Source organism: Camelus bactrianus, chromosome 26 (assembly GCF_048773025.1).
Source record: "Camelus bactrianus isolate YW-2024 breed Bactrian camel chromosome 26, ASM4877302v1, whole genome shotgun sequence".
Classification (NCBI taxonomy): Eukaryota; Metazoa; Chordata; class Mammalia; order Artiodactyla; family Camelidae; genus Camelus; species Camelus bactrianus.
In genome coordinates, this window is record NC_133564.1 from 9,577,102 (window position 1) to 9,649,190 (window position 72,089).

Here is a 72,089-nt window from a genome sequence, read left to right on the forward strand (position 1 = left end):
ATAAGAGCATTTAGATGGGCAGCTTCAAGCTAAAAGAAAAAGCTTAAAAGATATGAAGCTGTAGCTAATCAAAACATCATAAATATTTTGATGTGGCTAAATATTAAATACATTCCTCCTCAATTTTGAAATCTCTAAAAGATAACTGACAATTTAATGCAAAAACAAGATCAATGTATTATGGGGTTTAAACACATGGAAAAACTGTAACATGTTTCACAGCGATGGCATAAAGGATTGGAGTAAGGGAATGTAAATATGCTTTTATAAGGTTCTTACAATATATGTGAAATAGTATAAAGTCATTTGAAGAGGAAGTGTGATTGTTTAAAGGGGTATATTAAAATCCTAGAACACCCACTATTAAAAATGCAACAAGACGAAACAAGGAAACAATTATAGCTAATTAGCCAATTGTGAAGAAACAAATGAAAATATGCTCAATCTACCAAAAAGTCAGGAAAAGAGAAAAAAAAAACCCCACACACTTGAAAAAACAAAACAAACAGCAAGATGGTGGAGTTAACCATTCATATGCATAAGCTCATTAAATATGAATCATCTAAGCACCCCGAATAAAATTCTGAGATTGTCAGATAGTGTGAGAAGGTTAAGCGTACCTTACCTACTTGCTGTTTGCACAAAACTAACTTTCCATGCAAAGACACAAATGGGCTAAAAGGATGGGCACTGCTGTAACTGATCAATTACATAAGGATCCCTTTATCTGCTTACTGACACAGTATTAAGGCGAACCCAAGTCACCACACTGTAGCCAATCGTATTTCTAAGACGTACCTAATAAAGAACTTGCGTCTTAGGTAAAACTCTCTTATGAGTCAATCATGAGAAGACAGAAACTCCAAAAATTTTTCTTTGCTTGCTGGCCGACTGGAAGAGGTGTACAAAACAACGAGGCAGTACTTCTTGGCTCTGAGTTCAGTAAATATTAAATCACATTCCAGGGAGGAAGTATCCGTCTTGGAAACCAGGAATTCTGGTCCAGATCCTCATTTTCTTGATCAGATGATAACATTATTTCACAAATTCTTTATTAGAACCAAAGAGACATATGTACATACATTTAGACAAAACTATGAAAACAATTTATTCATATTGGTTATCTCATCTTTGGAAAAGTGCTATTAGAATAACTTATCTTAGTACATATCTGAGTATTTCATTAGTTTCTCAGTGCTGGCACTGGCACTTTTCTGAGGAGTTTTTAAAATATGTGTTTTTTTTTTAAGTAAAATTTTCTTCAGTCTTCTTTATAGTTGCATTTTACGGTGAACAAATTTGAAATTATGGAAATCTTCAATTGACACTTTCGTATTTTTAAATGAGAATACACTGTCTTCACAATGCAGTAGGTACATGTTAAGTTTAGTGAATTATTCTAAATGGAGTGTGTTCTTCATTCTAATATGGTTAACAGAGTAATTCGTAAATATTTGCCAGTATTTCTCCTCTTTAATGTGTCTTCATGACACCCACTGACAAATATTTTTTTACTAGACAAAACATGTCTAACAGATTTTCTCTGTTTATAATTCTTTCAAATGTTGCACCCAATTTAGATACTACAAAACTACAGGCCTTTGTATTTTCATTCTATTACAGGACGGGATGTAAATGTATACAGCTAAAATTAGAACCATTTTCAAACAAATCAAGATACCCCATAGAGTAATTATAGGATCTCAAAATTAAGTATTCCAGGTAGCTTGGGCCTCCGTGCTGTTTGCTAGCTTTGTTTTAAACAAATGCAATTTTCTAAAAGTATTGGAAGCTGAAGTTTTATGTTCCCTTTGTTTACATATTTTCAATTAATTTTTAATGAGTTGCAACCAAAATTTAGAGAACTTATTTATAAAAATACTTGATATTGTCCTAGGATACAGACCTGATTTATTAAGTAGGTTTTAAAGGCTCAATTATTTCTAAAATATAATTGATCATAAAGAGCAAAAGGAAAAATGCTTGTGAGTAAGCTCATTTTGTATTCAAAACAGCGTTAGCAAACATAACTTTTAGTTTAGTTACTCTGGAAAAATAAATATTAGCATATTTATGAAGTTTGAAAACTATGATTCCTTTCAGTTGTTTTTGGATGCTTTTTGGATGACATTGTGAACTGTTTCCACCACAATTCATTTCAAAGGTATAAATGTTACATAACCTTCTTAATCTAGTAAGACAGCTGTGTCACTATGACATCTTTCTCCCCCCAAAAAAGTCTTTGTACATTTTTCACATTACAGAAACAACTAAAAACCTTTAACGAAAAAAATACGAAAATGAGTATATGTATGTATATGCATGACTGGGGACACTGCGCTGCACACCAGACACTGACACACTGTAACTGACCGCACTTCAATAAAAAAAAAAAAAAATTGAAAAAGAAAGAGAAAACAAAGACAGCTACTACTCCTCTTCAAAGTTAACTTGCAGAAATCATGGCTGCACTCAGAGTAGTCTGCCCTTTCAGTTGTAACAGATGAATTTTCAGGACGTTTGCTTTTCTTCCATAAATCTGTGTTAAATAAACTGCTGTTGGAATTAGCCTAATTTTTAGTTTGATGGATACTGTCCCTTTTCAAATGCCTGTGAAGTTCTGCCACTGCTAACGCAGCCAACACATTAACATCTCTTCTTTGACCTTTCAGAAATGCACCGCCCCCTAAACACCCTTTGAATTAGAAATGAGAGCAACCAATGGGCAAGAAGTGTCGTTTGATCTGAATGAAAACTGGTGATGCCCAGAGATGATGCACATTTCTCTTCTTCTGCTCAACACGTTAGACCAGCACTTTGGGCTCGGACTTCTACAAGTAACTGCACACTTCTGAAGGGGCTGCTGCTGACTCGGACTCGTATCTTCCGGGTTTTACGTGGACAAATGACATTGGTCAGCGCAAGCCCCGCGGCAGACGGTAAACGTCGACAAATATTTTCTGCAAGTTACATGCTTGCTGGGAATCTTCCACAGCAGGATCGTGACTCTGTTTTTTTACTCAGCACTCATTCAGTTTGCTGTTTTCGTATTGATGTTGAAAGAGGTCACTAGAAAGAGGGGTAGCCAGTAGAAATGAAGGGGTCATCGGAGAATGGGTGGTGAGGACACAGCTAGCATGTGAGAGGGCTGCTGAGCCCTGCTGCACACCCTCGGGGCCAGGTGGTCATAACTAAGCAAAATGGGTTGTGAAAAAAGGAAAAAAAAAAGTCAAAATTGGTGATGAAAGTAAAAACTTTCAAAGGACCAACTGCAGATAAAAACGTTAAATCAGAATCAAAGCACAGCCCCACTCCATCAAAGTTCCACTCCTAGTAGGCTTTCCATGAGAGTGCTCAAAAAGCACCTCAATTAGGAGAAAACCCTCTGACTCGTAAAAGGTTTATTTCCTCATAATAGACTGAAATGAAAGTCACCCAACTGATTTTGTTTCATACAATCTTGATTACAAAGCCAGATAAAGAACAAAAATTCACAGCATAGCTCTGAAAATCCAAAGTGTATTATCTAACCAAATTCAGCAGTGCATTAAAAAATAACAAGACATCGCAATCAACATGAGACTATTCCAGAAATGCAAAACTTCTATAACTTCAGAAAAATCCTACAATTTAATTCATCATTTCAATCAACTATATAAAAAAAAACCACACACGATTATCTGAATAAAGACATACCATTGTTGATAAATTTTAAAAATTGAAATTAGCACACAATATCTGAAGACTGAAAAAAAAATCAGGAAACTGCCTTACAGGGGAAAAAAAGCACACAGAACTCTTATAGCAAACCTCACATACATCACAGACAATTTGGCTATGCCTCCTTTATTCTTTGGAACAAAGCAGACGGCTGCTGTTATCACATCCAACATGACACCAAGGGCAAGATTAGAAAAGCAAAGCAAGGATCAAACAAGAGAAAAAAAGAGACGAGTGAAGTTTAAAATAAGCGGGTGTGTCCTACACCTCGTGTGCACCCTCAGTCCTTGTTGTCTCGTGTTCCAGCCACTGTCCCAGTGACCTGCGCTGGGTGAACTCCAACCAGATCCTCTCTGATGCAGCCCGGTCCCCCTCAAGCTGCAGCCTGCTGCATCCTGCCTCACGGTTCCCTGCTGATGCCACGGCTGGGACACGACGGGACCCTACTTTTCACAATGGCTGTGAAACTCAGAAACATGGGTTATCTCATGTCCCACGGGTAAAACATTGACTAACGAAATATAGGAGCCAGAAGATAAATTCTATCCTTTTCTCCTCCAGACAGGCTCTCCAGAGATGCAGTTTTTTTCCCCATTTCTTGGAGGATGTTGCATTAAATCAAGGAAACAGCTGCAATTAGCAACAGCTAATTCACTGCTTCTCTATTTTTTCCCTTGACATTATCCTTGCTGTTTACCCCTTCTCCTTGAGATTACAATCTCCAGTGAAGGACCAGCACGTGGGCCTTGGCCTGAGACTCATTCTGAGAAACTAAAGGTGAGACAGAAGCCAGTGTTTGGCGCTAGAACACACGGTCGTGTCGGGAGGCTGCAGCAGGGTTGTGTTAACAGTCTCAACGTTACGCACCAACCAAGTGCAGGTGCTCGTTTGGCCGTGACAACTGCTGGGTTCGGTGGTGCTGCAATCATTACGGCTTCTGCGTGTGGTCAGCCAGGGCGGGGGGCAGGCGGGAGGTGACGTGTTAGCGCGCACGGCAGCCACGGCGCCTGGACAGCATGACGACCCGTGGAAGTAACACTGGTGGAGTGAGCTGGTTTACAGTAACTACACTTGGAATCTGACAAAAGGAAATAATAGATTTAGGGCGGTCCACTTCCAACTCAAGGCCCACCGTGAAATCCGAGGGGCATTTCATGGCTGGTCTGAAGAGACTTCCATCTCTGTAGGAGCAGAGCAGACCGTACTGAACGTCACGCCCGCCATCTTGGAGGAGACTCCCTGGCAAACTGGACTCTCACACCTCCTCTCAGGGGACAAGTGACAGCATCCATCCCCACGTCTAAGGAGACCCCGCACCGCAACAAGGCGCCAGCTCTGTCTAGTGGAAGCGGGGCCCAGTGGAGGCGCTGTCAGGCGCGTCTCGAGTCCCGCACTGTGTTTTCTTGGCTCCCCTCACCTGTGGCTGGTTCCAGCCACTGCTAGAGACTGACTCGCCTGTGACTTAATTGATTTCCGCTGGAACACAACGGGGGCGAGCCTTCCTGCCTGCCCAAACTGCAGTCCTGCCTCTTCTTTTACTGGTTGTGATGGTGCGTGAAGCGTGGATGGTGCCCAAGGAGATGACATGGGTAAGCTCAAGGGAGTTAATGAACATTAACGTAAACCTTTGGCCAACCAGAGGGGAGAGCCCATGGCTTCACCTTTCCCCCTTCTTCCGCTGGAGGTACTGCCTTCAAACGTACCTCAAATGAGCTCTCGGTAGACAAAGCCAAGGATTAGCCCTGGGTGACACCCGGGGGCCGCTCCTGACTGAGCTCTCCCTTCTCTGCTTCCCTCTCCGTGGCCCTCCACCCGGCTCCTGGAACCGTCCTCTCTAATACATTAATCAGCACGGAAGCCACTGCATCAGCCGCTGCTTTCTGGGGATGCCAGGCCAGAACGGAGAGGAATCGACAGTCGGCATCATGCACACAAAACGTGCTCAGTGTGAAAGAAGACACAATGGAATCATCACATAAACATTTAAAACAAGTCAGAGTTGAGCAAATTCGTCAAGTACAAAACGATCACCAATAATTACTTAGAAAAACATCCTCAGCAGAAGAAACCATTCACGGTAATAGTACTAAAAAGTGACAAAGTAGCACAGAAAAAGAAAACCAATCACACAAAGTAAAGCGTTCCCACTGAGTCCTAAATACAAAGGAAGCTTGGAGAGGATCGAGATGGCTTCAAGACAGTGGGGAATTTGTAATAATAAAGTCTGAAAAATTACCTTTTTAATATTTCATACATGTATTTCCAGTACATGCTTTGTGAAATAACATTTTTATTTGAGCATGACCTATGAATAAATGCAAATTTCATTTACCTGCAGCCCCAGGTCTCGGGATTTTTTTTATGGGAGCCTACCATAAATTTAATTTTGTTCCTGCAGAAGAGGAGACAAACACGGCTCCTCGCAGTTTGGAGGGTGCGGAGGGAGGAGAACAGAGCTCTGCGTCTGGGTCACTGTGTCGTCACCAACAGAACAGCCAGAGCCTGCCTGCTCGTCTGCAGCTGTGAGGACACGGCGTGGGGACAGTGACCGCAGCTCTCGGGGCTGCCACTTTGGCTCGTCCTGTTCATCCGCAGCTTTTAAAACAATCTGGCAGTCTAAAAGGGGCAGAGAAAATCAGATTCTCTGCTGTCTCAGTTTCCAGAAGATGGCAGTTGGAGCAGATCTGACACCTTTCTTCCCTGCAGGTCAGCTGGGGGAGTTAAGTGAGACGGCCTTTTCCATGACGACTTGCAGCCCCTTGTCAAAGCTGACCTAGCGCCTGATCGCAGCCTCCCCGAGAGGGGCCGGCCGGAGCCCTCTGCTTGGCAGGAAGTCCTGAGAGAGCACTTTCAAGGGTTCCTCTGTGAACATCTGCTTCCTGAGTGTGGAGTCTCAATCTTTTTGTCAACATGTGCACCAACAGGTGTGTCTCCTGCACCTCCTGGTGGCCCCCAGCTGGGAGGTCAGCACACCTGCCTGCTGTGTTCCCTGGAGAATCTGTAAGACTGGAAGGGAAGCTTTCCCCGTGTGAAATGGATGGGTCAGCCTCAGAATGCAAAAAAGTGGGCTGTGCCTTCTGCACGTGGAAAAGTGTGTAACGGGATTTGCAGATACTAACGACTATATACAGAATAGATAAACAACAAGGTCCTACTGCACAGCACAGGGAACTGTAGTCAATACCTTGTAATAACCTGTAATGAAAAACAATATGAAAAGGAACATGTACATATAACGGAAACACTATGCTGCACGCCAGAAATTAGCATTACATTGTAAACCGACTATACTTCAATTAAAAAATAAAAGTGTGTAACGGGATTTACAATGCACACTACATACATAAAATAGATGAGCAACAAGGTTCTACTCTACAGCACAGGAAACTACATTCAATATCTTATAATAACCTATAATGGAAAAGAACATGAAAAGAAATATATACATGTATGACTGAAACACTGTGCTGCACACCGGAAATTAACGTAACATTATAAACTGACTATACTTCAATAAAAAAAACAACAACTTTGTAATGGGGGTGAGAACATAGTTTGTAGCATGGAGGTGAACATCATGGTGTGAGCACTAGCTCTTGGGTTCTGTCTTTGCTGGTGACTGGAGAGCCACTCTGAAAGCCAGTCCCGTGGCCAGATGGAGGTGGTGCTGGGGTGCAGCCTGGGCGGTGGTGCAGGAGGAGCCTGGTGGAGGTTACGGCTCCCTCCACACCTCCCAAACACTGGACCAGGAATCGAAGAGCCCAGACACCTTCCATCCTGTCAACAGTAATCTGAGCTCAGCAATTCTGTTATTCCCTTTGGGAAAAACTCATCCCAGCTAACTAGAACACCATCTTCTCCCCGGTGCTCGTTTGCTTTCTATCCACCAGCGCCCATGACATTGAACGGAAGCCCAGTAACTAAAGAGACATCACCCTCATGCGTTACACCTCCCTTATCTCCAAGAAGACTGCAAGTCTGCACCGCTTTTTGTCCTAGCTACTAAGGGCAAACACGGGCATTTGAAAAATAGTCCTGAATTAAGACCAATAAAGCATCTTTACAATCTACTAAAAAATGTTTTAAAAAATGAAGACACAAAGGGAAAAGGGAAAGGCAAGACCTTCTGTGCCAAAACAGCTCCCCCAAGTAAAGGAGCGCACCGTGTAGCTGTTTCCTTCCTCTCCCTCATCTTCACAGTTAATCAAGGGAACCATGTCCCGTCATTAGTGTCAACTTAGGGGCAGGCTAACCTTCAGGTCTCCAAATATTTTTCCACAATTTCTGTAAATGTTAAGATGTCTCACAGATGTTTAAAATTCACGGTTCAGAAGGCAGCCTTCAGTCCTCCAGACGCGGTCTGTGCTCGTAGACACCACCACTCCCAGGAAGCGCTCTTCCCGGCGGGACCGCTGCCACTCCTCAGTCTGTACAAGAGCAGCGCATAAAATTCAACTGAAATGCCGAAGGGAGCGCCAGACAGTCTCGGCACCGTACGCATCTCATTTTAGACAAAACAGCCCAGCGCTCCCTCCTGGGAGGCCGGGCTCCCAGCGGGCAGGGCCGGGCCGGCTTTCCAGTGTGCCTCTGGAACTGGGCTCAGAGGCCACCTTGCTCGTGGACTCCCCTTGAACTGTTGTGCTGGTGAGTACTCTGGCCCATCCTTTCCGTGTGACAGATTTTCAAACCAAAGCCTTCAAAACATAAACTAGAAGAACGAGGACAGAGCTTGTCAATGAATTTACAAAGTATGGGTAACATGCTGGTTGTTCCGTTCTGGAAAAGTCTTCTGTCGTGTTTTCATCTTCAAACTATACAAGCCTCTCTACGAAGAGGGGAAAAAAGTGTTTTTTATTTTTGTTGGTTAAGTTTGGACAGCCTTTTCCTGATTCCTCTATCCAATCAGGTTGCTTAATTTGGCAAACGAACCTCCATGAAGATACAAATATTAGGCTAAAAAAAAATCAACATCATATGTCTCTTCAGATAAGAGACTTAACGGGTGACACACTGAGCGGCCACTGGAAGTCCCCGACGCCAGGCCCAGCCCCAGCTGGCAGGGCAGGCTGCTTGAATCAGTGGAAAGAAACAGACCTACTGGAGCCAGACAGATCTGGGTTCAAAGCTTCCTTCTAAAGTCTCAACACTTATCAAGTCAATGACTCTGGACATGTAACTTAATTTTTCCATATTTCTGTTCCATCGTCTATTAAGTCAGATAAAGTCATCATCCTTCTGCTCCAACGTGAGAATCAATGTTCCAACCGTCTGCACGTCGTATAAACAGCTTCTATCCTGCCACTAAGCCCTTGTCATTTCCATGTTATGTACCAATATTGTGCTAACTCAGGTGAAAAGCAAAGGGGACTGAGTCCGCCTTGACATTGACTCTTACACAGACTTGAGCTGGGGCCACACACAACGCTAGGGTCGCAGGCCGACACAGTTCGGAAATTAAGTGGTTTGGGTGAGGGCCAGCATGGAGATGCGTTCATTCAGAAGCGTTCTGAGTGCAGACTATGGGCAAGCTCCTTTTTCCGACAAACGCTTGAAATATACTTATGTGCCAGGTGCCGTTCTCAGCGTGTGAAATATTTTGTTTGAACAATTGTAACAACCCCAAGAGGACTACAGCATTTATGGTGCCATTTTGCAGATTAGAAAAAAATGGCCCAGAGAGGAAGCAAAGAAATGTAGGCTCCCAAGCTACAGGGAAGAGGAACACGACTCACTCCTGGACAGATGGACTAAAATCTCCGTGTTCCGTATGACTGCACTCTCCGCCTTTCCAGTAGCCAGGGAACTGCTTACCACACAGACTTCCTGTCTCGGCTGAGATCAGGATGCAATTTTTTTTTTTCCTGCTGAATCTTACATATGCGGTTTTCTTACCCCTCACGTCCATGTCAGCTGTATCAAGTTGCCCAAATTCCCTGCCTCCTGCTTAATTTCTGTGCAGGTCAGCTAACTGCTGCATCTGTCTCCAACATTTTCAAATCTGGTTGTAACCTGGTCACATCCTGTCAGAAGACTCTCTCCTTCCACGCAGGGAAATTGAACTCAAACTCCTGGTAGAAGCGTGTGCACTGTCTCCTCAGGGATGCTGGATAAAATCCACGCACTTCACGCAGGTGCGTGAGGCCCTCTGTAATCATGCCTGGATGCACACTTACTCTTTTCTTGCATAATAACATCTTATATCCTGGACTCCTTTCCTCCCTTGAGAACAGACCCCACAACTCCTTCCCTCGGCTCCTAAAACACCCTTTCTTACCACCGCTACCTCTTAAAATCATGTACTTTTTTCTTTAAGGTCCCACTTAAATGCATGTTCTTAAAATCATCTTCTGAATGTCCCCGAGCAGAAGTATTTTCTTCTCTTTAATGATGTGAGATGATCTGGCTGAAGTTGGATTCGGCTCTGTCGCGAGCGTCATGTGTGACTTTGGATGAGTTACATCACTTCCAGGACTCTCGGGTCTTTATGCCAAAATCAGGGAGCCCCGCAGGGAACTCCCGACATGACACCCGGAGATCTCCGCCCCCAATGATTCTCACTGAGAGTGGGTGAGGCCGACACATGGTGACAACAGTGTTCGCAAGTGAGTTACACTCAGCCCTGTGCCCATCTTCACGGACAGACGGGGCCAGGCAGACAAACGGGTGCCACCTTCAAATCCTCTGCTCGCATACATTTTTTAGCCTAGACTTTTTGCTTTATTATTTTGATAAAACTTAGATAAAAGCACATCTTCTAGAGTACTAAGTAAACCATGAAACGATGGCAACCTCAAAACTGACAGACAATGCAAAGCATAGGAAATGACCTGTCCTGTCTTTCCTCAAGCACGGGGAACACGCCACGCCAACTCTGCAGTGACCCCTTCACACAGGTGACGGACCCCACCCGCAGACGGAGGGGCAGTACCGACAGCAGGGACCTGGGGACACCTGGCATGCCATTCAGCGAGGAATCACATAGGTTCAACCTTTTTGCTTGTAACTGATTCTTATTGTACTAAGGTTTCTAACTTATCGCATAAAATGAGCTAAGATCTTCCCAAGAGGGGAGGTAATTTTAAGGGTGACAGAACATAGGTTTTTAGCTCAGAAGACCGCTGTGAGGGTGTAAGTAACATAAGGGATGTTGAGTCCTTATCACACTGCCCAGCAAGTATCAGTCACAATTCCTTTCCTGTTTTTTTCTAATTTTTACCAACACGTTGTTATACCCCTTGTAACCTTGTCTTCCTTTTTTACATAGAAAAAAAGCTGCATATCTTTAATGTACACAGGTGGATGCGTCTTCTAACTGAGGTGGACCATCCTTCTTTACTGTGCAAGATTGGGAACTCTCCGTGGACAACATCCCCAACTTACACACCGTTGGCGTCTCGACCCGGTGTTTGCATGGTTACGAGTAAGCGACAGAATTAAAGCGACTCTGCTCAGTTTGTTCAGCGGAGGCTACGTCTGTATTTTTAGAGGAAGAGCTACTATGGAACAGTTTACACAGACTTCTCATTGAAGCACTGAGTGAGCGCCACGTGTGATTAGCTTGCACAGGCAAAGCAGGGCTTAGCGCGGAGTCACTTGCCGGGAAACTAACGAGCACGAGTGAGAGGCCCTCACTTGCTCAGCCGTTTCCAAAGGCCTGGGGTGAAGGCACCACATTTTTTGCCCCATCAGATGCACCATCATATATTTTTATCAAATCTGTAAAATCACAACTGATTAACAAGCCTTTCTACTTCCTCTCCCATTAGTCCTTTTTTTGCCAACATTCTGCTTTTATTGGGTAACACGGCAGTGGCTACGGATACTCTCAGGATCTGGTAAAAGATTGAGCCGAGAACACATTTAATCCGATTGTGTGGTTTGCAGCTACTTCTGTGCACAACTCTTCCAGGATGTAAACGGCTTCCAGGAACACTACTTCAGCCTGTGGTGCCAACCTAGACAGCCCTGTGACATGCCTTCAGGGCCAGGAGCTGAGTCACCGTGTGGACGTCCTCTGGCATGGTCCATATGTGGGTAGTAGGGAAGAAGCAAAGTGTGAAACGTGTGTGTGCAGCAGGTTCTAATCGCCTGATGTGTAAGAGACACAGACAGCCGACCCAGTTCTCGTCAGAACAGAGGTGCCTCCCAGAAGGAGTACGCTTAGAAACCCAGGACACAGGTTACTCATGCGGGTGGTGGGCCGGACAACCAGCCTTACTTCTTCACGTCTCTGTCCAGCCACACGTTTGTTGCACTCTCAGTATATTACACGTACGTGTATGTATAAGATAATGTAACTCAGCTCTCAAATGACGACACGCTGTGCCTTTCTTCCTCATGCTCTCGATTCTTGCTGCCTTAAGGACAGAGGATCCCTTCTATGTTAGGAACGAATCACTTATATCTACTTCTCCATGGAAGACTAAGGATCCCAAAATGTAAAACGTACAACGAAAGTCTAGATGGAGGTGACGTTTGTCGCTGGTTTAAAACTTTCATAGAGGTGACATTAGATAAATGTTCAGGAAATCCTTTTCATACTAAAGCATACAGAGGATCATTCTAAATTTTAAATAGTGTGCCAACTGCTTTTTAAGGATAAAAAAGCTGCAGTTCATTAGAATCCTAATGTATCTTCCAAATAATAATAGAGAGATGTCATGGTATCAGTTAACATGGTTGAAATAAAGACGTCTTCCTGGATATTCAAGAAAAGCATACGTAACTCTTCAGCAAAAGGTCAGAAAATTAATGTCCATTCATGTCGACTAACTGATTAGCTTGTTTTGTAAACCATAAACGTCACAATTCTCAGATCCTTATATCAGAAGAACAAGAATGCTTCTGAATGCCTGTGATCTGTATTTTGATCTAGGATCATACAGTGCATTTTGAAATGCTTTATTTAGACTATGTGTGAACTTTTATATGTTAATTAATAAAACTGAATAGTTTTTAATGTGTTAAAAAAAAAAAAAAGACTCATCCCACTGTCAACTCTTTGCTCTCCCGTACGACTGACTTTGCCCAAAGTAATGAGCTGGAAACGTCCCTGTGCCAGTTGCGCCCCGGGCCTTCGGGGACCACACGTAGATCTGCTTTCCTGCCTTTTGTCTGCAATTCCCATGAGCAAAAGCTGCCCTGGCTGGTTCCCAGTTCTAGAAGAACAGGAAAAAGAGGAGAGCCACCCAGCTGACCCACGGAACACCAGTGAGGAGCCGGGTTGAGCCAGCTGGACCAGGGAAGCCCGCGTCAATCCACAGATCCACGAGAAGGAGTCATTCTTGCCTAAGCCGCTGCGTCGGGCATAGTTTTGTCGTGCAGGAGCATCGTAGCTAAACGATGCAATGTGACCACTCCCATTACTGATGGAGGTTATATGACAAATTTATCAGCACTGAGTCGTTTTGAGAACACTGTCGTTGACGTTAAGGGGGCTAAGCGTGAAGTTGCATTCTTAGGCATCCAGGCATCCCTAATAAATTCTGACCAGTGACAGGAGAGACTAAATTCTCTCTCTGTTTTCTCTACAGAAAATATCACAGCATCAGTACCATAAGAAAATGTCAAAGAAACTGTAAAACATATTTTTAAAAAGTATTAATGTATATCAGGAAGTGTATCTATGAGTGTTTGTGAGTGTGTGGTATTTATGGAAATACTAATTCTTTAAATTTATGATTCTTTTCAAATTTCTTTTTTAACTGCTTTACTGAGGTGTGATAGCTATAAAACAAATGGTACATTTTGATCTGTGTATAGACCCACGAAACCAACACCATAAACAAAGCGTGAATGTATCCATATTTCAAAAACTTTCTTATAAACCTTCCTTTATAGACCCTGACCCCATCCCTGCTTACCTGTGACCCCCTTCCCCAAGCAACCATGGAATGCTTCTGTCATTATTGATTAGTTTTCATTTCCTAGAATTTTATGTAAATATTATATTTGCTCATTTTCCTGTGGCTTCTTTTGTCTGTGCTGTTGTAGCAATGGTTGATTTTTTTTTTTTTCAATGTTTGGTAGGTGTTCCACCTTGTGAATAGACCATGATTTGCTCATACAGTCATCCCTTGATGAACACTGAGATTATTTCCAGCACTTGGTATTCAAATAAAGGCGGCACGCACATCCCTGTCTATGCCTTTGCACGGGCATGTGCTTTTGTATCTCTTGGGCAAATGCCTAGGAGTGGAATGAATGTGTATGTGGTAGGTTTTTAGCTTTTAAGAAATTGCTGATCTGTTTTCCACAACCACTGTATCATTTTATATTCCCATGAGCGCTGTGTGAGAGTCCTAGCTCCTACACATTCTTACCAAAACTTGGTTTGCACAGTCTTTTTTCTTTCTTCTTTAGTCTTTCTAATAGGTGGGCAGTGGTTTCTCATTGTGGTTTCATTTGTATTAGCCTAAAATAACTGAAAATATAAATACAGATATGCATGTGCATGAATAACTTAATCGCTTTGCTGTACACCTGAAACTAACATTGCAAATCAACTTCACTTCAATAAAAAATAGAAATAAAAAAATTGAAAATAAAAAAACGAACGAAAAACGACTAAGTTGAGTATCTTTCAAGTACTAAATTGCTCTCTGTACATCCTCTTTGGTGAAGCATCCATTCCAATGTTGTGCCCATTTATATACAGGGCTGTTCTCTTATTTTTGACCTTAGATCATTATTTACATATTCTGGAGACAAAGTCCTTTATCAGCTGTCTGATTTGCAATATTTTCTCCCAGTCCTTGGCTTGTCTTTTCATTTCTAAGCAGCATCTTATTGAGAATAAAAGTTTTTGATAAACTCCAATTTATCAATTTGTTCTTTTATAGATAATTCTTTTGGTACTGTACCTATAAAATCTTTGTCTAACCCATAGTCATAAAGGTTTTTTCTCTAATTTTCTTCTAGAGGTTTTATAGATTAGTTATGTTATATTTGGAATTAATATTTGAATATGCACAAGATTTAAAGTTTCTTTGCTTATTTGTTTTGCATTTGATTCTTAGAAAAACTATGTTCTTTCTCACTGAATTACTATGGCAGTTTTATAAAAAAAAATCAATTGACCATACACATGTAGGTGTTAACCTGGAATCACTGCTTTGTTCTAGCAATGTACTTGTTTATCTTCATGCTAACATCATCACTGTCTTGATTATTACAGCCTTATAATCAGTCCTAATTCAGGTAGTGTAAGCTCTCCAATTTTGTTCTCTTTCCTCAAATTTGTTTGGCTATTTATCTGAATTTCCAAAGAAGATTTAAAACTTATGTGTCAATTGCTACCAAGAAAGTTCTACTGCAGTCTTGTTTGGAATCACATTATGTCTTTCTATAAATCAATTTGGGGAAAAGTGACATTCTAACTAATTCAATCCATAAAAAATAACATATTTCTCCATATGTCCTTCCTAATTATTTTCAATAATGTCTTATAGTTTTCATTATAGAGTTTTGCATAAATTTTACATGATTTATCCCAAAGTGTTTCATATTTTAATACTACCGTATATCATGAGTTTAATTTAAAGTGCCATTTGTTCACTGCTAGCACACAGGAACCCAGCTGAATGCTGTATATTGATATTGTATCCTGAAAATCTTTTTACTTTGCTTATTTATTCAAGTAGCTTTTTCTACAGAATTCACAACATTTTCCACATAGACTAGCCTGTGAACTGTTTTTACCTCTTCTTTTTTATTCTATTTCTTTATCATGCATTATTGCACCAGCTAGAACCTCTAACATGATGTTGACTTAATGTGGTGAGAGGGGACATTCTTGTCTTGTTCCTGATATTAAGGGAAAACCTGATATTAACAGAAAATTCTGTCTTTTGCTAATAATGATGTTATTTTCATTTATGCCCTTTATCAGTTTTAGAAATCCCCCCTTTATTCCTGCTTTGCTGAAAAAACTTTATCAGGGACGGATATTGAATTTCTTCAAGTGCTTTCCCTGCATATATAGATGTGATCACAGTTCTTCATTTTTAGTTTATTAATATGTTGCATTACACTGATTAATTTTCAAACATTAAAACCACCGTGCATTCCTAGGATAAGCTCCCTCTTCTCATTATACACTATTTTTTTATGTTGTCTTAGATTTGCTGGAAATTTGTTAAAACTTTTTGCATTGAATAGAGCAACTTTTTGCATTGAATATGAGGCATGTTGTTCTTTACTTTACTTGTAACATCTTTGTCTGGTTTTCATTTCAGACTAACGCTGGCATCAGAGAACTGTGAATTTTCCCTTCTTTTCAGTTTTCTGGAAGATTTTGTATAGCATTGATATTATTTCTCTCTTAAATATTTTATACAATTAACCAGTGAAAACACCTGGATTTGGAGAGATTTCAGGGAAAGTCTTTTAGCAATAAATTCTGTTTCTCTAATAGCTGTAGAGCTATTCAGGTTATCTGTGTGTTCGTGTGTGAGCCTTGATGGTCTGTGTCCTTAGGGGAACTCTCCCACTTCCATCTGTGCTCTTGTAACTATCATCTTGAAGTTGTCTCTGACATTCCCTTATTATTCTATTAATAGCTTATTATCATTATAATACACTTTATTATAAACAAATATTCCCTTTTTGGTTCATAACTTTGTATTCTTGGTCAAAGACTAACTTACTCTTCTGGAAATACATATTCTGGAACGGCTCCTGTTGTTAACTTGTGTAATCTTACTGGTGGCTGATTCGCTCAGACGTATTTTGCTGACCCAAGAGCGTGTGCAGGCCGCCTCTCCCTCCCTGGCCCACCGTCCCGCCTCCTTCCACCGGAACACGGGTGGGAGTGAAGATGCGGTCAGCCGATTGTACTTCTGGAGGATGTGTGGCTACTGTGGCTAAGTTCTCTGAGTACAAATCCATTCACTTTCCAGAGTGGCAACTCAAAATGCCATAACTGCCGCTGACCAGACCCCCTTCCATCACGAACACCAGATATGATCTAGATTCCACTGGTCACGGTCACGAAGGACTGTGCGTAGAAGAGGACGAGGTCTCAGACACACGACGGCCATGGCTAGCTGCCATTTACCTGTTCCTGGCATCTTTTACAGCAACGGTAAGGTAGAACAAAGGAAACAGCATGAAAATAAAAGAAATATAATACAAGGAACGAAAGATGAATGATCAATCAGTCACTCAATGGGACTCATAAGTCTTTCGCTGTGATTTTTCTGTCATACTACTACATGAGCTTTTGGCTCCTTTCTATTTATTACAAAATATATTACTGAACATTATTTCCTTTATTTAAAAGGAACTTAAATGTTTTTCCAATTTCTTGGATCATCTGTCCATATTACGCTCTTTGAATAATCAGTCTCTCTTCCTGCTCATTCACACACCACATATGGGGCCTCCTTCACCTTTAAGCCTCAGAGAAAGATAATCCACATGTGCCCACAACCATTGAATGCAACCCAGAACGTGTCTTGGGCACATTTTCACCCAGCGGAAAACGTAAGCATGTCATACTGGCTAATCTGGTACATTACCGTCTATCACTCCATATTCAAAAGTTCCTCTACCTATAAAAATGTATACATAATGGGCCTCCAGGATTCTTTCATTGCGAAACTTTCAGAGATATTACTAAAACCTGTTATCTATAACTTTCCTTTTCAAATCTTTGTATGTGTCAGGTTTTTTTTATCTAAAAAACTAATGACTGTGAAAGGTACAGAATTTAATACGTCACACCAATTTCACTCTCCTACAAAATTCCTCATATCCAAATCACACCAAGGAAAGCCTCACAGACCAGGTGAGGAATTTTCATGGAATAAATTATAAAATCAATACTTTAAAGACAGGGTCAGCCCCCAAGTGCTACCTCCCTGTGATATATCCATAAACTCACAACATCAAGGAACACACATGATGGCAGAGCCAGGAGGAAAGCCAAGTTAAAAAGTCAGAAAGAATGGAACCCCGTTATTGACACAGAAGCACCAAGATGATAAACGAGGGGTGGGGGTGGGCAACGGCAGAGTCTGGGACAAATGCACAGGGACCGAGGCCAGGGCAAGTTTGAGCTCCTCAGCAGAGCTACACTCCTGGGTCCTAGAAACGCGGGGGCCGACAGCACTGCACCAGAGCCTCAGGGACGGGGCAGCCTCGGTCAGTGGCTGATGACAGACTCCTGGCTCATGTGGATCCAAACTGGAATTCTGACTCCTCCTCTTCGTGTCTTGGGGAGACTTTTTGTTCAGTCTCTCTAATTACAAGTTTCCCAATCTATATAATAGTGCTGGTAATACCTACTATGCTTACAATAATAAATACATAAGAACTAAGGACCAAAAGTCAGCACAAAACCTGGCAAACATGGATGGGCAAAGATGCTAGTGTCACAGACTAACTGTGTCCCCCCAAAATAGATACGTTAAAACGTCATCCTTAATGTGATGCTATGAAGAGGTGAAGCCTTTGGTAGGGGATTAGGTCAGGAGTGCAGGCCCATCGTGAACAAGATTAGTGCCCTTATGAACGGGACCTCGGGGAGCTTCCTTGCCCCCGAGGTCATGGGAGGACAGAGCGAGAAGGCCATGTTTATGACCCAGGAAGTGGGTTCCCATCAGACACAGAAGTGCTGGCATGGGCATCCTGAACGTCCCGGTCCCCACAACTGTGAGCAGTAATTTCTGTTGTTTATAGGCCAGTCAATCTCTGGTATTCAGTGACAGCAGCCCAGATGGATTAAGACAGTTGGCATGTATTTACCTCACCCTGGTTTAGAAACAGACACGCAGAGAGGGTAAGACAGCCCAGCTTCCACCCTAAGTAAATGACAGCTTCAGCATGAAGCCAGGCTCTCTCACTCCAAGGGCCTGAGAAGTTCACGCAGCCCTTTTCTCACTCCGTCCCCACTTCTGCTGGAGCCTGTCCCCTGGTACCGTGCTCCAGCAGCAGACGTTCCAACGCAGACGCTAAGGTGCACACGTGACCGCACTGTCCACAGAGACCATGGGAGCCTACGCCGGTGCCCGGAAACCCGCCGCAGCCCTCAGTCTCAGGGATGCCCAGCGGAGCAACCAGCGACGTGCAGGCACATGAGAAAACCCAATGCTGCAAAGAGCAAAGGCAGAAAAGGACCAGTGGAGGGAAATAACCCTCCCTGCACAGAGTGAGCGACGGACATAGAGAGACAAGAGAAAAGACACTTAGTGAGGATGCAAGCATTCAGGACGGGATTGTCCACGTGCAACAAGGAAATGAGACTGTGACTAAAGAGAGCTGGAACTCGATGAGAAGTGATGCGGTGAAACACTGCTGTTTTCACAATAATTAGTCTTGTCAATTAGATTTTGTAGTATTGAAGTATAAAATAAAAATTACAGGTATATAGTTTGAGCTGTTATCTTAAAATCAACATGCCTAGGCTAAGAAATAGCCACAACCCAGAACAGAATATTGCACATACATACATACATGTAAATTTATACATGCACATATTATCTACTTGCACACATACATATGCCATTACATGCGTCTATCACTTGGGTTTAAAATGCTATATGCATTTACTGATGGTTAAGCTGATTATAGTTATATTTGTTTCTTTTTACCAATAGGATAAGCTTTTCTGGAAATTATTTTTAAAATTAAAAAAAAATCTGTATTTCAAACTAAGAAAAATTACAACCCCAAATTCTACCTGGATTCCAACTAAGAAAATTATAAATTGAAATACTATCTGGTAACACCTCAGATGGTTTATGAATATTTCCCACAATGCTACAGACAGTGAATCTCACATTTATAGTAAATTCCAGTGAAAAGGACCCTTCATTAAACAAAAAGGACAGTGAGAAAAAGTCCATGTCTTCTGCACTTTTTTAGAACAGAAGAGAACATACGTTTACAAACAGCAAGGTTATTTTTGTCTGTCTGTGTACTGTTTGGTTTTTCTTCCTTCATAAATACTGCTTGGATCTCAAGAAGATTATCTGTGAAGTTCTGTTATCTAAAAGGAGCCATAAGTCCAAGGCCATCTTCTAAAAGACACACAATCATGAAAAGACTACACTTCGTGTGGACAGTCAGCTTGATGGTGTTCAGTCTTAACAAAGGAAGAACATGCAATCGCGTAAAATGACTCTAGACACTAAATCACAGTTTGTGCCTGGGGACTTTCCTAGCTTCTCATTTATAACCTCCCACATTTTGGTGGGGAGAGAGTACATCTATAAAACGTGTTGCTCTATACAGAAACATGGTGCCTCCCGGAACTGACCACCTCTCTGCCTCATGTATTTGTTAAAACACAGGAAAGGGGGAAAAATACACGACTCTTAAAGAGATGAGACTCACTCTGTCCCTGTGATGCTTCATTTATGTGTCCACTGGGTTTGACCGTTTGGTCAGACACCAGCTGAGATGCTGCTACGAAGGTATTTCATTAGATGTGATTAACATTTAAATCAGTTCACTTCGAAAGTACAGATTATCCTCTAAAAGGTGGGGGAGCCTTCAGAGAAAAAGACTAAACGCCTCCAGAGGGAAAAGAAAGCCTGCACATCCAGCCTTCCCTCTGTTTCCAGGATTTCTGGCTTGCCCTCCAGGATTTCGACTTGCAAGCCCCCACAATCACAGGAATCAATTCCGTAAAGTAAAAAATCTCTCTGCGTCTCTAGCATGTGACGTAACTAACTGTACTTCCATCTGTGACTGTACTGGTTGCATTATGTCTTCTTTGCGTGTAATTTATATGTAATTTATATGGGTTCATTCATCACGACAGGTGAGGTCTTCCTGGCCTTCACTCGGTGTGCATGGCTAATGTAGGGTGATGGAACATTCCCTTCATCACTGCCATCAGGGCTTATGGCGACACTGAGGTGACATGGTGACACAGGGACCCGGTGACAGGGGATCTATCTCATTCAATGCATCCACTTAGCAAGGTGAATTTTAAAGTTTCTGCCCAGAAAAGACTCATTCACTGCTGTTCATATTTCATTGGCTGACATACCACATGGTCTCACTTAATTTCACAGGTTGAGAGGTCTGATTCTGTCATACAACCAGAGGAAAGAGAAATGAGTCTTTTGTGAGCAATGGTCATAAAAAGCAGCGTGTGGCCTTCTGAACACAATGTATGGCTCAGAACACTTCCTTCGTGGAAGATACACTCATCCTGCTCCCCAGCGTTACCATAAATCCTATCATGCCAACGTATCGAGGTCATGTCTGGATCTCTGGACCACGTGCGTTGTTCTCATATGCTATTCCATCGCTGCTGCTCTTGACAGAGAGACTGTGAGCCAAAATGAACAGAAATCTCCCTTGCACTCACACAACCCATCCAAACAGAACAGAAACAATATGACCACAGTAAATCCTCCCTCTCGGAAAGGGGAGAGGTGTCAGACAAGTATCAGCAGTCCACAGCAGTTCTGAATGACAGAGGAGACGCTGAAGAGCTAAAGAACGTTCTCTGGCCACGCCCGACTCCTACCTTCAGAGGACGAGGGTCTGCTCTCGGCACAGTTCCTACTTTTCCATTTTCCTCCTTGGCCACGTCTTCAGTGGACAGTGAAGATCACGCTGTCCTGGGGCCCGTGTGGTGTTCCAGTCCGCCACCTGCCAGTGGAACGTCAGAAGGCTCAGGCTGGCCTTACACCCTGAATGGTCACAAACATTTCTTGAGACTAAGATTTTGGTTTGTTTAGCAATAAAACTCTCTTAAGACAAATCTTACTTATTTGATCACTCTCAATCTTTACTAAATATTTTTTTTTCTTAAACCAAGGACTTGCTGTTTCTATTGTTTGTTTGTTTGTGTTTGTTTGTTTGTTTAGGGAGACGTCTCAATGTAAATACCATTGTATGTGGGTGGTTTCCCTAAAATGGGCAAAAATGTTTTTCCCTGCCCTTATTTCAGGAAAAAACTGACGGAAGCAAGAGAGACAAACCAGAAACAATCTTAGCAAAAGAAAATGAAGAAGCTATATGCGGGCCAATTAATTCCTTGAATAAATAATACCAAATATCAATCCAAGTTCAATCACAATATTCATAAGTAGTTTATTTCAGAGAAAGACTGCTAAAGATGTTCAGGAGCATAAACTTTTATGATTTGCAAAGTAATTTGCTCTACCATTATTTGAATTTGAACTGATAATGACAAAGAAATGTGACCATGTTGAAGTGACAAAATGTATTTATTGCTAGAATTGCTCGGGAGAGAATATAACATTTTTGTGTGCAAATGAGTATGAAATTATAAATCTATTGTCCAGTGAATGCAGATGATGCAACATCACATCAACAGGTGCTGAGCTCTTAGGATTCCATTTCATGAAATTATACAATTAATGAAGCAAACATTCCATTATAATATTAGGAGAATAAGAAACTAATGTTTTTTATACTGGTATTTTTCTATTGGTAAAGAAGCTTCTTATCTGGAAAAGGGAGATCAACGTGACAATTTCCCCCCATTTTATTATCTTTAAATGCATTTCAAAAAATACTTGTCATTGGGATTTAAAGAATAAGTACATATATGTTCATTTTTTTCAGTATCAATCAAATATTAAGTGTGAAATTAAATAAGACATTCCCTAGGTTTTATTTAAGAATTCTGAAATTTTAAATTGTGAATAACAAGTGAAAAGCATACATAACAGTGCTTCAGAAATGTAATTTTAAAATGAAAACTTAACTTCTGTCTAATTTAAAACTAAAGATATAATAAACACAGTGTAAAACTCTAAGTGTTTGGCTACTCATTTTCATCAAGCATTGACTCTAAACATGAGTGATGCTGAAATATGAGCACATTAAAAAAAATCCATCATGTTACTACATGTTAAAAGTTTCTCTGCTAAAGCGAGGTAATTAAACCTTCTATGTGAGCTAACTGTAGACTCACATGCAGTTGTGAGAAATGACAGAGAGAGATTCCCGTGACCCTGTACTCAACAGCGACATCATGTGCAGTGAGCACACGGTGCCACAGCCAGAATGCAACATGATGCAGGCGCGGTGCCGTCACCCCACCGCCACAAGGATCCGCCAAGGTGCCCTTTTAAGGCCACACCTACTTCTCCCCGACTTCCTCCTTCCCCTACAGTAACCACCAGTCTGTTCTCCATTTGTGTAATTGTGTCATTTCTAGTCTATGTAAGTGGGTTTATCCATCATGTGAGAAATCCAGAAACTAGCTGCATGACTCCTACTTATCAGACAATGAAAAAATACTTAAGTCAAAACAGGCAGAAAACACTTCAGATACACTCTCTCCATGAACTCTCCTGGCCCAGCCCCACGTAACCAGAGGGAAACCCTGACTCCCAGTGTCTCCCTGAGGAGCAGCGGGTTTGTACTGCACAGCTAGCACCTCAGTCAAAAACTGTAAGGGGACAAAAAGTCCATCATATAACGATAAAGGGGTCGATTCAACGAAAGTATGTAACAATTGTAAATATTATGCACCCAACATCAGAGTACCTAGATATGAACAGATTTGGAGAGAGAGAGAGACAGCAATACAGTAACACTAGGGGGCTTCAATGCCTCGCTTTCATAAGTGGACGGGTCATCCAGGGAGAATAGCGAAAAGGAAACACTGGGCTTAAATGATATTTCAGGTCAAATGGACCTAACAGACATATACAGAACACTCCATCTAGCAGCAGCAGAACAAACTTTCTTCTCAAGCCTCCTTTGAACATTATCCAGGACAGATCACATGTTAGGCCACAAACAAGTTTTAATCATTTTAAGAAGACTGTTATCATCGTAACTATCTTTCTTGACCACAATGGCCTGATACTTGAAGTCAATTACAGGAAAAAAACTGCTAAATTCACAAGTACGTGGACGTTAAACAGCCCAGTCCTGAACAACCAATGGGTCAAAGAAGAAATTAAAACAGGGAAAAAAAATCTTGAGACATACAAAAATGGAAACCCAACATACTAAAATGTACGAGATGCTGTAAAAGCAGTTTAAGAGGATATTTAAAGCTATAAATACTCACTCTGTTTTGTTTTATTCCTGAATGGAGTAAACCCAAAAGTTCATTAGAAAAATGGCTCTCTTTAAATTTCTTTAAATACCACTGAAGGTATTTTGGGGTCCCAGTAAGCTTACTGTAATGAAAGTCTATCTGTGTAATCTGTGCTCTCTGCGATGTTTGAGACATTCTTTTCTCAGACTCAACATTTTAGCATTCAGCAGCTATAAACTAAGAATAAACAGACTAGACAGCTGACAGGTTTAAATACAAATACACACGTGCATCCAAGTGGAATAGAGAGCATGATTTCCGTACTATTTAGTATCTGGATTTAATCTGATCCGCAAATGTCATATCCTCTGGAGTGTTTGCTTTGTAAACTGTCCTGAAATTTCAAACCTGGAAAAGCCTTGCCTCATTATGGGGCTTATACCTCCCACTTTATACAAGTAAAATATTAGGCTCAGTAAAGTCAGAGGATATGCTTAAAACGACCTAGTTTTCTTTTAGTAGAATTAAGATCAAAATTTAAATCTCTTGGCTATCAATCTAAAGATGTTAAAAAGCAAAATTATAGTATTATAAACCAGTGTCATGTTTAAGAGTATTAAATAACATTTTAAAAAATTGCCCCATTGATTTCAGCAGTACTAACCTGACAGGGATGCTGAAGGGACTAAGTTCTGGTGAGGAGCTCAGTGCTCAGCGCTGTCTGGCAATGATGCTGAAGACTATGATGACGGTATCACTTACACCTCACTAGCACGTGAGATCACTGAGCGCAAAGACAGATTCATTTGCTGCTCACTGTCACATTCTCAGTTGGGAGGATGTTATCTTTGAGGTAAGCACTCACTAAATGGTCAACACTTATAGATTAAGGTGCCATATGTAAACACACTTATCTGTATCTCTCCATAGCTGTCTATTCTTATCCAAAATCAGAGCTAGAACTGTGAGATTACAGACTCTGAAACCCACATTCTTGAAAGTAACGTAGGCAAAGAGCTGTCTATAACCAATACACTCCGAACGGCAATCTTGAGAATATGAAACCAGATTCAAGGAACTTAGGGAAGTGAAAAATTTCTGAAATATCACTCTGTCTTAACCATAATCCAATTTCATTAAAACAAAAGCCTCTGTGCTTTAAAAGGAACCATTAGGTAAATGAATAGTTAATTCTCCAATTAGAAGACATTTGCAAAAATTTTCCCTGATTGATCCTATTCAGTTGTAAATGGGCCACAATTATGTTAGTCCGTGTCCTTCAACAGAAGAATGTATTAATAAACTGTAACATTCACAAATGAGGAGTGCACATGGCTGAGAAACACTATCAGACATGGAATGTTGAATGAAAATATTGCATAAGTATATACAGAGTATACTATTTATAAAATTACAAAGTGAATTAGACAAAATCATATGCTGTTTAAATATTGCAAAAAAATGAGAAACACAAAGTCCAGCTGGGTGGTGATCTCCAGATTGGGAGCAAGCTGGGGACTGGGTTTTGAGAAGAATGCATTTATTGAATCTAGAACAATTAAGCTAAATAAATGAATTCACTTCTGAACTATACATGTTTAAAATATTTTCTATTCAAAATTAACTCAAGACATATTTAAATGAATTTAATTTATCTGAACTCAAAGTCTTCAAATCCACCAAGGAGGAGGAGGAGAAAGAATTTGTGAAGTATGATTATATAATTATATAATTAAAATCATGAATAAAACATCCCTGGCCTTGGTGGTCATCTGACAGTCTGCAAACCGGCTGCTGTGGAGCGGGCTGGCATTCTATCTAGAGTCACAAAACCCTGGCCCCGGGCTCTCTGTGTGCCTGGAGCCACTGACACCTTAACCCCACTCCCCACTGCTGGACCCTTCGAATACCTACATTCCTGCCTGCCAGGTAGAAACATCTTCTCTGGACGTGTGTTTACTCTAACAAACTAACTCATTGCCCCAGGAGACAGCCTGGCTCACAACACCCTAGGCAGACAGGTCTCACATCCTGCCTTCATCAAAGTCGTAAAACTTACTGTTCCAAGAAGCCCCTGACAGGTCTTAGGACCATCACGTACCTGTGCAGGGACCGATCACGCAGCCCCTGCTCCTGTGTGCGCAGTCCCTCCCCCCAGTAGCAGGCCCCGCACACTCACCCCGGCGCTCACGCACGCACCTCCTGCCCGTGGGGCCCGCTGTTGCCAGTAGCAGCGTCCCTATCACACTTTCCTAAACTCTTGTCCGTCTCTGGTGGTTCTCCTACCAGCCCGCATCGCCTGCCCTCGGCATGGTGCCCATGACAGCTGTTTTTTGAAGATCTATTACATTCTGTTTTTTAAATCTCACTCTCCTTAGAGACTATCAAATGGATTTTTGCTTATTTTAAAATACATGCAAAGATACATATGTTCTTTTAATGTAGCTTCATCTGATGAAGCCCTTGAACTATTTGCATATATTCAAAGAACCTCACAGATGAGGACTTTTCTGTATGATTAACAACAAAAACAAAAACAAAATCTACTCAGAGATGGGCACTAACGTAAACTCAAGTCAAGGCAGTCATCGCATCACATGGTGAATGAAAAGTGGTGCAGCCACATCAGGAAGCAAAGGGTGCTGCGGCCAGCAAGCCTCTACCGCAGCCCCCAGGGTGAGCCCTGAGGGGACTCAGGGTGGAGCCAAGCTGGCCGCCCCTGCCGAGCCCTCAGCCCCTGCACCACCCCCAAGGGTGCCCCCAGAGGGACTCAGGATGGGAGAGCACAGGACACTGGCCCTGGATAGCTAAGGTGCACATCAAAGAAATATTTTCAATGACCCAGACTCTGACATCTTACCATTCATAGAAAAGCGCTAAATTCATTAACTTGAGATAGCTGGTTTTCTTTCATTAACAGTAATCTTTTGATGCAAAACTCCTCTGTGACCTGGCTCCTCCCTTCCCTCTTTGGAGCAGTCCCTCGGAGCCATCTGAGAGGCTTCCCCCTGTGCTTGAAGTCCTCAGAAAATCCACCAAAAACCCACAGTTCTCAACTTTGGGGGCACAACTCTGTATTTCAGAAATCGTTCCTCCAGAAGTAATGGCGGGATTTCACACCACCTAATTCACATGTATTTTTTAAAAAATTACCAAAACATTATGACCACCCCGGCTGGGTGCTTCACTTTGAAATTGTTCATTATAATCAAGAAAACTTCATTTGGTACAAGTTTCAGGCAAAGATGAGGCATTTGAGGACTGCACGGAGCCACAGGTGTGAGTTCTAGTGAATTCAGAACAGAGACCCAGGACTTCTAGAGTTAAAAGAAAACTTAACAGTGGATAGACTAGCTTTTTTTCTTCCCCCCTCATTGAATGTTGATAAGCTGGCCTCTGGCTATGTGAAGGATGTTCTTTGCTGACCTGGTACTCTACAGGCAGCCAAGGATAAAAGACCTTTGCCTCTCCCCTCAAATCTCTGAATTATGTTCTTTTAAAATCATGTGGAGTGTTTCAGAATTCCAAAATGGGTCTAAAATCAAATTTCATCCATTTGTATAGGCTTTTATTTTAAAAATGTGACTTTTCACATAATCAAACCAAAGTATTTCCTTTGTGACATAGAGACGTTCAGGGAAGAAAACCCCGAGCTTGCATGATTTAGTAGTTTCTGCCACAGCAGTAAAAAAAGATAGAGATTCCTTATGCAAGTGTGAGCGGTTTTCACACAGAGGGACACCACCATCTGCGTGAGGGTCGGACCATGCCGTTTCATCCCAGCACATCAGTCTACACGCTACTGGAGGAGAGAGATGATGTTCATACCTCTCGCATTGCCTAGCAGTGTCCTTCTTTAAACAGGTGGACAATAAATTCTTATTTGATGAATGAATCAATGCATGGTCAAGACAGTCATTTCTGAATGAAACTGTATTTCTTTCCTATGAGTAATACCAAAAAACATTTCTAAATAACTCCTGCCCCACCCCCTTTCAGCTCAGGAAGTCAACTGAAACCACCAGTATTTTCCTTCTATTGAAAATGGCATTTTGATATTAATCAATCTATAATTAAGATATTAACTTTTAAATATTTAATTAAAATGTTTATCTCCTCTATGTTCTGATTATTTTTGCCCCCAAATTCTGGTACTGTTGCTGGAGGATAGGTTCTTGTCTCGCACAGGAAAGAATTCAAGAGCGAGGCACGGTAAAATGAAAGCAAGTTCATTTAGAGAGATGCACCCTCCATGAACAGAGAGGGGTTCGTCTCACTCAGAAGGGAGAGCGGCTTAGGAGACACACACTCCACAGCAGAATGCAGGCCATCTAGAAAGGCGAGAGGCAGAGAGCCCAGGAGGTGTGGGGTGTTAAGTTTAAAGTAAGAGCAGATACATACTCCACAGAGTGCGGGCCATCTCAGAAGGCAAGAAGGAGGCGCCCACAAGGCGCAGAGTTGTTCATTTTCATGTTCATTTTCATGTGCGCTGTAATTTCATATACTGATAAGTAGGAAGGTGATTCCAACTTCTCTGGGGAAGAGTCAGAGATGTCCAGGAGCTGAGCCCCGCCCACTTTGGACCTTTCATGGTCAGCCTAGGAGCTGCCCTGGTGCCTGAGGGAGTCCCAGGGGGCTCAAGGTCTACTGGAATTCGAATCTGCCACCACCCTGGCTCTAACCAGTTGTCCTGTCCTCAGCTGCTGTCATTCCTTCAGTGGTTGTGCCCTGCCCTCCTCCCCCGTCTCAGTACTGCATTTGGAGGTGGCTGCCCTATATTCATTGAGTACAATCAAAACATTTCTTTAAAAAAATGTTTATTGAAATCTTGCTTTCTATGCAGAATACTGAACTCTGTTCTGAAGGTTGGTGATATAGTTTGTCACGAGCTTTATCTGTTCATGGATGTTGAAAGACATATTTGTAAAAAAGTAAATATATATAAATGACTGAATATGGTAAATAGCTTGAGGTCCAAATAAATGACCAAGACAGTGCAGCAGAAGTTAAAGGAAGCAAGCTATTCCCATAGCTTGTGGTAGCTAGGGTGTCCTTCACGTGAAAAAATTAAACTGAAAAAAGCCTCGATGGATGGACAAAATATATGAAACTGAGTTGGCAGGATAAATATTTTCCAAGCACATGAACAGTATGAACAAAGGGAATGAGTACGATTCATGATGCTTTGTGACGAAAACCACTAATGCGACTCCATGCACGTATGATTAGAAGTCCCGCATCTTTCGTAATACAGGATTATTTATTTTCAAGAACTAAGTACTGTTGGAAAATTTCACATTAGTGTGAGAGCACCTCAATCAATACTAGCTTTTAGTAAATTAAATGCTTATACAGATCATCTGGTGGAATTCCTGAAAACAAAACAAAAGTATTTAACTCCAAGTTAGTAATAGGGGCTATTACCACACAATTGCAGTGATGAGTGTCTTAGTAAATAAGTTAAAATAACACTGCAATTGCTCAAAATGTGGGCGTCACACATAGATCTTTACATGATAAATGTATAATTGCATATAATTATAGGATGTACCGACAACAGTTTATTTCCCTGCAGGTGGATACTTCAGAATTAGAATAAAATTTTCTGCCTATCATCATGGTTTTAAAAGACAAACAGAAATAGTCTAGAGTAGTTTCATAAAATACAAACCCACATGCAGTAAATATGTAGCATTCTCTGCTGTCTTACCAGCCTTGCAGAACAATCCCTCCTTTACTTGCCTGTATATTCTTTTCCTGGTTCTTCAGTTGCTAATACGTTGCCATTTCCATTACGTTGCATCAAGGGTACATAGCATGGACATTGCTCACCACAGCTGACATTTAATCTGATCACCTGACACCTAGTGTTCGCTAGGCTTCTCCACTGAAGGTCACACCCCCTGACACCCCCACTTTCCATATTGCAGCCTTTGGAAGAAAATTACTATAAACAATTGAAATTTTGGAGTGAGGAGTTATGCTCCACCTCCTGGAAGGCAGAAAACACACATAAATTACCTGGAATTCTTCTGCATGGGAGAGTGGTCCCTTTTTCTGCATTTATTTATTCAATCCTTAATGTATAACTGTATAAGGATATATTTAGTTTATACTTGAGGCTATCTCTAATATTAATTTTATTATTATTATACTCAAATCATCCCAGTTTGCAGGCTTTTCATATTGCTTCTTTCACTCAGCAATATGCAGTTAATATGCACTGTCTTTTTGTTGCCAGATAGCTCGTTTCTTTTTCTTGCTGAATAATATTCCATTGTATGGATAGACCACAGTTTGTTTAACCATTGTCCCACTGAAGGACAATTTCCATTTTTGATGCTATTGTAAATCATACCTTCATTAATTTCAAATTCAAACAGTTAACTGAAGATTTTTAGGACAATAATTGACTTCTGTATATTATTCTGTGTATCCTATGATTGGGCTATACTCACTAGTTCCAGAATTTTGCTGCTGTTGCCCTTGATTCTGGGATGTTCCTACATAATGTTAAATTTGTATTTCATCTCAATGTTAATTTTATCTCAATAAAGTTGGAAAGTAAAAAGTATAGAAATCATACAAAGTGTGTTCTCAGTCCACAATACAACTAAAGTACAAATCAATAATAGTCAGCTGGAAAGTCCTTGACTATTTGGAGAGTAAAAAATGCACTTCTAAATAAAGCATTACAAGTATATATTAATAAAGAAAAAATATCTATACGCAAAAACCTAAAGCTCCACTTTGTAAAACTAGAGAAGGAAAAGCAATTTAAGCTAAAAGTAAGAAAAAGGCTATAAGGAGAAGGAGAAGAAGAAGGAGAAGAAGAAGAAGAAGAAGAAGAAGAAGAAGAAGAAGAAGAAGAAGAAGAAGAAGAAGAAGAAGAAGAAGAAGAAGAAGAAGAAGAAGAAGAAGAAGAAGAAGAAGAAGAAGAAGAAGAAGAAGAAGAAGAAGAAGAAGAAGAAGAAGAAGGAGAAAGAAGAGAAATAAGAGAAAGAAGAGGAAGAAGAGGAAGGAGAAGGAGGAGGAGGAGGAGGAGGAGGAGGAGGTAGAAATCAATGAAATTGAAAAACAGGAAAGCAATAGAGAAAACCACAACTAAACTGGGCTGTAAGCAAGTCCTTAGGGGTCCAGAGCTATTTCTAGGTCTATAACTGAGAACACGGTTGGCAGATCTGCTACCTGGGTGTGAGCCTGGCTTCTCAAAACGGTCCTCCTCAATTCTGGACTTCCCTGGGGTTTCACCTTCTACCTGGACCCACAGCTCTCACAACGGCACTCAGTCTATGGATGGACGCCACATTTCTGTTGTTGAGGGGGACATCGAATTCAGCCATCTTGCTGACATCACTCTATGCTTTTTCAGAGCTGTGTTTCACAGCCCGGAATGCAGACTTTCTTGGTAAGCGTCCCATGGGGGTTATATGAGAAGAAGGTGAACTCCGTAGCTCTGCTCTTGTTGGACACTTACTCTATACGCGGAAGATCCACACTGAGACTCTGATCCACATAACCCTCCTTCCCCTGAAGGAGCTAAGGAGCACGTACTTCTTTCTCGCAGGTCATTTTTGTTTGTCTAAGAAGCTCTTCCTATTTCCTTCTTTTCCAGAGATTCTTTTCAGCTGATATAGAATTCTTGTTCGTTTTTGCTGTCGTTTTCTTCAACATTTTAAATGTTTTGTTTACTCTTTTCTTTCTTGTATGGTTCTGATGATAGTTTGCTATTATTTTTATTTTTGGTCCTCAATAGGTAGTTTTTTTTAAGGGTAGCTTCTTTACATTTTCCCTTTGTCTTCTGACAAAGATTGACACAGATGTGCACACTGAATATGCTATGCCTAGGACTGATCCCTATTTCCTGATTTGTGTTCTTTGAGCTTCCTGAATCTGCGGTTTTGTGTCTGCCATTATTTTGTAAAATTCCTGTCATGATTACTTCATGTATTTTTTTTTCCTACTCCACACTCCCTTCTCCTTCTGGTATTCAAAGTATGTGCATGTTCTCCTTTGAACTTTTACTACTGTTCTTGGATGTTCTGACATGTTTTCTTTTGATTCTTTATTTTTTTCCCTGTAAATGTGAGAAGTTTCTCTTGACTTACATTCCAGCTCCTTGATTCTCACCTGGGCCGTGTCTGGTCCATTGCTGAGCCCATCACAGGCAATCCTTCTGTTACAGCATTTGATTCCTAGCATTTCCTTTTGATTCCTTCTTAGAGTGTCTATTTCTCTGCTTACTTAGGCCCACCTGTTCTTTTCATCACGGTGACTTAGAACACCTGGTCTGACAAGGCCAACACGTGTGCCACCTGAGTGTGCTTCTGCTGTCGCTTTGTCTCTTCAGATTTCCCTCTCTCTCTCATCTCACTATGCCTTGCAATTTACTGTTCAAAGTTGGACATGATGCATCAGGTGGCAGGAACGAAGGGGAACAGGCCAGCAGGATGAGGTTTTACGCTGGGAGCTGGGGTTTGTATAATATTTGCTCTAACAGACACCAGAGACACCAGCCCCCTCCAGGTCCCTGCTTTGGTGCAGCGTGTTGACTCTGGGCCCCCCTTTCTTGGAGGACCTGCGTCTTACAGATCTTTCAGCTGCAGCACCCCGCCTTGCACCGAGTCCCCGCTGGAGGCTGGCAGAATGGGCGGAGGGGAAGAGCTCTACAGCCATGTAACTAAATCTAAGTCTTGCCACAGGCCTGGGCCTCTGGGTTGTGTGGCCTCCCCAGGTGTTTCTCCACTGTCGCAGCTCTTCTCTCAGCCCTCCCGGGTGAAGGATGACGGTGACAGGGGCCAGACTGCTAACAGCGTTGTCTCTCCAGCGGGGACAAGGCTCCGTCAAGCCTCCTTCCCTAGAGGCCAAGTCTCTGTTATGCGGAACACCTTTGGTGTGTTTCACAATTGTTACACTTTCTCTTCTCCTCCCAGTGCCAGCTGGAGATTTCTCATGGCTCTTCCTTGTGAAAACCCAGCACAGTTCCTGGAGGTAACGTCTACTAAAGTGTGGGCCACCTCCCGAGACCACGGCCCCAGGAGCTTCCCCCACACTTGGTCTCCAGCCATTCATCAAAGGGGTTGTGCATTCCTGGCTCCAGAAGGTCCTGCTCCAGGTAAGCAGACGTCAGCTCTGAGCCTGTGGATCCCCCTTTGCCTCCAGAGCGGTGGTTTACCCTGCGATCCCAGTTCTCTGATGTGTTCAGGAAAGGCCATCGATTTTCAGGTTTTTGGGTGTTTTCTTGTTGTAAGAATGAGAGTGACAGCTTGAAAGCTTTTTACATGTTAGGAGCTGGAACTAGAGTGATAAAGAAGTCCTGTGGGTGGCATATATGTAAAAAGATACACTGAAAGCAAGGATTTCAATTTAGCAGTGGCTTCCAATCTTGGATTGGAAGGATACTTCCAGCCAAATTTCACTGCCTGATTAGCATTAATTTACTCACAACTTGAAGAACAGCCATTAGCTGAAGAGTATCAGACTTTAGTAGCAGGAGGCCAAGGAGCACTTGGTGCCAAGTCCTTCCAGTGCCAAGATTAAGAATGCTTGCCTGGAGCCTGGAGGACACAACTGTTGGCCATTGTTTGACCACTGCCATCTGTCTTGCTTCCCATATAAATTTGCCCCCCTGATGACTGATATATATGGCATTCTGCAGAAGGCCAGTGCACGAATTTCTGAAAGGCATTCCCAGGCAAGGTCTTTCTTTGTCATCCATGTCTGCCCAGGCTTCTGCCATGACTGGCTCGTGTACTGATTTGTAAGGCAATGTCCAGTGTGGCTCCTGTGTGAACCATTGGAGGTACTGGATTATTTACAGCTCCCTGCTGCAGCCAAGGTTTGCTTATTCCTTGATTCCATGCAGTGCAATTCAAAAATGAGTTTAACAGAGCATGCATGGTATTTGGGTATCACTGCCCATTTGAAACTGTGGGAAAAAATTGCAGCTGTCTCACAGTCACTTACACAACACCGTAAGGGTGTTTGTCAGGGCATGTCTGTCTGATCTCCCCTCCTCTTGGGAAATGTGCGAGTGACTACAATTTCAGAAAGAGACGTACACGTATTAGCCTGCGGTGGAAGCAGGTTTCCTGGGAACAGAGGAGAATGGGTGCTCATGGTGACGGACCACCACTGCCAAAGATTCAGCTGGAAATAAGCCCAGAACTTGCTATTTATTTATATCCCATTCAACACTTGATGCTGTACTAGAGTTAAATGAATAAAAAATCCATAACTAACTTTACCCATGATTCACTTTAAAAGAACAGAAGATTCAGTCTCCAGGTGTCCAATAAAGGGGCAAAGTATTAACACAATGCTGGTTCTAACTCACGGACCAGAAAATGTTTGAGAAACATATATCCCAGTGACACTTCGACTCTCCTTCTGACAGTGACAAAAACTTCATTAAAATTCACCCTGAGAAGCATGGGGAAGGAAGAGCTTACTGAATTTCGAGGATATGAATTTCTTTAGCTCTTAGTCGTCCTATTCTTCCCCTTGCTTTCAACTCTTCGAATATAAAAATGAAAGATCAAAGAGAAAGGGGGGTGAGGATGTGTGTTTAGTCTTAATGAAGGGTCTTAACAATAACCTTCTGTGCTAAAAAATACAACATTATTTCCACTATAGCTTAATCTTCTATTCCATCCCTAAATATTTTTCATCATAATATTATCTTCTTTAACTAGAAAACGTTCTTTAAAAAGGAAATACATTAGGGAGAACCACAGGCTAAATCTGTTTCAAATCAAATGCTAACATTATATTGATTTAAACAAATGATTTTTTTTTAACTCAGAAAACCACATAACCTGAATTTAAAAACTAAGTCAACCTTGAACATCACAGTCATAATAACTAAACAGCTGACTGCACATTGAGTCAGGAAAAAGGGGGGTCATGAAATTAAAACAGCACCCTCATTTATTCCATTTATTTACAAATTATCTTTTAAATATCAGTGGATCTGTAAGGTGCATCTAAATTTTCATGGATTTTTTTTTTGCCAGCAAATATGAGAAGAATCTTAAAGTGGCGGTTACTGAAGAAGGAGGTGAGAATTAATGTAATAAAATGGAAAGCACTGGCGTTTGGAATCTGACACCCTGATTGCACATTTAGTCCTTGCTTACTGCTTGAGATGTTAGATAAATTGAGCCTTAGTTTCCTCATCTGCAAATTGGGAATAATAATGGTGTATTCTTCTCCCAGTCACTGTAAGGATTTAGTCCTTGTCAGGATTTAGGCAACATGTATCTGAACACATCTGGCTGGCAGTAGATATAGAGGAAGTATTTGTAAGTGGAAATCGAGGTACAACCCTAGAAAGGGATAAAGTGGGTATCATTGAAAAATTACTCCTTTTATAACTTTTCCATTGAGAAGAGAGACTTCTGTTTTACTTCAGTCATTTCAACCTCCTAATTTTTGAAACTGAATTAGACTGTGGACGTACTGAAAATAACATTGAACTTAACTTTGGATTCTTAGTGGTGCCATACCTAGGTCAGGTTCTATACCAGGACTCAACTACACTTGAACCTAAAATCCAAACTTCAGCCTCCAGCTATAGTGAACTGAACTCACAGTAAACAACCACAAAACCTTGACAGCTTACATAAAACAGCTGGCTTTATAAACTGATGGGACAGGATCCAGCCCAGGGCGCAAAGATGAACTTCATATTCACGGCAACTTTCACATTAAGGCAATTTCCAACAGAGAGAGAAGAGAGTCACAAAGAAGGAACCCCAAAGATATGACAAGTTTACTCTTAGGTATCTGGTTGACTCGTAAGCGAGACACGAGCAGAGAGAATCAAGTAGAGATGTCAGCAGCTGCATGGTGAATGGGAGATGCTGGTGATCAGACCTAGGCAGAGTGGATTCTCCTTAGTGGAAACCACAGGTTTTCATCTAAGTTCCAAAGAAGACCATATTCTGGGCATAAGTGCCATGCTCTGAATATGCAGAATCACTTTTGAGAGATTCTTGTGTTATTAGAGAAAAAGATAAAACTTAAACTAGAGTGTAGCACATCAATTAAAAGTATGTTAATATTGTGAAATTGTGTTCAACTAAAAAGATAATATTGGTGTAGAAAAGAATAGGACTCCGTTTTTGCTGTTTGACTGCCTTGGAAGCCGCACCACCACCTCTGCTTTTCCCCGCTTGCCCGTATTTCAGCAAGTTCGTAAGGAAATCCGGGGCCTCCTCCTTTGACACTCAAAGGAGATTCAAACGATGCAAGGCCCAGCCCCCACGGGGAAACCCTCATCCAGCCCCACACTTTAGCCGTCACAGAAGTCCAAGCCAGTCCCCTCCTCATGCTCTCTCAAGCCATTTCTGACCAGTTTGGGAGATAACAGCATTCTCACAAAGAAGTCTTATATTCAAATCAAATGTGGGGAGTGCGGTTTATTGGGTTAATGTGGCAAAACCACAACAACTGGACAAAAGGATTTTACAACAATAATAATAATAATATTTGACTAATCAAACATAAGGAGAAAAAAGGAGAAATAAGTCGGTAAAGATGACTCATCTGTTTTCTGTGACTATAGATTTTAGTAAAACTTGCCAGTGGCACAGCTTAAATATGTGCAGTTTAATATCAATTATCTCTCAGTAAAGCTGTGAGAAAGATTATCAGACTCGATAATAAACACAATCCAGTTGCATGGTATTTGTAAGATACACTTTAAAATACAAAGATAGTACAATTTAAAGTAAAAGTATGCAACGGTGTGTATCAAGCAGTCTCTAACCAGGAAGAGCTATGTGATGTGGGTACCACAGAAAATATCTAATATCATAGTATTATACAGAAAAAATATTCAATGTAAAAAGCATTCAGATAGATATTGAAAAATCTTTCATAATGATAACTGGCTCAAATAAACATATATATATGAAAGAAATGAAAGACAAAATAGACAATCCCAAGATTATACTTGCAATTTTTAACATGCATCTCTCAGTCACTGATAGAAGAGTGGACAGAAATCATTAATACTATAGATCTAAGCATAAAGACTAATTAGCTTGGGAATTAAATGATGGACACACAGGACTATGTCCAACAACTAGAGCATATAAGTTCTTTTACTGTGAAAGTAAAATGTTTACCAAAATAGACTCTATATCTGGTAACAAAGCTAACATCCATATATGCTAATGATATTTTTAACTTCCATAGAATTATATTAAAAGTCAAGAAGAAGAGGTACTAGAAAATCAATGGATGACTGCAACTCAACTAAGTGATAATGAGTCTGCGACAAACAGCCAAGCAAAGGCTTAGGCAAAATATATGGCTTAAGGTACATTTACGAGTGCAGAAAATTTAACTGCTTAAAATAAATAATCTTGGTTTCCAGCTAAGGAGCTAGAAAAAATAACAGTGAACTAAACACACAGAAATTAGATGGATAAAAATAATACAAATAAAGGAAGAAATAAAGAAAACAGACAACATGAAGGGGGCTCAGAGAGTTTCTCCCAAAAAGAAAAAATAAAGGTAACTGGTAAAAGCTTTTTAAAAAAGAAAGTAGAAAACAGGTAGAGAATAGAAGCAAAAACCAACACAGACAGAGTTTATTCTTTGAAAATATTAATAAACTTAAAAAATCACTAACATAAATAATCAAGGAAAATAAAGGGAAAACAATCATTACAAATATCAAGACTGAAATAGAAGCCTCCACTTGAGATGGTATAGGCATTTGGATGGTAACAGGACTATTTTCGAGAACCTTATGACAATAAATTTGAATATTTTGATGAATGTGGCAGATTCTTTTAAAAATATAAAAACTGACACAAGAAGAAATATGAAACATAAATGACCTATATCTTTAAATTAATTGAATCCTTAATCAATAACCTTTCGATCAAGAAAACTCCAGTCATAATGTTTTTGAAGTGAATTCTCAAAAATTTATGAGAGATAATACCAATCTTGCATGAAAATTGCAGAGGACAGTAAGCAGAGGGAAGGTTTTTCAAATACATTTTACAAGACCAGAAGCTTCATATCAAAACCTTACAAAGACATTTCAACTAAGGAAAGTTAGCAATCAACATGTCTCATGAATGTAGATACGAGAATACTAACCAAAATACTGCCAAATAGAATCCAGGTACATATACAATAATGGTTCAAGTAATGGGATTCACTCCAAAAATATAGAGATGGTTTAACAGATTTAAAAATGAAAGTATATAATTTATCACATTAATAAATGACAAGATGATCATTTCAACAGATATAAAACATTTCACAGATTTAAAAAAATTATTGACTATATACTCAGCAGATCAGGAAGAGAAGGGAACACTCTCAATCTAATAATGAACATGCCATAAAAGCTACAGATAACATCGTATCTAATGACAAAGTTTTGCAAGCTTTTCCTCATGGCTGAGTATAAAACGTGGATGAACACCATCACCATTTCAGAGCAACATTTTACAGAAGCCCCCAGCTAATGTAATAATGGAAGTTTGCTTAATGTGGTTCCTGGAAACAGTCATTAGGAAAATAATCAATTTTATTTGCATATACTAGCAAGACAGGGACAATGCAATACAAAACATTATTTCCGAGAGTATTTTAAAAAATCAAATATCTAGAAACAAGCCAACTAAAGTATGTGCAAGATTCATACACTGTAAAGTGCAAAGTATTCTTGAGCGAGAACGATAGAATATTATTCAGCCATCAAAAATATTGAAATCTTGCCATGTGCAACAACACAGATGGACCTAGAGGGCATTATGCTAAGTGATCGAAGTCAGACAGAGAAAGACAAATTCTGTATGATTTCACTTATATGTGGAATCCCCAAAATGAAACAAATGAACAAACATAACCAAACAGAAACAGAGTCACAGATAGAGAGAACAAACAGGTGGTTTCCAGAGGTGAGGTTGTGGGAGGAGGAGAGAAAGAGGTGAGGGAGATCAAGAGGCACAAACTTCCAACAGCAAAATAAATGAGTCACAGGTATCAGGTGTGTAGGGTGGGGAATGTATCAGTCTGCAGTATCTTTGGTGACAGAGGTGACTAGACTTATCTTGGTGACCATCTTGAAATGTACAGAAACATCAACTCACTATGTTTTGTAACAGGAACTAACACAGCATTGTAGGTCAATTAGACTTCAAAAACAATCAATGAAACAAATTCATAGAAAAAGAGATCAGATTTATGGTTCCCAGAGGTGGGGGGTAGGAGGGGTGAGATTGGCATGAAGGTCGTCAAAAGGTCCAAACTTCCAGTTATAAGATACATAAGTACTAGGGATGTAATGTATAACATGACAAATATAATTAACATTTCTGTATGTTATATATGAAGGTTGTCAAGAAAGTAAATCCAACAGTTCTCCTCAGAAGGAAGAATACTTATTTTTCGTTTGTTTGGCGTCTATATGAGATGATGGATGTTCACTAAACTTACTGTGATAATATTTATGATGTATGTAAGCCAAATCCTTATGCAGAACACCTTAAACTTACACAGTTCTGTATGTTCAATTATGTCTCAATAAAACTGGAAGAAAAATATCAAAACATCTAGAAATAAATCAACTAAAGCACATAAAAAACTCCTGCACTGTAATTTGCAAAATGTACTTGAGAGACTAAAGAACACCTAAATCAATGGAGAAAGCCCTGTAGTTTTCATGGATTAGGAAACTCGATATGTAGTCCCTCCAAATTGACTGAGAGAGTCAGTGCAGTGTTGTGCAAATCATAAGGATTTGAGGAAATTAATTTCCTTATTCTAAAATTCATATAGAATTCCAAAGATCCAAGGATAGCCATGGAAATCCTTAAGTAGAAAGCTAGACGTCTTACTCTACCATATAATAAGATGGTAAGGCTCTCTGTAAGGATCTAGAATTTATGAGTATTTGCTGTTGACAAATAGGCCAGAGAAAAGAACAGAGAGTTCAAAGAGAATCACTCACATAAGTCAAGACTATTTCATAAAGAAATAATTTCATTTCAGTTCAGAAAACATGTTCTTCTCAATTAATGGTGTTAAATCCCTTGAATAATCATTTAGAAAATTAACAGAACTTAACTTGAGATGGATCATGCATGCGAAAGTAAGAGCTAAAGTTGTAGAGCTCCTAGAAGAAAACCTAAGAGAATCACTTCATGATTGAGATAGACTTATTTAAATAGAATGCAAAAAGCACTTTCCAAAGAACAAAAATTCAATATTTTGACTTAAAAAATAGAAACTTTTACTCATAAAAATACCATATAGCTAGTAAAAAGTCAGGCCTCAGATGGGATAATCTATTTGTGATATATTCATTTAATAGACTCACATCCATCAAAATACAGAATTATTTCAAATCAATTATAAAGAGAGAGAAACTAATTAAAATTGGGCAAAACGCTTTACAAAGGAGAATATCAAAATATCCATTCACATATGAATCATTGTTAAACATCGTTATTTAGCAGACAAATGGAAATTAAAAATCACAATGAGATACCAATTAATCCGATCATAATAGCTAAAATTTAGAAGACTGGCAGTCCCAAGGCTGTAGCACAATGGGAACTCTCATGCATTTCTGATGTGAAATGAGTAGTTAGAAGCATTTGGAAAAATGTGAATAATGTCTACCAAAACGCTAACTGTTTGCATAACCTACAGACCACAAATTCCACTCTTGGGTATGTCAGACACGACAAAATGATCACCTCTGTGAAAATACAAGATGCACAAAGTACAGGAATGTTCCTACTACCTTTATTTGCAGTAGCCCCAAACTGGAACTAATTCAAACATCGATCAATGGTAGAACGGCAAGTCGTGGTATATTCATACAGTGGAACAGCAGAGCAGTACACAGAAGCATGGAAGAGCACAGCTGTGTCTCACAGGTTTACTGATGAATAAAGCAAGTAGATACAGAGTGCACACCACGTGCTCTTATTTATATAGAGCCCAAGAACAGGAAGAACTCATCTGTGGCAACAGGAGTCAGAGCAGGGACGCCCATGAAACGCTGTATGGAGTGGGTGGGGGTGTGCGGGAGCTTCCCTGAGGGACGGAATTGTCCCATATTTGATCTGAGTGGTGATTATAAAAGTCCGTATCTGTGTCAGAATGGCTGAGCTGTGCGCTTACTTAAAATGAGAGCATTTGAGGTAAATGACATCCCAACTCAAAACATGGGATTAAAAAAAACAACGCAGCACGTGACGTCCAACAACCTACTTAAACTCTCTCAGACGTGACTCTTTCATGTGCAAGATGAGATAAGTTACAGGAACTAAAGAACGAGGTCATCACAAGTATTAAATGGGAAGCGAGCTAATGCATAATAGTAACACTCAATCCAACACGTAGGAAATTTGGTTTCCATTCCGATATGAACCTAGCCTTTGATTTTTTTCTACTCCATTTAATTCACTTTTTGTCAGTCACATCAACGTTTTAACTCTATTTAAATGTCCATGGGATACAAACTTCTAAACATCATACGTAACACAAAGCCCCTATTTCTTCATTAATAAAAATAAAGTGAAACATCCCAATTTGAAGGTACGATTGCTTTACCATCAGAAAAGGAACACAAAAATTTTAAGTAATAGGAAGAAAGAGGACAGCAGTCATTTTAAAATTAAACTTGTTTTTAAATTTTGTTTGCAACTGGGGGCATCTCCCCACTCCCCTGCGCCCCACCAGGGATGATGAGGTAGTGTCTGGAGGGATCTCACTCATCACAAGGCAGGTGGGTGTAGTGGGTAGAGGCAGGAGATGCTGCTAAGTATGTCAGGACGCAAGGACAGACGGACCCCCGAGACACCTGGGGCCAGAAACGCGTGTGGTGCGCAGGCTGAGAACGTCTTCAACACCGGCTTGGGACGCTGAGTATCTACCCTTACTGCCGGGGGGTCCGGCAGAAGTAAGAGTCTCATCTTCGCCCCCAGTATCCACAGACTGTAGATTCTGAAAATTTACTATCTAAGTTTGGGCCAAAATTTCTTACTCAAAATTATAAAATCCAAACATTCTGCAAACAGACTTCACGTCAATGTGAATTGACTGGACTTGCTCTGCTCTGAGGCTGTGAGTGCCTTTGTGTGTCCAATACAATGTGATGTCTGCCTTTCACTGTAGAAATAATAATGCGTACGGTTGAAGGGGCTGGCCCATACCTGTTTGGGGGTTGTTAAGAGTTTTACATGATACAGTCGCTGTGGTGCCTTCGCAAAAGTCAGGAATCCTGGGAGTTACCTACCCCTAAATGTTTAGGGTAAGGGAGTGCTGACCAGTGTTAGATCAGGGCATTGTAAGGAAATGAGAAACAGCTTTTTCTTTTTTCTTTTCCCAACCACTCCACTCATTAGACAACTAATTATATGTGGAAAAGCCACGCCAGATTCTTCATGTATAAAATATAAGTAACAAATAACCCTGACCTCATAGGTACAGTCTGAGTATTAAACAAGTGAGTATTAAAACGACCACAATTATTTGCAACATCTAGCTAGGATTCAATGAGCTACAGCTCTTCTGTGCCTCTTTTTTCTATTGTTGTTTATTATTATTTTATCATTTAATAAAATACATTGCTTTTTAATACTTGAATTGAGCACTAGCAAACAAAGTAAGAAGTTGTCTTTTTTTTAAGTGCCCTAATACACATAAAATAATTAGAAGAAATCTGTGCACACCACTTGGAAATCAGATTCGATTACATCTCTAACTGAATCTCTGTGATTAAAAGGGCAGAGCCACCTGCTAAATGCATAGCGGCAGAAGCTCAAACCTGGAGCGAGGGCTGGGGAGCTGACTGTGCATGAGTCCACAGCGTGTGCACGGCGGACAGCATACACACTGCGTGCAACACCGATCACCTCCAACGTCTTTCATGTAGCAGTCAGTCAGTATCTTCACACGTGAGTACACGGGGATTGCAGGTGAAATTGCTGACTTAGCAATGTGTCAGCGAGTCGACCTGGATAAGAATTCCGTCCTCCTCATCCGTGCCGCTGTATGTCTTGGCCACCTGACCCTCCTGGGCTCCTGGGCTCCAATCCCCGTATGTTCACGTGAGGGAGAATCACTTCTGCTTCAGAAACTTTAGCTCTCTTGGGTGAACAAGGGCAGTGATTTAGGACTAGGAGAACAGATATCACGGGTGTATTTTGTTTTGCGTTTTCTTTAAACAAAAACAAACAAACAAGACTGTGCTACTGCCACAGGGATTAATGCACAACGTGACATAATTAACACTACTGAACGTTCTATGTGAAAGCAGTTAAGAGAGTAAGTCCTAAGAGTTCTCATCCCAACATGCTTTTCTTCCCTATTTCTTTAATTTTGTACCTCTATGAGATGATGGATGTTTACTAAACTTACTGTGATGGTCACTTCATGATGCATGCAAATCAAACCTTTATACTGTATAGCTTAAACTTATACAAAGCTGTATGTCAATTATATCTCAATAAAACTGGAAGAAAAAAATAGAAATAAAAGAACAGTGCCAGGTAGTGAGGATATAGAGCAAAACAAGCAAAATCTCCCTAAACATGGAAGAAAGACAGGTAGGCAAGAATGCAAGCTGTGGCACTACATGCAGATCTCTCCCCAGGGCGGGCTCACTCACACCCAGACTCCGAGAATATCGGCTGCTGCTGGCTCACAGCGACCTCTCTATGGGAAATCGCCTTTGATGGCTACACGTAAGATTTTCTTTTCTCCAAGATGGTAGAACACGGCCAAGAACCATCAGGGATGAATGCTCTGACCCCTTGCCTTAGCTGGGGCCAGTTCCAGCCCAGTGCCCCCCACAGGACTGGCTGACCTCAGCGGCGACCGCAGGTCAGATCAGCGTTCACCCCCCAGTCCTGCCTGGCATACCCTTGCAGATGTTTCTCCCAGCGCACTCCCCCAGCGGACCTTCCCCTCACATTCTGTACTTAGAGTCCATTTCCAGGGAACTCAATCAGATACAAATAATGATTTTATTAATTCAACAAATATTTACCAAGTACCTACTGTACAGTGTAATGTGCTAGGCCCTGGGGACACAAGGGTTAAAGATACTCAACAGTTTCCAACACGAGGGAAACGCACTCGCGGCTTGGACTTGTTTTTAACAAAGGGGAGGACTAACCAGTTTTCGTACTTTCTTCCAAACACAAAATACATTTTCAACTGAATATATTTCAATCATGTCTTCGAAACTAAACATTAGGTCCTTATTCTTAAATTTGTTCTGTCTTAAAGCTGGTGGTGGTAGGTGGGGGGCAAACAGTAGATCAGGATTTTAAGTTTTTTGTTTCTTTTTTTTCCCTGAATGGTAACAAGACAGAACAGTAGAATTCTAACCTCAGATCTTCTATTAATTTTCTGTATAAATTACTAAGTCACTTTGCCTTCTTAAGGGTCATTTTCTTTATCTCAGAATGAGGCTGTGAATTTATCTTTGAGACTAATGTTATTATCAAATTTGTACAAAATTAGCCACTGAGTTTTCAGGTGGCCATAACATAGGCAGAGACCAAGGGGGCCCCTGTGAGTGATGGGTGTGGGCAAAACAGCAGAAGCAAGAACTGACAGAGACAGAACAGTCACTGAATTTAAGAAATCACTACAGCTAGGAGCTGGGTTTCTCAGCACTTCAGTATTTAGATGTAATGGTTCACATTCCCTAATTTTGTCCTTTTATTTCCTAAATGGCAGCAGACATTAAAATGAAAGACAAAAATAACTGGAGAATTAAAAGTGAGAAGGAAGCGAGATTTATTCAACTTCACATAAATTTATATGCTAGAACTTAAGAGCATTTTAAATGAGGAGGAAATAACATATGAGCCCCTGTAACGTAAGAACATGTTAATTTCCATCTTTCTCCTGATTTATATGTAGTACACAAATATTATGCAGCGATAAAAAATAATTTAAAAATGTCAACCGCCAACTTCCCTGGATTACAGTTTTTCATTTTCTAACACATGCCATGGAAAATAATGGCATGACTGGTCAAACTCTAATATAAGGAAGAAAAATTTTCAACACAGCTCATTAGAATCTTGTAGCATCTCTCTTGCCAAAGGCATTAATTTGTTTACAATATTCTGCTTTCATTTCTCCTCTAGTGCTTGCTTGTGAGTAAATCAAATGTCCCACATTTTTATTTTGTGAGACGTTCATCTTAGCATCAGGTCTGTGGTTTGTTCTTAGAGTATATGGATCCAAGACCTTGCTGAAACACCAGGGACGCAACCGGCACCGACGCTGTCAAATTTAAAAGTGTGCCTTCTTTAGATACTCGACTGGTAGAAAATGACCCTTAAGAAAATGCTAGAAACATAAATCCGACTCAGAAGACTCCACAGATCTGCTTTTCCTACTTCCTAGGAAACCCCTTTGGGGCAGTTGGCTGGCCTTTTTATCAGCTGGGCTCCATGTGGAACAGACGATCCCCAGGCCACCTGATTCCTGGAGAAAACTGATACAGCTGGTATGTTTAGTGGAAGAGCTGAAAACAGGAAAAAGTGAAGCAAGCAGACCCGCAAAATGGAAGGAGCACTCTGGGGATGCAGGGGCAGAGAGGGGAGTTGGCTTCCACAGACGTCAGGGGCTGGTGGCCCGGCCGGCACGGCCATCCTGACGAAGAGGCCCCCGCCGGGAGCTGGGACCCTGGAAAGAGGAGCTGCCTGATGGCAGTGGAAACCAGTGGGGTGACTCGTCACTTCCAGGGATACTGCTGGAGACAGGGAGAGAGAAAGAGACAGAGACACAGAGAGGGAGAGAAACAGAGAGAGGAAGAGGTGGAGAGAGAGATTCAAATTCATTTTAGAAAAAAAGAACGTGTTTTGGTAATTTTTTTAATTGAAGTGTAGTTGATTTACAGTGTTGTCTTGGTTTTAGGCGTACAGCACAGTGATTCACAGTGATACGTGTATATATCACTGTCACATGCTTTTTCATGCTCTTGTCCATTATAGGTTATGACAAGCTGTTGAATAGAGCTCCCTGTGCCGTGCAGCAGGACTCTGTTTACCTGTTCTGTATAGAGCAGTCTGTCTGCTGATCCCAAACATCGTTTGGTTTTCTTAACTGGAATACTCAGGGCGTCAGGAACGCTGGAGAAACCTCGCTAAGTGCCACGCTCTGCTCTCCTGTGCTGCCCACGCGTCGCAGGAGAGCGTCCTGTGCTTTTGGAAGAATGCCCTCCGTCGTCTTTAGGCCGACTTGGCCCTTAGAGCTTACGACCTCACAGGCAGGGACTGCAAGCCCCTGGCAGCCACAGGGAAGATCCTGAGCCTTGAGCGTGTGAGCATCACAGGACCGATGATGGGGTTCAAGCAGACGGCGGGCCCCTGGCCAGTTTGGGTCACGTGTATGAGAGGGGCAATAAACATATACATACAGTTGGAAGCAGGGGACAAAACAGTGTCCACCGCACTTGGCCCCACGTTATCACATCACGCTCTCTGTATTTAATCGGCACGTGGCCAGGCCTGAACCAGCAGATGGGTCAAGGCAACTTTGTAAAGACTAATCATCTGGAGATAAATTCCTTATTGAAAGTGCAAAGATAGGGGAGTGGACACACATGGCTCTGGATTATAGATACGATCCAGTTTTCAGGAGGAGGACAGGTTAACACGGTCAGGAACACCTGAGAGAGCATGGCTAGCGACTGGGCATCTGATCTCAGAAATGCGACAGAGACCACGATCGACCTCAGGTCTTCAGCAACCAGAATGAGTTTCCTGCTTTTATACTAGATGTCCTTAAATCCCCCTTCCTAATTTTGGAAATAGCTCAAAGCAACAGGCTACAGAAGACACCAGTGCCTGGCAGAATGACATAAGGCCTGGGGACCTCAGGCTCTTGAGAGGAAGACCAACTCTTCTGTTTTTCAGAAACCACTTTTTCCCCTAATTTTCTTCCATACATCATCAGGCCCAGCCACGGCAGAATCCGCAGCTAGGAAAACACGACCCTGGTCTCTTTCTCCTTCTTAATTCATTTCCTCTTTTACTGATTGATCAAATAATATAATTAAAGCGACACAGCTCGCTATATTGCCTGCAGTCAAGATATTATCCACCAACTTTTCTGGAGTTGTATGTAATCACGTTAATGTGAAGCTTCTGAAACTAACTCAGTCGACCCTCAGGAGAACATTGAATTAGGTAACTGACGTCAAGGGAGTTTTTCTGTTGTTGTTACATCTTATTCACACTGAACCAAGTCTCCCCAGATGTTTTCATGCTTGGAAGACTCCACTCATGCTGACTGTATTTTACACACAACTTAACTTTGGTTCAAATCTAACTTATTCCTTATTTGCCTTTATCCCTTGGTGTATTTATACAAATTTTGCCTGTAGGTTGCCATGACCTGTTTAAGAGTTGTTATAATCTTCTAAAAGTGGACCAATCCTTCAATGTTCCATGTTACAAGTTAAGGCATAGCCTCTATTGTAATCAATCATTCATAAAAAATTAATATGGAAGAAAACTGAGCAGCAATCCAAAACTTCTCTTTTCATCATTAAGAGAAACAATGGCAGATTATGCCTGGATGCTAACGGAGTAAGGTCGTAAGAGCATCTGATGACTTTGTTAAATATTGATATCATAGAAGAGGCTTCCTCTGTATTTGACAAGTCTTACTGGAACACCGGATACAAAAGGCACAATTACATTTCTGGTGATAGAGTTAACGTACTGATAGCAAGATCGACATCTGTAAGTGGGCTCAAAAATACCTTGGTGTCTAGATTACAGTTTAAGACAGGAGTTTTAGTGACTGACAATCACTGGGAAAGCAAAGCTCTAAGGAAACCTTGTGAACCTGCAGACGTGAGGTGCTCTGCGAATCCAGGCTCCCTCAGAGACAAGCATAGTGAGGAAGTAAAAAGCAAGAAAAAAAAAGCTGCAATTTAAAAATAGAAATCTGAGTCAGCAGTGAGTCAGGCAGCACGTTCCTCAGAGCAACTTACTACCTTCCTTCCCCTCAGAGCTAAAACGTCGATACATCTGAGTGCCTGCCCTCCTGCCCAAGTTACTGGAAGGAAAGTCACCGCCACAGGCAGGGCTGCAGCTGCGGGACGCACAGAGGGAGGAGGGCGGGGAGGCGTTAGAAGTGGCTGAGTTGAGTACTGATTTCTAGTTCCTGCAGTTCTTTCTTTCATGCATCAGAACTCTTCGATGCACAGCCCTGGCGCGTTACATTGAAGGCAAAGGAGGTCCTTACAGTCAAGATTCTTAACCGGGGGTCACAGATCTACCTGTGGGCTTCAGATAGCCTTCGAACACTAATTTTTTGTGTATTGATATTTGCAATTTTTCTTTCTGGAAAGGACATTCGTGGGATCACAAGTGATTCTCCACACAGGCTACGAAACAAAGTTTAAGGGTGACTGCTGTGGAAGCTAGGTTGAAATAAAGTCATTCTGCGGGGAGGGGTTATGCTTCGGAAAGACACGTCTCCGTGGGCCTCTTGTTTCCACACCGACAAGCCGTGGTGCCGACTGGTCAGGACCATATAAGGATGTCCCTACAGCAAGTCCCCTTGGAAGACAGAGCTCTCTCTCCAGCACAAACGGAAGGTTTGCATATAGACTTAGAAGACACAGAGAGCATCTCTCTCTGGAGCCAAGGGACAATTTGCTTACTGCAATTACATATTAAAAAAATAAAACAAAAAAAAAAACCTGGGCTCCCTGATCTCAGGGCTCCTCTCCTGTAATGGAGGTCACTGCACGTGCATGTGCCACCTGATCCTCTCGGCGTCATCCCAGGGGGCTGGGACTCAGAGAACTGGGACAAGGAAATGCTGCGGCTCTGGTTTCTGTGAGGCTCTGGGTAGCTCAGCCCTTCGTCTTGACGCAGGAGCAGCACGTCCTCAGCCCAGCAGCAGCCGTGAACCTGTGGCAGGTAGCTGCACAACATCGTACCTTCCCAGTTTTGGCCATAAGCACGGGGGCTGACAAAGGCATGCCTTCCTGGAAGAGGGAACATCAAAGCCCTCCTGCACAGATAAACAGGATTTGCGGGAAGTCCATGGTCGTCAGTAGCAACCATATTGGCCAAAATGCACAGTGCACTGGGCAGTACATAGTCCTTTACAGCACTGGGAGGTGGCTGCAACCTGAGGACCCTAAAGTAGGTTCAAGCACTTGTGTGCAACCAACGTGCTAGCCGGGGTTAACTCTGAAGGAAGGGGGCACGTCCTGGACAGTCTGACGGCAGCCTTACGTTTGCCCCATTATAAAAACTAATCCTAGTATTCGTCCTGGGGGCTGCAGAATCGTCCACGTCTTTTTAAATGAGAGTTGCAGAGACGCATGTGCATACTGAGTGTGAGAGGAGAGACACTGCAACACTGCAGGCAGAAACCGGGTGTAGAGAACGGACTGGCGAGCTTGGGAGAGGAGGGTATGGGGCACATAACATTTTGTTGAATAAGGATAGTCACAACCATCCATTCACGGCTCAACCCCTTCTTCAGTCTCCCATGCCAAATTTAGGTCATTCAGAGACAACAGTAAAAGATGCTAGAGATTTCTGCAGTGGGTCTTCTCGGCTATAAAGGAGGTATAACTCTTTAGGGACGATTTCTCTGAGATGACAAATTCCCATGGGAACCCACAGAACAGGCTGACACTTGTATGAGGCTCTCACTGCCCTGAGATGGGTTTACCATGCAGACGAGGATGACCCACTAGACAATGAGACTGAACAAAGGAATCACACATACATTATTTCAGTCATCCCTGCATTCCTGGAAGACTCTTCTAGTCCATTTGTTGAAGACAGGACAGAACTTAACAGAGCTCATGGAACATGGAGGTGGGTGGATTCCTTAAAAAGGGACCATGTGAGTCCATCACAGGTCAGCCAGAGGGCACAAACCCTGAAACCCAACAGCGACGAATATGGTGAGAACTGCTGGGTCAAAGAGGAGACAGACGGCGTCGTAATAGTGAACTTGCTACTCGACACAGGGAGGACCAAAAACATGGATGTATTAAACTGAGCTGCAAGCAGGAGCCATGCCACTCAGAGACATAAGTCAGTGCGTCTTGTCTACTGATGTGGAGCCAAATTCTCCATTCATGACCACGATGCCTCCCTTCCTCATTGCTCAGATCTCAGATGATGGAAGGAAAAAGATGATTAGGGATGAGGCCAGGATCTCAAACTTCAGGGAGGGGAGAAGCTCCAACTTGTATGACTTTGTTGAAGTCCCAGTCATGGAGTGACCAACCTACCTGACACTGTGGGGAGAAGGGACATCTCCAGTTCCCTACGTGGGTTTTGGCAACGTTCTCAATGGGGAAGGGATGTGAAATTGACCTTGACCTTGGGGGTGGGAGATGGACCAAATCAGTGTGCTTTATTAGCTGTTTTCACCAGTAAGTGTATAGCGGGAATTACGGTGCTGGGTACCTACTCATCCCCGTCACATAAATTCCAGAAGGAGTCTTTCAATGAGGGCGGCTCCTCACGCAGAGACGAGCTGGTACCTTTGGGACCCGGCAACCATGAGGAGCACTTTGAGCCACAAGTTTCTCTGCCTGATGCTGTTGCCAAATGGAGCCTCTGGCAAAGGGAGGCACTCTCTGCACAGAGACAACCCTCTAGGGTTTTGGACTTGTTGCCCTCTTGACACAGCTACCAACACACCCTGTTTGAAGAGCAGCTATTAGCATCGTAATGGGAGGATGGGCTTGTGTTCAAACCAAACATCTGACCCAGGAGACCAGCCACTGAACTGCTCGTATTGGATGTGTCAACTCAGACTCCAGGACTTACAATCTGGGAAGACCCCAGGAGGCTCACTGTTCAGATGAAAATGGCTTATTCAAGAAGTAACAGCTCTAGTAGACTTTCCTGACCATGCCCAGCCTTGGCCTCCGAGAACTCCAGACGCTCGTCACAGACTGTCCTCCCTCCACGCTAAGAGACCTGCACAAACATGCCTCAGTCAGCTCAGGCTCCTGTAACAAAATACGACAGACGGGGTGCTGTAAACAACACACATATATTTCTCACAGTTCTGGAGGCTGGGAGTCCAAGACCAAGGCGACAGTTAGTTGGTTCCTGCTGAGAGACTTCTTCGTGGCTTAGAGACAATAGGTCCCGGCGTGGTGGACAGAGTGCTCTGGTCCCTCCTTCTTCTTATGAGGACACTAACCCCTCTGTGAGGCTCCACTCTTATGACTTCATCTAACCCTAATTGCCACCATAAGGCTCCAATATCGGCACATTGGGGACTAGGGTTTCAACACACAAAATCCAAGGACAGAGTTGGTACAATCACTAACACATCTCCTTACGCCTAGACTAATGGCACAGGCCAAGGGAAAAGGTAAACACAGAAACCTGAGGAGGAAGCCACCTGGCCTTCAGAGGGGGACCCTAGTGGTTTCCGGTGTTTGTTTAGCTGGCTGTGTCCAAGACCCCGGGGAACATGGTTGGGGTCAACACTACAGGCTGGCCTCCTCCGGCTCCTTGGAGTCCTTTGCTGGCGACCTTAATTAGATGCTGCATGAGACAAGCTAAATGGATTTATCCCACCCTCTAAGTCATATGAATCAGACTGGACAACAGAGTGGCTTACTCTTAGGGAAATTTTGCCAGAACCAAGAGACTGTAGAAACAAATAGTGTTTATTATTAGAAGACAATCCCCTACAGAATTCTTACATTTCTGCCTATCTTGCAATAAAGCAGAGGTGCTGACTGCCTTGGTTTCACAACATCTTTGTTCCAAAATGTCGAGGATGTTTTCATAGTGATCAGTCTTGCAAGATGGAGAAACCATCTCTGTCAGAGCAAAAGGCAAGTTTATTTATTGGCCATTACAGAAGAGTTACGTTCCCAAGCTCAGATTCCTCCCCTGTAATGCAAGCCACTGCATATGTGGGTATCACCGGTCTTGTCCTGTGTCTCTGAGGGGACTAGGGCTTGTGGAAGCAGTTACAAGAAAATGCCGATATTCAGACTTACTGCTGTTTGGGGAAGTAATAACACCCTTTATTTCTGACCCAGGAATCTCCCGGCCTAGCCCACGGTCATGAAACTGAAGCTGAGAGTTTTAACTGCAAGAAGGGTAAAACAGCAGACCCCTCACAATTCGTGGCATATGCTTAATTTGTTTTCTGTAATTTTTTTTCTATCAACCCATTTCAATCATTTTTATTTAATAGCTTAGTTAGCATAACAGAGTAAAGAATTGGGGCTTGCAGAGAGAGATAAAGTATTGTAAAAATTCCGTTCGTTAGTAACTAAATGGTTAAATATATTTGACATTTATTTATTAATCACTTATCAAACAAATACTGACTGTCAACAATGGTCTAAAAGTTGCAGGTATACACATAATAGATCCCCCTGGGGTTAGACACACACTGTCGTCACTTACTTCACTGCATTAGAGCCAAGTGGAGAAAAGACAAATACACAGTATTTTCCATGCTGAGCAGACTGAAGGGGGCCTATTCCAGCTGGCTGGGTAGCAGAGAGGTCTGGGGTTGGGGAGACACGCCAACTACCTCGTATGCCCACTTTATTTCCTCTTGGTCTCACTAGCCTCCCCTTTTTATTCCAGCCACTGTTCTGTAGGGGACACACCTGATCTGACGCAAATGAAACATGACAGTGCCTTCCATATGCCTCTCGCCTCCTGCCCTCGAGCTTCCCATTTGACGCTGAGACACACGGGATCTTGGGAGCCACTTAACGGTCATGCGGGAGCAACCAGAGGGACGGATGAGATCACGCCCTGGGGGTAAAGCTCTGCGCAGCGGGCGCCAGGAGAGGGAGGACATGCTTGTTTTCCTCTCTCACTCAACCCAACCCATCCCACTGAATACCTGAGACGCACTAATTACATATTGTGTTGGATAACGGTCCAGTAAGATTGAACGACTAGCATCACTTGGCAAGTAACAGGTGGTAGCCACCTGAGACGTGTGTCTTCATGTTGACTCATTCTTCTTCCCTGCCTCACTCTTCTTTTTCCCCACTCCTGCTTCCCTGAGATTACACACTAGTAAAGTCATAACGCGTAAGGTTGTAACACACATGGTGGGGGTGGAGCTCTCTGGAGCATCTGGACAAAGAGAAGTAGATCATGAAAGAGGTAGAGATGAAGTTGAAGCCAAAAAACTTAGGGGTATGCAAAGAGGCAGCAAAGCCAGACACAGAAGGTCGTCTAGCTGAAGCCAAGAAAAAAAATCATTATAGCAGGGAAGATAAAAGACAAGGCATGTGTCAGAAACGGCAAGTGCAAATTGATTGCGGGGGGGGGGGTGTTGTAGAAAAATCGGCAGGGTAATTCTGCACTGACAGTCTAACACTTCGATTCGGGGGATTTGTGGTCCCACTGGAGAATCTACATGGTGGAGATCACGGTAAGCAGGATGCTAAGATAATCAAGTCAGAATTCATGCAAGTTAAATAACTTAAAATGAAGACATGTTATCAGGCAAGGGTTAGTGCCAATGAGAAGAACATGCCCCCAACACATTTTCTCTCATCTTAGGCTCAGCCTTGGAATTTTCAAGTAAATGTGAGTCTAGAAATGATTCTGATATAAATCTTATCAGCCCCTCTGGCTTCTTCAGTTGTCTTCTGTAAAGGTTGTGTTTACTTTGATGATACCCAGTAACACAAGAGGATGCACTGAGCAGGAGGTGGTGGGGGCCACCAGTATATCTATTCAACCTGAGTAAGCAAAAAAAAGAAAAGGAAATGTGCCTTTTAAAATATCAGATTTTTAAAAAATCATAGATTTGGTAATGTTGGACCATGACAAAAGGTTCTCTTGCACTGAGTTTTGGAACACACTTTGCTAAAATATATTTGGAAACCTTACAAATATTTAATACTCAACTCAGATTACTGAGGTCCTAGGAGTGTATAACCAGAGCTGGCCTTTCTCTAGAGCACAATGTATTTTAAATGCTGAGCTGATTGCTTTCTGAATGCTGTAACTTTCCATCTCTTGCAGCGTCGAAGGCCGGTGATGTTTTCATCTTCATTCTCTAGACAAAGAAGTGGAGGCTTGGTGATGCTAAGGAATTCAGCCAAGTACAAATAAATTTCAAGTGATAAAATCAGAATTAACTTCAAGTTCTCATCTTTTTTTTTCAGCATCCCTGGATGGGCTTGAACAAATTCTCACTTTTAATTACTCACTACATAAACTCTTTTCAACTACTCATAGCATACACTGTATCTTAACTTGTCTTAAAGAAACATCAGTATGTCTGTGATTATAAAGATGTTCCAAGAGCAAAAGACAAAGTTAGAAACAACATCTTTGTTCCACAGCAGAAAACAACGTACTGTTTTCTCAGAGTATTATGTCTTTACGCATCATTTTTATGGAAAAACAGTGAACAGAAATGATACCACATTCATGATACCGTCCGTTCAGCTAGAATACAAAGCTTCTTTCTAAATCACAACATCGTTTCAATAGGACTGATATGTTGGGAAAACTTTAAGCATGAGGGGAGTTTGTTTATGCTCAACTTCACCTCCAAAAAGACTAAGCAAATGCAGAAAACTGTGCTCAGCTGAGAGGAGTGGCTAAGAATACACGGTGTACACGGATATACGCACCTTCCGTATCTACTGGCGCCTCAGTTTACCACGTGTGTTACGAGCAACATGCATCTATCTACACCTGGCGTGTCCACCTCAGGTCTATTTCAGGTCGTCCTCCTTAGGGACTTCACCGTAACTCACAACTGCAGCCCTTCTGAGCTTCCACAAGCAAGATTCAGGTTTTCAGGGAGGCAAAGTACCATATTTATTGTAATGTTATGCATTCTATAATCAACTGATATGTATAATATTGTGCCTCCCTTTTTATTAGATTCCTATCTTTTTTTTTTAACGTATCACTACCCGGGTTGTTGAGTGGTGTGACCCTAGCCCTATTCTCCCAATACTTAAGTCATGTGTTTCGTTTTGTTTCACTTTGACTGTATTGTTATTGTATTTTTTACAGCATGGGGTGATGTTTAAGAACACATGTTGCATTATAGCAGAACTGAGTGCACGGTGTTGAGTGGTGGATGGAAATGGAACTGGAGATAGTGAATTAACTCTGCATATACAGTAAAATATTGGGAGAAATTACATCAAAATCAGGAGTAATTATTTCCTGGTGTTTATATTTCTATAAGATTTCATGGCCAGTGGCATATCTGGTATTTCCTCCTCTTAGGCCTAAATATTTTACTCTGATGCCTTATAATTCATTTGTTCCCTTCCTGTGTTAAATTTACATTGTTTTCATTCTAAACCAAAACCTAAGACTGACTAAGCTCTAATGTTTTAAAGTAAAATGACCTTTGATCTCCTTGTAATAAAAGTAAAATGCTAAGTGACCCCACAGCTTAAAAGCCCATGGTATTTACATTTTGAACTGTCCCTATATACATAGTTGTGAGAAAGACTGTCATTACAAATTAATGTTCGATATCACAGAAGAAATCAGTGATTTGATTTTGGAAAATAAGCATATAGGAGTGAAAAAGACCTTGGCTAATTAGAACAATACACATATGTAGCAGCATTATTTACAACAGCCAAGACATAGAAACAACCTAAATGTCCATCGACAAATGACTGGATAAAGAAGCTGTGGTATATTTATACAATGGAATACTATTCAGCCATAAAAATGACAACATAATGCCATTTGCAGCAACATGGATGCTCCTGGAGAATGTCATTCTAAGTGAAGTAAGCCAGAAAGAGAAAGAAAAAAACCATATGAGATCGCTCATATGTGGAATCTATAAAAAAAAAAAAAAAGAAGACAAATGAACTTAAATATAAAACAGAAACAGACTCATAGACATAGAAAACAAACTTCTGGTTGCCAGGGGGGAGGTGGGTGGGAAGGGACAGACTGGGAGTTCAAGATTTGTACATACTGACAGGTATATATACAATAGATAAACAAGTTTATACTGTATAGCACAGGGAAACATATACAAGATCTTGTGGTAGCTCATGGGGAAAAAGAATATGAAAATGAATATATGCATATTAATGTATGACTGAAAAATTGTGCTGTATGCTAGAAACTGACACAACATTGTAAACTGACTATAATTCAATAAAAAAGAACAATACACCTATGGGCTTATACTTGCTTGCTTTGAAAATATTGCTGATTAAATTAGGAGTTTGGGCTTAACATATACACACTATATACAAAATAGATAACAAGGTCCTACTGTATAGCACAGGGAACTATATTCAATATCTTGTAATAATCTGTAATGGAAAATAATCTGGAAAAGCATATATATACACACATACAAGGTGCCTCGTTAGCGCAGTAGGTGGCACGTCAGTCACACACACACACACACACACACACACACACACACACACACCTGAATCACTTTGCTATACTCCTGAAAACAACACTGTTAATCAACTATACTTCAATTTAAATAAATCAATAAATTTTGAAAAATAAATCAAAATATTACCAAGTTCTCAGTTATGAAAATTATTAGATTTCTGGTCTGTTATCCTTAAACTCTGAAAATTGAATCTTTCTCAGTATTTTTTCTCCAGATTATTTACTTACAAGTTACCTTACTGGGAATATTCTACACTAACATAATTTGAAAAGAAATGTTACACTGCAAAGCTTTTATTTGAACACTGAGGGTTTGTTTGTTTGTTTGGGGTTTTTTTCCCCCCAGAAGTAGTGATCACTGAGGATGTGGGCTTGCTTACAAAACAAATAACATACTTTCAGGAAATAAAGCTCAATACTGTCACCCAGAATTTTCACCTGAATAAAATTCAACGAAGCAGGTATGATATCATGGTGTTCACTCTGCTTTGCATTTTGCTATGATCTTATCATGGACAAATCCCTGTTATCTCAGGTCTGATGTTCTCAGAGTGGATAGTGTGATTCAGAAAATGTGATGCTTTCCGGCATAAATCTTGAAGCTCTCACTTCAGAAACTTACTTTAGAAGATTAAGTGTCTCCAAAAATTGCACCTTATTAAATGCCATGTCAGAAGCTCTTTAAAAGACTGATCTTTAGAGTCAGTTCTCTTATTATTACTTTATATGATGTCAAAAAAAATCTTACTCACATCAGTTTTCCTTTATTTCACTTACAGGTAGTAGGTTGTAACGTTGGTCCAACCGTGAATTCAACAACATCAAGATCAGAGAGAACTGTTATGACCAGGTTTTATTTTCATGCTCCCTTGGACAGTGCATGAATAGGTGATCCTCATCTTTCCAGAAAGCACCCTAGTGACGCCAGATCTGCATGTTCACCACTCTTGGGTGCAGGACCTAGCTCCCACACAGTCACTCAGGACAACTGTCAAGTGTAACACAGAGCAACAACACCCGAGTGTTGACTCAAAACCAGAGTCAATCAAAAATAGTTCTCTTGTGCTCTGAGAACTCATGTCAAATGAGATGAGTGTCAACCAGTGTGAGAGAAAGATGAATCTGAGAAGAGAGAACTATTAAGACAAGCCAGTCAAACATAAATCCCAAAGAAGTTTAGCAGCGTCTGTGTGCTGTGCACTGGATGGGTTTTTGTGTATGAGCTCCGCCATTAACTGGCATGAAAAAATTCCTCATTTGTCAAATTGGGATAAACAATCACAGCTCCCAAGGGTGATATGAAGGTTAAATAGGACAGCTTTGTGGGTCTACTTCATGCAGACTGCCATTCTCTGTTGATTCTGCATTTGTACACACGTGGAAGAGAAGGCAGGAACGGTCACATGAGCTGCAGAATGAATCTGATATAACGAAATGAAGTATTGTCCCTAAACTACAAAATAGCTCAGCTCTAGGATGAGTTTGTATAGGAGCCGGTCCTAGACGGGTTCACATACTTCTATGAGTCACTTCTTAAACACTGTTACTACTCCTAACCTAAACATGGGATAGAAGCGAAAACAGTAAGAAGCCATTCATTGAACTAATCTGTATGAGTGCGTACCACATTCCAGACATTCTAGGCAGTGGGACTGAACTAGTGAATGAAACAATAATAAATATCTCCATCTGGGGATTTTATATATGCTAGTATACTGTAAGCTGATACAAATAAAATGACTTTATCATCCTTAGAAATTGCAACTAGTTCATGAATTGTCCTATGGTCTGAGTGTTTGTGTCCCATAAGATTTCATATGTTGGAATCTTAATGTCCAAGGTCATGGTTATTAGGAGGTGAGCGCTTGGGAGGTGATAAGGTCATGAGGGTGGGGCTTTCATGAACTGGAGACCCCAAAGAGCTCCCTTGCCCCATCCACCACGGAAGAATACAAGAGTACTTTCACCCAACCACGCTGGTACCCTGATCAGACTTCCAGCGTCCAGGTTTGTGAGAAATGAATTTCTGTTGTTTGGAAGCCACCAGTGCATCGTATTTTGTTACAGCAGCCAGGATGGACTAAGACCAACTGTAGACACAAAACATAACCATACACACAAGAACGGTGACCAGAGCCACAGTTATGACATATGGACTCCAGCTTCAGAAACAGCAGTGACAGGTAAGCTGAACTCCTGTGGGATATTTTGGGCCAGGGAGTGTTTGGTGCCAAGTCAGGATAAAGTCTGGAGCCACACCTGGAAGTCAGGGGCTGCCTGTAGGACAGACTCTCCTGGAGAAGAGGACTGCCAGAAGCTTCCCTGCTCACCCATGTCTACCGATCAGTGAAAGGAAGACACATCCATTGCAAGCAGAACCCGGCCAAGCCATGCATTTGACCATCTAACTGGGTCCATTGACATGGCCAATGTCCCAGCAAGATGGAATTCATGAGTGGCCAAAATGTGATCTGGTTTGAACTATACCTGCATAGATGTCCAAGTGATATTTAAGTATGTAGGCTAAATATTTAGTGGAAGCATGAAAAAACAAGGGCATGCTTATAACCCGTAATGTCCAAACTACTAGCTGGAATGAGGGCGGGTACAGTAGTCACACTGATAATGATAATAACGGCGATAATAATAATTGTATCATAAAGCACAAGCTGAAAATTTAAAAACTCTGATCAAGTAGACATTTGTATAGAAAAGTGTAAATTACCAAAACTTGTTTAAAAGTAAAATGGAAAGCAGAATATCTTTAAATTATTTAACTACCCCCTTATAAAAGGACACATCGGGGTAATTTTTTCAAAGGTAGCTTTTACTTAAACATTGAAGAACAAGTAACATTTGTGATGGTTACTTTTACGTGTCAACTTGGCTGGGCTACGGGGTACCCTGATGTCTGGGTGTCTGTGAGAGTGGCCTTGGATGAGACTGACACTCGCACCAGCAGACGAAGTAAACAGACTGCCCTCCCTGCTGTGGGCAAGCCTCGTCCAATCAGGCGAAGCCTGAGCAGGGCAAAGAGGCAGAGTAGAAGGCAGCCCCCTCATCTGCCTGCCTTGAGCTGGGACACCCATCTTTTCCAGCCTTTGGACTTGAACTGAGACGTTGGCTCTTCTTACATCTTGAGCCTGTGGGCTTTCCAGCTGAAACTACATTGGCTCTACTGGGTCTCCAGCTTGCTCACGGAAGATCCTGGGACCTCGCAGCCTCCTAAACTCACGTGATCCAATTCACTATAACAAATCTATACCAATATTATCTATCAGCCACCTATCTACCTACCCACCCCTCTTACAAAGAGGGGCCTGAGGCCCACAAGGACTCCACCCAAGGCCTCCGTCTAATCCCTGTCCCAAGAGGGAAAATACAGGTGTGAGCAGCTGTCTTTACGCACAGCACTCGCACCACCACACGCGTGGGGTTCACTCCCCACGCCAGCCCTGTGGGTGACACTTCGGCCTTACAGACTGAAGCATAAGCACACTGTAAGAAACTGTATCCACTTCACTACATATACGCAATTCTTCATATCATCTGCTGCCGTCCTAAAGTCTAAAGACCAACCATAAATAGTACTAAAGAGATAAGTGGATCTCAGTAGATATGACTAAATGTGCAGCTATTATTCTAATATCCGGGTGTGCCATTCTAATAGGAAGACGCTGTGTGATACAGAGTTCGCAGTGTTTGATTTTGAATGGGTTACAAATCTGCAGAGAGAAAATCTAAGATAGTGGAAGGTGAACTTCAGGGCACAGACCATGGCAGAGGCATTGGCCATGCTGAACACTGGCTCCTATTGTGTTAATTACATGCAGTGATCAATTACCCACACCAATGATCCCTTTTATTGCACTAGAAATCGAAATTTCAAGACTTTACTCTGATCACATACAAATCAGGTTGGTCTAGAGTAATAACATCCTTGAAAATGAAGGACAAAAAAATAACCCTTTAATTACCATGTTTATGTCTCCGTTTTTAGTTTCCCAAAGAACATAAACATGCCTAAGAGCATCGTGGCAATTACAGCCTGCTTTTCAGACTGTTTAATTATGAGTGAGTCAATCAATGTGGTGCTATTTGCTGCCTCATTCCAGTGCTTTAAACCAGTCTTAAAAGTGAACATTTCCCGTAGACTTCAGCTTACATTTCCCTCTTACATAGTTATCCCAACCCTTAAAAAATGGCTAAATATAAAAATGCATCATTCTCTTGTACTTTCCATGGTGTTGGCTTTTTCTCAAGCTTTTTAATGACCGTCCTTTTGTTTACACCCATCACACAGCCACTCCTGCATGCAGACGGCACAGTTTCACTTGTGTCCCCAGAATGAGTCTCTGACATATGGCTCAAAGCCCACAATTTCTCTTGTAAGACACAGACACTTTCATTTGCTCCTTAAAGCTGAAATTTAAAAAAAAAACTAAATAATTCAGTGGATAATATTATCTGCGGTGCCTCAGGGAAGCTACTGATGACCTTGGACCCAGGCAGTATCCATCTTCTCCTGGGATTTAACATGCAGTGTGGGCTGCTTCAATTTTCCCATACAGCAATTAACTTCTCCATTATGAGTGGAGTCCTCTCTGGCCATCCACACTCTCCTCTCAAAAAGTAAGTGAGGGCTCTCCAAAAGACAAGAAAGGACCAGTGCTGCTGAGGCTGTGAGAAAAGGGAACCCCTGCACGCTGTTGATGTAAATAGGTACAGCCACTATGGAAAACAGTAGAGCGGTTCTTAAAAACAGAACTACTATATGAACCAGCAATTTCACTTCTGGCTATTTATCCAAAGGAAATGATCTCACTACCTGGAGAAGACACATACCCCAAGTTCACTGCAGCATTGTTTACAACAGCCAAGACATGGAAACAATCTCCCTAGGATCCAACGACAGGTGACTACAAAAAGAAAATGTACTATAAATATACAATTATTCAGCCATAAAAAAAGGAGGAAATCTTGTCATGTGCAACAAAGTGGATGAACCTGGAGGACACTATGGGAAGTGAACCAAGCCAGACACAGTACTCATAAGCACTTCATGAAGGCACTTATAAGTGGAATTTTTGAAAGTCAAATTCAGAGAACAGAGAGTAGAATGGTGATTGCCAGGGGCTGAGAGGTGGGGGAAGTGGGAAGATGTTGGTAAACGGTACAAATTTTCAGTTATAAGAATAAGAAGTTCTGGGATCTGATGTGCAGCCGGGGGACTACAGTTGATAATACGGCATTATGGACCTGAAATGTGCTGAGAGAGGAGCTACTAAACGTTCTCACTACAAAGAAAAGGGTCACCATGTGGGGTGACAGGTGCATTCATCATCTTGATTGCACAATGTGTATGTACATTAAACCATCACATTATCCACCCTAAACAGATACTGAAGAACTACTGTGCTATGAAAAATAAGTAAGCCAGGGTTAACAACGTTTCCTTGGGCACCAGGGTTGCGGCTGTTCCTCACTGGAGGCAGGCTCTTCTGATGAGGCAGAACTTCTTATTTCTGAGTCTTCCAGTTCCAGTTTTATCCCTGACTTCCTGCTGGCCAGGGTTGGTTTATGTCTCCCATGACCTGTCTATGGAAAGGGTGGATATTAAATAAGAGAAGATACGGTCATATGAAGATACTTGTTCTCTAAAATAATACACCCAGGAAGTGCTTTCAGGTGAAATTTTAATTTCAGTCTAGTAGTAGCACCTTTACAGTTCATGACAATTGACCGACACTTGGCTAAATAGGTGTTTTTGTTTTTTGTTTGTTTTTGGTCCTTTTGTCCAGATCTTCTTTCTTAATTCCCTGCTGGACACCAGAATAAACACAAAGAGAAGCAAACATCCTGCCCTGTTCTCCTCCTTTAATTGGATGCAGCGAGGGCGTGGCCGGAGCCCGCTGAACCAGCGCGTTTTCTGAAACAGCGCGACCCCAAGCCTCAGCTTTCTGCGTTACCGTGCTGCATGCTTCCCGGAAGTGACCTTGTACAGATCACGTGTCCTTCATTCATCTCAGCGTTCTGTGCACTGAAAACTTACAGCGCGAGTGACCAGGGCAAGGCGGGGAAATTCACGCGCAGCGCACTCCCCGCCGAGCAGCGCACGTTCTCCGGGGAGACGCTGTTCTCCGGCGACTCCACGGCGCCCTTGCACCGGGACGGAGCGGAGGGCAGCGGCCTGCTCCTCGCTGCCGTGGCCTCCGCAGCGATGGTCTGCAGCACTGCGTCGTGTCCGTGAGAACGCTCAGCGCCCACCCTAACACTGTCTTCCAGTAGAGCTTCATTGGCTGAAACGGCAGGTAAACACAGGCCTAGCCCACGACGTGACAAGTCCTGGTTCCTCTTTGGCAACAGGAAGCAAGGCCAGTTCCCACGCACTGAGCAAGCTGCTCTCGCTCCAGGCAGAGGACTTTGTTGATGCATTTCTTGGCTTTAAAGTCAGTCTAAAAGCCAACCTCCAATGTGTCGTATTTTGAAAGAGTGACTGAATCCCCCAAACGCAACACATGAGCAAATAAACGAAACTCTCTCTCAGGAGTCGCCAGTGTGACCGAAATCATGAAGATAAGGCACTGGAGACTCACAGTGAGGGCTTAGATCAGAGAAGCCCAAACTTGCAGGCATTTGAACTGGTAGAAATAATGCATGGAAAGTGATTCTTCAAGACAAACATTTTAATCTCTTAGGCTGTATGATATTTATTAAATTCTATAAAGTCTCACACTGTGTAACTATATATATAAAACTATGTTATCCTATAAAGTACATGCTTCAAAACTTAACTTTTTACGCTAAATATGGACGATAATGTTTATTATTTTATTAAAATATTTTTGACATTATTGCCTATTTAGTTTAAAATACATTCAAGGATTTTCCACACATGCACACAGTCTATTGTTTTATTCTATGTCAATGCATCTTTTTATTTATAGAAGTTTGAGGTATTCTAGAAGCAAAGATCATTAATCTTAAAAGTTCAGAAGTTTGGACTTCACACAAGCAAAACTCACATTTTTCTTGGAAAAACTAATTGTAGCATTTTAGAAAAAGTCATAACATTAAAACAGGCTTTCGTTTTTGATGACTGAATGAACGTGTAAATGAGAGCCTACACTGTATACACACATCCACAAGGAGTCAAAAACAGATACAATTAAATCTGTCCTTATCTTTTGGCAAATCTATGGCATATTGGAAAAAATGAGAAAACAGGAGATTCACTAATAATGAAAAAAAAGTAACGATCTATGAATTAACTGTGTTGTATATTTTCTTCTAAAAATAAAAACAAAAATGATACTGCTTTTAATAAAAAGATAAAATATTCTTTTAGGAAAGAAAGAGAAAGAAAACAGCAATTGTAATAAACTGACTTTGCATTATACAATTTAAAAAGGAGGTACAATGTAGGCTCACCTTTATCTAGGGCCATTTTGAATTCACATTGTATCACTTAAAAAAAAATATATATATATATCAGTATATGGATACTGCTCAGATAAACAAATCCCTCATGTCTAGGAAAAAAAGAATAAATCTAATAGAAAATGTCAGAAGAAAATAAGCACAAAGGAGGGTCATAGAATGCAAAATGTTAGAAACAAGAAGGCAACAAAACAGGATAATGATACGGCTGTGGGAAAGTATTTTTCATACACATAGTTGCAATTTTATCCATGCAAAATTAAAAGTGACAAAAAAACTGTATTGCAAAACGTAGTCTAAAAACAACGTATGTATGAAATCTTGGTTTTCTTATTTGGCTGGTTTCACTGATTTCAGTGAAGTAGTTCACAATGATGAAGAGAAATCTGGGTATAAATAATTTGTAACTTTGCTCTAAAGTTGCTTGTAGTTTTTTTTTTTTTTTAACCACTGCTTGGTGTCTTTTATTAATAAAAATATGATAATGCTACACATTTGAAAAGTGTAATATATAAGGTGATGATGAGCCTGGGAGGTGCTAAGAAATAATGTTGATTTTAAACCCCACAGTCTTTCCCCATTTTATACCCTCCTTCAATTTGCAGCAACATGGACGGACCTAGAGATGATTATACTAAGTGAAGTAAGTCAGACAGAGAAAGACGAATATCATATGAAATCACTTATCTGTGGAATCTAAAAAATGACACAAATGAACTTATTTACAAAACAGAAAGAGACTCACAGAGAGAGAAAAGCAAACTTATGGTGACCAAGGGGAAAGGCAGTGAGGGATAAACTGGGAGTTTGGGATTAGCAGATATAAACAACTACATACAGAACAGACAACCAACAAGGCCCTACTGTATAGCACAGGCAAAACAGTGGGAAAAAAAAAATAAAAAGAATATATATATGTGTGTGTGTATAACTGAACCACTATGCTGTACACCAGAAACTAACACAACATTGTAAATCTACTATATTTCAGTAAAAATAAATAAAATAAGGGAGGGGCATAATGTCTTGCTCCGTATAGTTGTTACTTCGAAAGAGCTACCACAACATTGATAACTGAGTGCACTGCTCTGAAGAGTCCACGGTCTTCAAGGAAGGAAAAGTCACTACCTTATGCAACATGAGGACATTCTCGAAAGATCTTTGGGTATCTAAGAATCAAAAAACAAGACCCGTCTAAGGATTCCTTAGGAGCTCGGTGTTATGGGTCCATAGAGTTTAGCAGCAGAAGTCCCTAGCGCTTGTTTAGGGCCCCATCAGTAATGACGGGAATGCATTCTTGAGCGAAGGGACTTCTGTGGATGTCTGCCAGACAAACGTGAGGATGGAGCCATGTACGTGGTGAGGGTCCTGCAACAGAGACGTGGATGCTGGGCTCCACCCTGAAGTTGTGATCCCAGTTCTCAAGAGAAGGGGGACCGGCTGGGATGCAACTCAAAAGTTTTCTACCCCTAACGCACGGAAAGATATTTCACATCATATCGCCTGAGCAGAGAATCACCTGGTTCCCTGTCTCTTCCCTCCCCCTCTTGCAAAAGCATATTCCTTCTTAAATCAGTCAAAATTCCTTACTTATGTCAGAAAGAAAATGACTTGAAATACCGAGTTTAGCATGAAATGACAGAGGCTCTGGATGAGAAATGGATTGCCCAAGACCTAACTAGGCAACATACTAAACCTAAAAAGAATAAGTAAGGTCATTTCCTTATAGTGATTTCAAACATCCACTTTTCAAATGAGGAATGCTAAGTGGAATTTGTTCATAAATTAAGGAAGGGAAATAGAAGACACTTTGGAATAGCTGTCATTTGGTCCTTTGAATTTTGAGAATTTTCTACAAGCTGAATATATACATTGACTCAATAATTACTTCTATCTCAAGGATTAATCAAAGCATGATTTGCAGCTAGTCAAAATAAGGTAACAGTTTTTTTAAAATGTGTTCGCTTACCTTAATAACAATACATCTACTATGTTATCACCGCAACACAGAGTTCATTTTTGATAGATTTTCACAAGTATGCAAAAGTTTGTGTCAAATGTCTCATCAAATCAACTTACTCACAAATCACCCATCACTGCCAATACGGAGTACCAGGTTCAACATTAGGAATCGAAGCTTTCAGAGAAAATAAACATGCCGCGCACATTTAACAAGTGATCTTCATTTCTGAATCTGCGCTTTTTTCACATGGTTCTATTTAAAGTGACATTCAAAATTATTCTAATATGACTACAGCAAAAATATAATTCTGTAAGTATAAAACATCTGAAGTGTACAACATTATAGTTAAGTCATTTAAAATTTTTATTTTAAAGGTATGACTAGTCTTACAGGTTTATTTAAATGCACTGCTCTCACAAAAAGTCTAGGGCTGCCCCACACACGGGGGCTTGGTGATGGGCACATCCATGTGGCCTTGACTGATTTGTATAATCTATATGTAGCCATTGTTGAAAGCCTGTCATTTCTATTCGTACAAACCCCTGATGTTTATCGTGTAAACAAAGAGACCCTGGTCAACTAACAAGGTTGTTTATTGAAAAATCTTTCACTAGGTAGCTGACTACCTGACATTCCTACTGGCTTCCCAATTTCACAGGCTTCTGATATAATCAGTGCCTTTTTTAATTAAAAAGAAAATTCATTCTAATCTAGCTTTCTTTTCCCCTCCTCTCTCTGATTCACAGTCTGCTTAAAGAGAATGTATTCTGATCTATGATCCAGGGTTGGCCAGTGGGTTCTTGAATCTTATATAATGCAATCCTAAGAAAGTAAAATATTTCTTTGTGTAATGCTTACTGGAGTCAGAGCTCATAGAAAGAACTGAAACAAACAAAAGAACCCTGTAACACTTAGAGGAAAAGGGGGCAAAATTCATTCATTACACCGGGCAGCTTCCACATGACACTAACTTCACAGTAAAATGAGTAGAACTCAAATCTTTGAATTTGTGAATTAGTTCTGCGGAGGAGGAAATATTCCTTTCCATATAATCCACATATACTTTTCACAACTCACACAATTTTTAGATGTTTACAGAAGGATTCGAGATTTTAGTCCATTTATTTATTTATTTATTTATTTATTTATTTATTTATTTATTTATTTATTTAGATAATGCATCCTTTGCTGGGTAATCAAGGCCTAACAGCTGATCAGCACTCAATGTTGTTAATGTTCCCAAGTACATGGTAAAAATTACTGGTGTGTTCTGTCCAAGAAATAACACCTTCTCGAAATAAAGCAATGGTCTCTGCCTATCCATTCATATACCTAAAAATTCTCTGTGGAGATAGTATCTTGGACTCGGCTAAAACAATGTGTTAAAAACATCAAATGACCAGATCATGCCAACTTAAAGCTTTTCCTGTGCACAAACACTTTCAGCTTCCCTTTACCCTCACCCAGAACACCTGGCGTCTGTCCTTTTCCTTCTGTGTCTGATAAACTTCCAACTGATCCTCCAAACTTACTTAAAATAACTCCTTTTTTGAAAAAAAAAAACAAAAACAAACAAAAAAAAACTTCACTTCTCCAAGCAAATTTAAACACCCTCTTCTCTTTCCCAGGGCACTGCTATGCCTCTGGTGAAGCAGTGATGAAATAGGTCTGAAACTCTTTTTCCATGTATCTCAGCCTCCTCTTCCTCCAGGCTGGCATCTCTGATGAGCAAGAACTGCCTCTGGCTCTCTTTGAACGCAGCCTGACTGAGCTGCCCCACAGCTGCTTTGGCGGAGGACAAAGCAGCAGCCACGACAGTGACTTCTACGACGCCCTCCTCGTGAATCAAGCTCCTAGCACAGGGCAGGAAACATGCTAAGTGTTTACCCATCGATAACCCTCAGAAATATTATCCTCCGTGAGGTCATCACGGTTTTCTTACCCAAGGCAAAAGGGAGAGCAGCGAACACTAGGAATCACAGAGCAGAAACACAGGGAATCAGTCTGTCTCTGTCGGAGCACAAACTCTAGATCAGAGTGCCATATTGCTTTACAGCTTCTTGAGAGTATGTATTGAATGAAGGATGATAGAAAGACCCTGTTATGTTGATAGATTTGCCTCAAATGCTGAGGTCCTACTGCAACATCATTTTCCCTGCCAGGTCTCCTTCCCCACCAGTCACCCTCCCCACCAGCCACCCTCCCCACAGGGGATGCTGATTGCATTTTCTTCATCATCGCTCATGCAGTGGGATGGTGTAACAGTGAGCACATGATATGACAGTTAGTACCCTAGATTGTGAGAATCCGGAGGGCTGGGGTCACCAGTGAAATAACTGGGAAAAAATAAGTCACTTACATATTCAATCAATAAAGTGCATAAAAATGTAGCTTCAGTTGTCACTGTTGGTCTCATTCATCTTTTAAGCTTGTAGCTGTGCATTAGAACTAGCTAGAGAGATTTTTTAAAACACAAAGTTTCTGATACCACTTATGGGCATTCTGATCGCATGGGTGGGGCACTGAAATATACAATAACAAAACTTCAGTGCAAACTCAGGTTCTGTAACTGCTGACTCTTTCCATTGCTCTTAGCTACTTTCTCTATTCATGTGTATTTATTTTAACCCAAGAGCAGGGGGAGGCGAGAACCCCCCTGAGAAGGCCAACTCTGCTCACACAGGAACTAAGTATTTTCTTTTCCTGGATTGCAGTTGTCTAGTTTTGTTTTGATTTTTGGTACCTGTGCCCTGTAGAGCAGTAGGTGCATCTGGGCATTTAATGAGTATTTAATGATATGCTGAGAATGATTTAGTGTACTGGACAGGTACTATAATGAATAATAGCTAAAAGTTTTGAGATAACTCCGACATTGGCCAACTTCCCCCTATGTAATTTTAATCATCTGTCAGAATTTGTCTCAATACCTTTTAAAAATGAAAGTTTTTGTGCTATTTTGTTTCATTTTCTGATGTGGTCCATTTTCTCTGCATACTGTATTAGCTTATTGTTGCCACACAACAAATTAACACAAATTTAACAGCTTAAAACAGCACGACATTATGATGTATGAGCTTCCTGGGATGGGGTCTGGGTGTGACTCAGTCTCACACGCAGCAGGCGAGGTTTCAGGCTGTGCATCTAATGTTGGGGTCAGGGACCTCCTCCAAGGTCATTTAGGTGGTTGGCACATTCCTTGTGGTAGTGTTAGAACAGGTGACAGCCAGATATGAGCAGAGAAAGGGGGAGGTGGGCCAAATGGCAGGAAACCGTACATCTTGTAAACAATGGGGGTCCTTGAAGAGACAAAGAAAAATGGTAACTTGCAGACTGACAGGAAACCACAGATTTTGGCATGACAAGGATCCCAGAGGCAGACAAAGAAAGATGGGAAAAGGTGGGAATCTCTGGGGTCCAAATATAACCTTTTGCTCATTATGCCCTCATTTCAATAAAATTAGCCTTGCAGATTAGAAGTACCCATCATGCACTGAAACCATGACACTTCTGATCCAGACTAAGCAAGGATAAAAATCCCTCCTCCCCTCGGAAAGGTGGAGCTAGGATGAAAATCAGGAAATACGAACCAAACCCCTTCCCAGTGAATATCCTGCCCATTAATTTTTACACTCTATGTAACCAGCTTGCCAACGAAACTAGGGTAGCTGCTCGCCTGAGTCTGCCCACTCTCCCCTTGAGAGCGTACTATCACTTAATAAATCCTCACTTTGCTTTCTTGACCTCTGTGTTTCATCTCTAAATTCTTTCTGGAACTAGACAAGAACCTACTGTCAGGTAACAGCAGCAGGATGGAGGTCCCAGTCTACTCACTTGCTGTCTGCTGGAGGTCACTCTCAGATGCTTCTGTGACCCTCACACACTGTCTGCACCAGGGGTTCTTTATCCCAGGCAGGTGTGAGCACATGAGGCTGACTTCCCACTCCCCATCCAGCTTCTGCCTATGTCATGAACTTAATCATGAGAGTGACCACCCCATCCTCATCTGCTGTAGGTAGAAACAGAACCAAGGGGACGAATATCCTGATAATTCATGTTCCGAGGTCGAACCCACTCTCAAGAAGAGGGAGTATGCAGGCTTGTACATCCTGTGTCAGAGTCACGGAGGCCACCACAGACTTCTGCTCACACACATTCCTCGAGAGTTGTGTGATTCCAGATGCTCCAGTTCCCTATTTCAGAAGTGTCACCCACTGAAGGTCACAAGTTTGAATTCTACATAACCAGATTTGCTTCCCTTGATAATTTTACACGTAAGAAAATGTAACATTCTATCTCCTCCCTGCCTTGGTGGTTGTTTTTATCCACAGAGTCCAACAATAGGCCTTGTACGGAGGCGTGGAGAGTTTGCATTCTAAGTTAGAGACCAATGACCTTGAGGCAAACCAGACTGGGTTTTTATTTTAAATACAAGAGAACAAAAGGGTAGCGGCTATTCAAAGGTTTTCTGTAACCCACTGCCAGCATGAGAAGATATTAATCCTCAGGGTTGGAAAGTCCATCAATGGTTTTGATTTCTTTTTCCTGCAAAGAGTGTGCATACATTAAGAGTTTATGTGATTATTCTCCATCATTATTATATTTTACTAATCTCTAGGGACGTTCTCACCTTCAGCACTTGGCTCTCAGCTTTTTTTCTCCCCACAACTTGTTCTGCTATCCTTCTTCTGAATTCTATGCTCATGATGGTTCAGACCAAAGTTAGATGAGCTGTCCAGCCAGTAGTTAAAAGCCCCGGACACTGGTGGCAGGTTGCTTAGATTAGAATCCCAGCTCTGCCCCTTATGGAACTGCCTGTGTTTTGTGTGTAAAAGTAATAGAAACTCTCTTGTTTGGTTATTGTGAAAATGAGTACTGACAGTACCTGTAAAACACTCCAGAAGCTGCCTGACACATTATAAGCACCATACAAGCATTTACACTTATTTTGAGTTTCCATCCACATCCGCTTCACTTTTATCTCAATTTCACTCCGGCTCACCGTGAAACTGACCAACCTCAGACCCTCTCTTACTGAGAAGGGAATTCAGAATTCTTGAACCCAAGACGCCTCCTCCGTAAGGCCAGCCTCGTTTTAATCTGCAGTCGTGCTCTTTCGAACACACCAAACTAGCTCTTTATTGCCCTTTCTCATCAACTCTGTTTCTAGGAGTTGTCTTGGTTCATCCTCAGAAATGTATTCCATCTTCTTCTCTAAATGGCCCTCCATCTTTGAATGCTAGTTTTATCCTCATCTTTATATTACCAAGTCTAACAACCCAAATTTTGTATTTGTCAAAGAATATTTTCCAATATTAAACGTTTTACAGCTAAAAAAAAACACCAAAATTCTAGACAGCCTGTAGCCGCACAGAGGAAGCAAAAGCCTCTCTGAGAGGCGTCTACCCGCTGTTAGCTTTCAGTCCTCAGGCCCAAACACAGTCCTTACATGCTGGTATTTCCAGAAAGAAAATCGTATGATTTGCATCTCTGTGAAGGCTGCTTAGTTTGATGTTTGTGTGCTTGTATGTGAAATACGAATCTACATTATCATTTTAATTTGGAATGGTATTTGGTTGTATAGGTGAACTATGATTTATTTAATACTCCTCTGTCACTGAGTTGTTTACAATTTCTATCACACGCACGTACGTGCACACACCCCTCACCACACAAATCCAAATTAATCGTGCAAGGACTATATACACTAAATCTTAGATTCCTCATCTTAGGTTATTTCCTGAAAATCAGCACTTGGAAGTGAGACCACTGTACAGGACAGCACTGAGATTTTCTATGTGTTGCTCCATTTTTACTAAAACACTACACCAGTTCCTGATCTGAGGATGGTATGTATGAGAGAGGCCGTGTCTCCTCTTCGATGCCAACATGAAAAATGGTCATTCGAATGAAGCTGCCGTGGGCTTCCTTCTCAAACAGACCCTGTTCCTTGTCACCTACCTCTGCCCTCACTGAACACATTCAAACCCCACAAGATGCTCAAGATGGCCACAAGTCACAACACAGAGGAAAGTGACAGGCTGAAGGCTCTTAGTCTTTTACAAAGTTTTGCATTTACTTTAGATTAAAGTGACACCAAATGGAAAAAAAATAATGACCTAATGCCATCATCACGTGGGCAGGAAAAGAGTAAGTCAGATCTTGCAGAGGATTACTTCTTTCAACATCTCCCTTAAAATCTTTTATCCGGAAGGCACGGGAGCACTGCCGGTAAAAGTCTGCACTGCATAATACCCTAAGGTTTCTGCGCCGTCATTATCTTTCTGCATGAGAACTTTTCTCGAGAATTTTGTGCCTCATTTTTTTTCCACATCTTACTCCCGAAATGTTTTGGAGTACTTTTTGTCATTTTCAAAAGTCCTCCTTCTGGGACAGAGGTATAAAGCATAATTTCCAAAAGTCTGGTAAGATAATAGAGTTTCCTGTGGCAGGAATTTTAAGTACCTGTTTCTTTTTGCCTTTATGCAGATTCTTTAGAAAATTTGCCTCAAGAAAAGAGATTCTTGCAGCGACATCAGCAAATGACAAACTAGGGCAGTTCCAAGCTCTCATT